The 72,089-nt window shown below is 39.4% G+C and overlaps 1 long non-coding RNA gene across 1 annotated transcript; it reads right to left on the bottom strand.

The window, feature by feature from the left end:
• Window positions 1-24,912: 24,912 nt before the first annotated feature.
• LOC118499308 lies at window positions 24,913-31,590 on the bottom strand. The gene is made up of 3 exons (XR_004901831.1): window positions 31,579-31,590; window positions 28,335-28,337; window positions 24,913-25,007 (listed from the first exon to the last, which is right to left on the bottom strand). It is a non-coding gene; the product is annotated as an uncharacterized LOC118499308 (long non-coding RNA).
• Window positions 31,591-72,089: the final 40,499 nt, after the last annotated feature.

Here is a 72,089-nt window from a genome sequence, read left to right on the forward strand (position 1 = left end):
CCGCCTTGTTCAGAAGAAAACCTAGCGAGACATGAAGAGAGCAAATGACTTGTGACAGTGGACATCTTGAGAAGGCTAGTCTCTTTATTTCTGTGTTTCATGCAGCAGCTGAAGAGGGGTGAAGCTTCAGTAAATGTGTCCATGAAAACACATCAGAAAAGGTTAAGGATGTCAATAGGGTGAGCAGACTGAATTCTATAGGTCAGTGAATATCTGACTTTGGTGACATCAGATGTATCACTAGCCCTCTTTCAATTTTTTTTATTCTTATAGCTGGGGCCCTAACACCTGAACAATCTCATTTAGTTTTGTGAGTTAGGACCAGGCCTGTGTATCTTTAAATATTATAAGTATTTCTGAGTGAGTCTTTATAGAAACTGTATTAATTTTTTACAACTGCTATCACAGAATACCACAGACTGGATGGCTTCAACAGCAGAACTTTATTTTCCCACAGTTCTGGAGGCTTGATGTCGGGAATCAAGGAGTCGGCAGGATCAGTTCCTTTGGAGGCTTCTCTCCTTGGCTTGGTGATGGCCACGTTCTCTCTGTGTCTTCACATGGTGTTCTCTCTGTACTTGTCTGTGTCCAAAATTCTTCTCTTTATAAAGGACACCAATCATACTGACTTAGGGTTCACCCTAATAGCTTCATTTTAATTTAATAACTTCTGTAAAGATTTTTCCAAACGTGGTCATGTTCTGACATACTGAGAGTTAGAACTTTAACATGACTTTTTTTCTGGCAAGGTGGTAGAGGGGATATAATTCATTCAACTCATAGTATAGACCAAATATTTTGTTCCATTGCTCTAGACTGACTTACTTGTGGATATTAAAGATAGAATACACCATAAGACTGGATGTCCTTGCCCTTTGTTTTATGGATAAAAGATAACCAATGACTTTTTGAAGCAGAGTGGTAGCACCATATTTTCTCATTACAATACAGGAGTGCAGGAACATTCCACGTCTCTTTCATTATTTATTCACAAAGCTGAAATCAGTGGCAGGTACCCAATCAAGTATAGTCAAATGAATGAATGAATGAGAGAATGTGTGAATTCAGTGTTATAGAAATACTGAGCAGACAGGGGCCCACCCACATGATGATTTGATGAACAACACAACAGTTAATACTGGAAGGAATAGGTCTTTATTTACAATATTTCAACCTTGAGGGAGCTGGAAGCATTTCAGCTCAGAGCCCTGATCTCCCATGAGACCCAGCACTTCCCTTGCTCCCCAAAAGGCTATAAGCCAAAAGTCCCAGAAGTTCCCCATCTCCTTATCTTAAGCCAGCTGTGCAAACAGTTTTACAGCAGCTCCCTCCTTCAGGATCTGGGGTATGTTGTCATCAGCCTCCATGTAATTGTTCAGGAAAGCATGTGCCGTGGTACACTAGATTATGCACCTCAAGTTCAGGAAAGACACAAATCCCGAGAGTGCAGATAGAATCTGAGTTTGCAAGGCAGCAGGTCAGTGTCTTGCAAGGCAGAGTCTTTGGAGTCCGCTAGACCAGGCACAGAGTAGCAGTGTGCCTCCTTCCTTACTACACTAGGCCGCATGGCCACATCCTGACTACAAATTACATAGTTGCTTGATTACTTCTCCCTCTCACATGGCTGCTCCATCATTCCTCCCTCATGGCTATTTTACTCCCTTCCAAGCCACACGGCTGAATCCCCTCATGGCTGCCTGCCCTTAGTTTAAATCCTGACCCGAAGCCTCCTGTGTGACTTTATCTCTAACTTCTCCCACAGTGAGCTATATTTGCCAGTTCCCCTGTATTGTTTACCTTTATTCAGCTGCCATCCCTAGTCAGGGCAAGAGTGACTCAGTGATCCAGGGGGGCCTGCTTCCCTTGCTACATCGTGTCAGGATATATCCTGAAAATCATGCTCACCTTGCCCTGAGGCAGTAGCACAGCTATTAAGCTAGCCTTTATTATGAAAAGTATCTTAAGCCCTATCAATAGCTCCTCTATCCCCCAACCAAGGGCTATGGGGGCTTTGGGGGCGCCTTAGGCTACACCACATTTCATTTCCTCTATAGCACTGGAAATATCAGAAGAGGCATTTTCAAGTTGTGTGAGAGAGAAGGCAATGGAGATTCGGGAAATATAAATGATCTTCCTGAGTGGCAATTTGGATAAGCCTGGTGGAAGGTGAGAGGCGGCTTTCCTCTGGAGCCCTATTTCATTTTTTTGGAGGTATGTTCCTCCAGAAAAGTAGACAGGAAAACTTCTAGCCAGAATCACTAGGAGAGGGGAGTTTTTGCTCTTCCCCCAACCTTGTTAATACATGTCCCCATCTTGTGCCATTGACTTGATGAGGAAAATGTAATCATATGTCTCCCTGAACAGCATGTATGGCTTACTTTGTCCAGGCCAGGGGAAGGCACCTAATCCTACTTTATATGTCACCGAGGTGGGGGAACTATTTGTAGCTGTGCTACTGAAGATGTCTAATATGGAATAAATGAGTGCCCAGTAGTCCCTGCCACCAATTATTTTGTGGCAAGGACACTGCAGATTAAGAGGACTTTGAGGCAGGGAGCTCCTTGTCACATAGCAACTTGTGTCCTTATGCTTATACCTGCAAATGGTAAACTTATTATTTTTGCCAGTTTGGTTCAGAAGCAAGGGGTCCTAGAATCTCCAGTTTATTTAACACAGCACACATCTATCCCACAGAACTTCCCTGAGGACACAGAGACTTATCATACTTGCCCATTTAGCCTGGTGTATTTGAGGTGGCCTTGGGGTTTTGAAGAGGCTGTGAGGACCCACTACGTGGCAGGGCGTGCTCTCCTCTAGGATGTTTTAACAGTCAGCATCTGTAATGATATAAGTGTCTCACAAGGCTTTTGAACCTAAGAAATAGATTAGGTAGTTTTCCAAATGCTGAGGTGTGTCAACTTTAAGCCTTAGCCACCACAATGTATATAACAGTGACAAGGATTTTGGGAGATTCATGGCTGCCTTTCCAGAAAGATAGTGAATTGTTCTAACCAGGCCATGTGACTTGATGCTTTAAGAGACCACTGAAAAAGGAGGAAGGTTTTTCTGATGGGATTTAGCCTCCTCTCCACCTTTTACAATCCCCACCTCTGTGTACAGCTGTGTCCTGCACACACACTCCCATTCTACAACATGGACTCGGTTGTTTGAGGTTTGAGGCCCTCTGCGATATAGGGACAGCTTCCTCATCTTGGTGACTCTCACCAGTCTTTCTAACCCAGTGGTTCTCATCAAGGGCAATCTTGCTCCTGTCTCCCCAGGAGGCATTGGCAATGTCTGGAGACATTTTGGAGGCTTGTGCTAGCATCCAGTGGGTAGAGGTTAGAGATGCTGCTAAATACCCTACACAGAAGAGCTGCCCCTGTCTCTCCACAGCAAAGAATGATCTAGCCAACATGTTCACAGTTCTGCGGTTGAGAAACCATGCTACAGGCAATGACTACCTTCTTATCCTGTCCAGAGTTCATGGTCTAGAATTCCCTAGGGCTGTTCTTCACTTCTGCTGTTTTAGAAGAGGAGATCCCTTCCACTCTCTACCTGTCTCTCAAGACCTTCCCTGCTCCTCCCAGGCTTCACTCTAGTACACAGAACCCCTCCTTTTCTTATACCCTTTATTGTCCCTCCTGTAATTTCTTGTTTCCTCTTTGTCTATAAATATGGATCGGGTTTTCCTAATTTAGTAGGCATCCCCAAAATAGATATTAAATGATTGATATCTCAAAAACTTCTTTAAGCCTGTTGAAATGCTCCCTCTTTTTATTTTTTTTTGTACTTCAGAATTCTTATATAAGTAGAATTATTTTCTTCCTCTGTCCTTCCCCACCCCCACTCTTTATTCTGGTTTCTTCTAACTCTCTTCCTTATAAGGCCTCAGCTTAGACTTCAGGTTTCACTGGACAGTCAGCCTTGTGGACCATGTGCTTTTTCAGAAAGGCTCTCTTCTTCCTGGTCTGCTACATATGCAGTCACCTTCCTCTGGAGCCACTCTGCTGTCTCTCTTTAATTGTTGATTGATGATACACTGATAACACTCAGAAGTTATTTTTTTTAACTGAAGTTTCTTGCCACATGGTGTCAATAACATAACTCCCAACATCTGATGTGTGAATAGTGAATTGGTCACAGGCTTTGGGCGGCATTAGAAATCTCCTTCAAAAACTTCTTTATAAATCACAAACTGCTGTCTCTGCCTTTAAAACTCACCTTCCACAGCAACAAGGAGAGGTGCAAGTTTACTATAGTCACCCGTCCATCTGACAGCCACACTCCTTCTCCCGTATGATTGGCTCATATTACACTGCCCCTCAGAGATTTCATTCACTCGCATTAGTTCAACATTTCCTCCTAGGATCATAGAGCACTTCTATACTTTTCTTTGAACTTCTGGAAATTATCTGGCCTAACTAAACATTTGGTGTGACCTTTGAATTTTTGCTGGCTTTTGTAGCAGGAGTGGCCAGACTGGTCTGCCCATTTGATTCATCCCTGCAGAGGTATGACTGGTTTTGTCTGGCTTTTTGGTGTGTTCTTCCCACATTCCAAGTCTTGTCCACTTGCCGCAACCTCGAATTTCCTGCACAAAAAGTCATCTTCCATCTTTCCTCGAGCCTTTGCCATTCTATAGGTTCTCTCAGAGTCTTTCCACTTCCTTAAGGACTACATAAAGATTTCTTGGGTTCCTTCACATCCCATGCAAAGTGTAATGGGCTGGAATGCTCATTTGTCCTCTTTCCTTCTGCTGTTTTTATCAACACTATCACTTCTAGATTACATATGTCTTGGTGCCAAACTGTAGACTGGGGTTCCTCTAAGGTGTTATAGGCTACTCTTCACTGTGACTAGGGGCAGGACAGTCCCTCTCAAGGTCACTCGTCTAGCATTTTAAAAGTTTCTTTCCTCCTACCTCCCTGGCACCTCCCATCTCCCCCATAAAATTAGGGCACAGACTGGAGATAGGGAGGATGAAATTCAGGCACAGGGTTCCATTTCTAATCTCACTCTTTCCTTTTCCCCACTATCCCTCAGATAAGAAAAACTAATGTTTAGATCTTTAGTTTTCTTTTTTTTTTCTGTCTGTTCCTAGCCTGACATGGAATAAGTACAGTAACCTTGCACTCATTTGGGAGGTTGGGTTGGTCCAGGCAATTCTAGCCCTTGGTTATTGAGTCCTCTTTTCTACATGCCTGTAACACTTCCAGTCTATAACTCAAAGATAATGTATTATTTGCTGTATTGTTAATTCTATCATTATCTTTATGTCTTACCTCTACAACTGGGTTGCAAGACTTTCAAGGGCTATAGACCCTGTACATGACAGCGTAGAAAGATATTTGGTCTTTGTCTCCAGTTCCTGGTAAAGAACTTTTCCAACCTTGGGATTGCCTTAGTGATGAGGCTAATGAGAGCATCTTTTATTCTAAGGAGGTGACTCTTGGTAGATAATTTCAGGATAGGAGCTGGTCACCAGAAAAACCAGAAGAACTCAAGCCTTGAATTTTTAATTAATGTGTGTAATTTTCATCCTTACTCCCCAACCCACAAGGAAGGAGAAAGGAGCTGGAGATCAAGTTAATCACCAATGGCCAATAATTTAATTAATTTTGCCTATGTAAGAAAACCTTCTTAAAGACACCTAAATGCTAGGATTCAGGGAACTTCTGGGTTAGTGAACACATTGATCCTGCAAATCTGTCCCATTCGGTTGTTCCTGTCGTAAACTTTCTGATAAACTGCTAAATGTAAGTGAGGTAGTTCCTGAGTTCTGTGAGCCACTTTAGCCAATGATTAAATCTGAGGTGGGGGTCGTGGGAAATCCCAATATATAGCCACTTGATTAGAAGTTGGAAGTCTGGGACTTGTAGCTAGCATCTAAAGTGGGGGCAGTCTTGTGGTCTGAGCCTTAACCTGTCTGTACAAATTCTGGATAGTTAGTGTCAGAATTAAATTAAAGTGTTGGACTTCCAGTGTGTGCCTTCAGCATCAGAGAATTGGTTGCTATGAAGAGGAAAAACTATCTTGTTTGGTGTCAGAAGTATTATGAGTAAAAACAGCTCACTGTCATATGTATCTTTGCCTTTCCAAGGCCTAGGAGTATATTATCTATTTATTTCAGTAGTTTTAATAGACTCTCAACTAGTGTCAGAGGAAATAATTTGAACCATTGGGAACTGGTTTTGGGGGGAAGATATTGTAGTCATTTTGAGTTGAAACTCAAGAGAAGAGTCAGAACCTAGTCAAACTTTCTTCTCATATGTTTTCTTTCTTCCTCTCTCTCTCTCCCTCTCTCCCTCTCTCCCTCCCTCTTTCCCTCCTTCCCTCCCTCCCTCCCTCCCTCCCTCCCTCCCTCCCTTCCTTCCTTCCTTCCCTCCTTCCTTCCTTCTTTCTTTCCTTCCTTCCTTTTCTATGAGTGGAGAGTGGAGAGTTTGCATTTTAAGTCCAGGTGCTTAGCTTTCTCAATTTCTCAATAAATGGAGGTAATGGAGCCTCAGATCATAATAGTATCCTCAGGTTCATTTGGCTCATGCAGTAACCATGAGTGAGATAGAGGTTCTCTATTTTGGGAGTCTAGTATCCCATGAATATGGAGTAGAAGTTTTAAAAATGGGGAGATAGGGGGTATTCTAATAAAGTGTAAGTAATGATCCAAAACCAAAATTTTCAGTGAAATTCTACCTGATTGGTAAACTAAAATGAAACATTGTTTGACGAATATTACTGCCTTACACCAATTTTATTTGCCTTGCTTATGATAAAAGTTTTCTTAAAAGATGTTAGCTGACGACGCATTCAGAAAATTCTACCCCCCCACAAGAGTGAATTGCAGTAAAAACAAAATATCCAAGATTGCTTAACTCTGCCATCCATCTAGCATTCAGATATTTTCCCTTAATTTTCCAAAGAGTAAAGTGTGCAGATAAAATAGTCTTGTCTATTTACTGAGATACAGAAAACTTATGTTCTACCTTTCCTTTTCCTTGCTTCTTCCATCCAGCTATATGTTCCTGTGAGGTCTCCCCAGGGAACTCACCAGTAATTCCATGCATGGAAGGAAGACAGATACAGGTAACTGGATTTGGTATAAGTAATTGCATTTCACTTTTCCCTCTGAGTCCCACTCTATCTATTGGATCCAAGTGGAATATAAACTCTTTGAATTCATTAGAAATGCCACATGGTGGCCATCTGTTGCAGATATAGCTATTGGCTCACTCGACTTCTTTCCAACACCCTTGTAGCACGCCTTGCATAACTGGTGCTATGGTCTCCAGAACAGCAGCTTCAACATCACCTAAGAACTAATTAGAAATTTAAATTATCAGGTCCCACTCCAGACCTACTTAATCAGAAGTTCCAGTGGTGGGCCTTAGCCATGTGTGTTAACAAGCCCTCCAGTGACTCTGATGCACACTACAAAGTGTCATTTGCATTATCATTAGCATTACCCAAGAGCTTGTGAGAAATGCAGAATCTTGGATTCAAACCCAAACCAACTGAATCAGAGTCTGCACTGTTACAAAATACCCAGATTTTTCATGTGTATGATAAAATTTGAGAAGCTGTACCTTGCATCTCTGATTTAACACTGGCTGCACATTGGACTCACCCATGATATTAAAAAAGAAAATGAAGCTCCAGAAATGTAGGTTGACTTGTCATGAAGTATAGCCTGGAATTCGAATTCTAAATCTTCTGAGGTGGTTCTAATATGCAGCAATGTTCGAGAACAAATGCTTTATGTTATACTATAGACTAGGAAACTAAATATTATATTTTGCTATCTTATATCTTCAAATGACCTAACATCCTCCAAGTACAGTAGACCCTTGAGCAACATGGGTTTGAAGTGTGCAGATTCACCTTTACCTGAGTTTTTTCAATTGACCAATGCAGTTCAAACTCATGCTGTTCAAGGTTTAAGGGGTAGTTGGGAGTCTGTGTACACCAAGGGCTGACTTAAATTATATGTGGACTTTTGACTTCAGGGTACTTGGCATCCCTAACCCCCATGGTGTTCAAGATTCAACTGTAAATGTATTTGAGGATGATTTGGAAGGCATACGTGAAGTAGACTCTGTGTTGGTCCTCAGCCATGGGTTTCCTGCAGCAGCAGTTCAAGGGGCCCAGTGTTTCTTTCTAGCTTCACAGGAGTCAAGAGGTGGGGCATCCATTTTACTGGGGTGGACCTCAGCAGAGGTTCAGTGGTACCAGAGCCTGCATTTGGCACAAATGCTCCCTGATTTCCTGGGTACATCTTGATGATAGAGAGCAGTATCCCGTGTGACTATGTTCTGCAGTGCTGCTCTACAAGTCACCCATGCGAGTCAGCATAGAATCCTTCCACACATCTGTAAGCAGAAAATTCCTTTTAAATCCTTTCCCACTTAAGACGGCTACAGTGGTTTCATTGTCTGCTACTGGATTCTGACTGATCCATCTAAGTCAGATATAAATTCACGTCCATGTCAACCTTTGATTGTTTATGAAGTGGCAGAATTGAGCCATGTTTTGTGTATTGAAAGCCCCTTTCTACCCATTTAAAAGTTGTATTTTTTCATTTGAAACAAAATTTAGTCATAAGAAAACTACTGCATAATCCAAACTTATGATCCTAGTTAAAAACAGCTCTTTTTCTAAATGTTATTCCCCACCCTCCCCACCAGTACTGATGCATGGGTCACCGGCCAGCAGTGATCACGGAACACTGTGGATGGCTCCACGATATGTGAGAAAAAACATGCACAGAGACAGACTAGTTTCTGTGGAGAAGTAGGGACGGAATGGCCACCCCCTCTAGTGGGGAGTGCGCTGATTTACCATCCAAACCTGCTTTTATTGGGCTCATTTTGCATAATAATTCAGGTAAAGTACAGTGCTCATTAGGGGGAAGTAAGGAACCATAGAAAACAAGGAAGTCTGAGGGTCTATTTTGAGTTGGGGTCAAAGAGCTGTAAGACTTTGAGGAACAATCTAACTTCTTCCTTGGACCCTTCTCATTCAACTGAGAGCATTCTAAACAAAGCAGGTTTCACAGTAATTTACATGTTCTTTTTTAGGCCTGATCACCCGGGGAATCCGCCCTTTTCAGCACAGAGCTGCACCACCCTGTCATTGTTTCAGGCTTAGCACAGGAACTAAGGCAACCAAAAGATAAGGAGATTTTCTCCCAGATGATGAGAACTCAGGCTATGTCAAAGCCGAGGAGCAAGGGTCCATCACCCCCTTTTGCTGCAGCCCCCAAAGTCCTTCTTTTGGGGGCCCTCCCAAGTGATCATGCCTGTCTTAGGTTGTTCCCCCTTGGGGAATCTTACCCATCTTTGGCTAACTGACCAAACTTTGGGGTTCAGTTATGAATGAAGCAGTGCTCCTGCCAGGGAGATAAGCTTTTGTCTCCTTGCTGGCTTACCGTTCTAAGGGCGTTCCCTTATCCTTAGCCTTGGCGGGGGTTTCAGCTTCTGATACCAGTCAGGGCGGTTCCCAACATAGTACACATCCATCCCAGGCTGCAGGCCCCAGTCATATTTTTGATGATAATAAAATCTTGTGTCCTGACACTTGCCACATCCAAGTTTTAAACTCCTTTCCCATTTGGAAAGGCAAGACAGATATTTTTCGCTGCCTGGCTAAGAACTATAACATGATTTTTTTTCCCACTTATTTCAGGAATCAAAACCAAGCATGAATTTTTACCTTATAAATTCATATATCTGCTTATACCTATCTATCAAAGAAATGGAACAAAATTTAGTAAGAAACATGATATTATCTTCAAATGATGTTTGTGATGACTGCAGTTTTTTACATTAGGCATTTCTCATGTTTTCAAAAATGTTTTTCTGCATAAAAAGGGGAACAATGGCTGTTGGTGTCTCAGAAATTGATGGTCAAGCAGGGGAGGGATAGGAAGAGAAAAAGTGGGAAAGAGGAAGGTGACAGGGAGACCGAGGAAGAGGAAATGCCTAGCATGACCAGGGTAACCACAGATTCCCACTACGTGTGAGATAGAGTTACCCGTAGGCCCCACTCTGTATTCTAAATACAATTTTTAGTTTTCCATGTGTTTTTGGATGCCAACTTCCATGTTGTGGTTGGAAGTTATTAAAGCATTCCCTGGAAGCTGTTTAGATGGAATCTCCTGCATAAGGATGAGCGACAATTCCATATAGAATTTTCCCACAGTGATCATTATTCTAAAGAAACAGTAGCTAGAGTCAGTGGGTCATCCCTAAGAAGACTATCCCAAGAGCTTTTTGTAGATTCTCTCATTGCCTTCTTCACACTGAGCTTTTTTTACCAGCAAAGGAGGCAGGGCAGGTGGTTGAAGCCTAATTTCTTATTTGGGCTCTCTAAAGTAAGATGTGCCCTTCCCCATTACCCTTGATCTTTCTTTGAAATCATATCAAAGAGTAGCCCCCCTTGTACAACAGCTTTATTCCCAGATGGTGCTGGGGTATGTGTAGTTAGACTTGAACTTACATGGGAGGTAGAAGGAGAGACCTGGCAGCTTACACTGAACTGAGACAAATGTGGTCTTCTGAAGTCAGGTTCTCCAGGTATATAAGCATTAAATTGTCTTTACCCACAGTGAGTTGGAGGCTCATTCCACATGCAGATTGACATAGACTTGGAGACACAAGCTTTACTTACACCCTTCTACTGCATGTGTGTTTATAATATTAAATTTGTCATTGGTTTTATGCATTTTTATTTCACTAGTTATAGAGGTTTGTGGCTTGTTTTTAAATTGTGCTGCAACGGAAATTTTAGAACACCGAAACATTTTCCAGATAATTTCAAAATGAACTGTGTCCCCAACTAATTTCATTTGTGGGAAATAAAGAACAAAGGCCTGTTACCAGAGGGCTTTAAAATATAATTACTCACATGTGCAAACATGTTTAAGCATGGGCTCTCAACAAAGGCATATCATGCAATACTTTCATGCTCTCACTGTTGCCCATTTAAAAAAAAAAACCTGTGCCATATGCAGGTGTGATTATACAGTCAACTGCCAATTCTGACTGGCTCAAGGATCCTTTTAAAAATGTCCAGATGGATATGAATGTCAAATTTGGCAGCTAAATTATAGAGCCCAATATATCCCTTTTAAGTATTAAGGCACGGAAGCAGAATATTGATGCTTTTCCCCACTCCTAAATAGATTTCAAAAGGACAATTTGGTTTTTAAGCTGGGAATTATATTTCTTTATTTTATTTGAATCTCAGGATGAACTTTGTTCTGACTTTTATCTCTTATCTTCTTCAGTCCAAATGTCTTATGAACCACAACAATTTTTTTTTGGTAGATAAGCAAAAATAAGTCAAAAATTGACTTTTGAGGTGACCTGATCTCTTGAAACAAGTGTTCAGTGTAGGGGAAAGCAATGATATCTTAGCTTGCCTGGGTAGCCACCTGCCCTCCAGAGACATGGTTTACAGGAGAAAGACATTAAAACAGAACAGAGGGGCAAGAAGGTGTCTCCTTGATCTTTGATGTTACAATCACCACGCACACACAAACATACACATCTGTCGTTCCCAAGAGAACAAGGCTCAGGCTCAGAGGCAACTTGCTTTCAGCACTGCTATGGGAAAATGCCATAAATATCATGGTTGCTACTTCTTGTTGTCTAGATTTGAAGTCTTTCATGGTAATCAGGAAAACTTCAGATGGTTGGTCAACTTTTCCAACAACTTGCTTGGCTGATAAATGTGGTTTTGCCTCCTCTGATGTATGATGCAGGGCTTCCTTCTGGAAGACAGAAGCACCTGTGACACATTCCTAGAGCAATGCCCAGGGTGAGCCTCTCGATGAGATTCCTGAAGTGGGACCCTATCCCTTGATAGAGCCAACATAGCCTGTATAGGTCATTCAGGCATTGGAAGGGGTAGAAGAAAAAAAGTGGTGTTTTTATACAGTGCCTGGTGCAGTCCAGGGGTAAGGCAACCACATGATGGTATTTGTAGTGATGACGTGGGGGTGAGTGCCCAAGTGGTCCAAGATTCCCATCGTCCCCCAGTCAGATGATTGCCAAATCTCACTTGGGCACCTTTCATATTAGGAAATAAGGTTGGAATGAACATTGTGATGAAATGTAACAGGCAAAGTAGAAAGAAAATCTGGGAATCATATGACTTCATGTAATTTTTAAAATACTTTTAAGTATTCTACAGTGACAGTGGAGAGAGGAAGCAGGTAATAGGCAACCAGATTAAAGCAGTGGCCTCACATCTTCTGGCTTGAGGGTGAATCCTCTGCAGGCAGATTCTCTCTGAACCTTACCATATCTGCTTCTTCTTTACATAGGTACAGCTCAAGGAGTTGTCCAGATACCATAATTTATTTTGTAAGAACATCACTAAAGTAAATAGACACAATTAATAGACACCTCAAATGTAACATGCCTCAAACTGAATTCCTGATCAGGCCCTAAATCCTGTGTCCTGTCTCATCCATAGCAAGTCCAGCTTTCTCATTACCCAAGCCAAAACCTCAATGTCATCCTGATTCTTTACTTTCTATGCCAATCTCCCCCAAATCCCCAGGCTTCTATCTACAGAATATTTTTCATCACTTCCACAGCTACTACCCTGGATCTGAGCTAATATCATTCACCCTGTATTACTATAATAACCTTATTACTGACAACTATGTGGCTCTAGGGTTTGTTCTCAGCCAGAGGAGCCTTTCAAACATGAATTGGATCAAGTTACTCCTCTATGCCAAATCCTCCAAAGGCTCTTCATTTCCTTCAGAATAAAAGCGCAAGTCTTCATCAAGGCCCACAAGCTCTGATGATCTGGCCCATAACCTTACCCCTCACAAGTCTTCCACTTTACTGAACTCTTTGTTGTTCTGTAAGCACTCTAGGCATGATGCTGCCTTACTACCTGGCACTGCTATTCCCTCTGCCTAGAATGCTCTTCCCACTGTCTGGTGACTGCCTTGTTCTCTCAGTCCGTCTTTTTTTAAATGTTACCTTCTCCATGAGGCCTGCCCTAACCACCCCATTCTTTATGATAACTGACCTCTTCAGCACTTAACATCTTATCTGCTCTATTTATTTTCTCCTTAATACTTATTACTTTTAATTGTATCGTACCATTTACTCATTTATTATGTCCACTGTCCATCACCCCCAATAGACTAGAGACACCATGAAGGCAGCGATTTTTCTAGTTGGTTCACTAATGTAACTAAGTGCTGGGGCTGGTGCTGGCACACAGGAAGTGCTCGATATAGCAGTGTATTGAATGAATGAAGTCACCTCAGTCGAAATGTTATCAGTTTGGATTTTCATATATCAAGCATATTTATAAGGGGTTTGCACATTTGTGTGGCATAATTTAAGTCACACAACACCCTGTGCATCAGGCAGTATTATCATCTAAATTAAAAGAATGAGAAAGGAAGATAAGAGAAGTAAAGAGCCTAATCTGACACAACCAGGAGGTGGTGGGGCCAGAACTGAAACCCACGTCTCTCCTGCTGCACAGCTCAGGTCTCTCACGCCTTCTCTGTTTTCAGAGCTCATGAACATGAACCTTTCAAATATAACCCCTTCTGGCTGCCATTTTCTCTCTTCTTTCCTTCCCCTCTAACTCCTGAAGTTCTAGTGTTTTTTTCCACCACTCAGGTCAGGCTCTTTACTTGATCTGTGGTTTTAAAAAGGTTTTATATGAACCTGGAATCCAAATCTTCTGACTTCTGATTGAGTGGTCATCTGTGGCATCAGGCTTATTTGCCTCCATGAATACAGACTGATGATGTTTGAGCTTGCATACAAAGAGATGCCTATGAAGGGTGGGGACGGAGGACCAAAAATAAACCTGGAATTTATTTATAAAAATGTGTATTTTTCTTACATGTTTAAACTTCAGTCACCGTCAAAGTACTCTCCATTTGATGTAATACACCTATCGAGAGGTTTTTTCCACTGCTCAAAATAGTTTTTGAATGAATGGATTTTGATGCCTTCTAGTGTTTCTGCTGTTTTTTGTTAATAAACTAGATGAAAACTATATGTTCCATTTCTAGGAAATTCTATAAAATGCAAATTAATCCATGTGACAGATCAGTGTTTGCATGGGGTAGGAGTGGAGAGTATTGGGAGGGAGGGATTACAGAGAGGCATGGACAGACTTTTGGTGGTGAGCGGTATGTTTATTATCTTGATTGTGGTGATGGCTTCATGCACATATACATCTGTCAGAACTTATACCTTGAATATGTAAATCATATTGTATTTCAATTGTACTTTAGTAAAGCTGTTTAAAAGAAAAAGACACTGAAGGAAAGCTTCTTCCCACTTTCAGTCTCTTGCTAACTCTTCATAATGTGTGTTTAGAATGGCAACTGAGGCTGTCACTCTCCTTGTATGACAGTAGCTTCCTGTGTGAAATCTCATTCAAGATTTTACAGTCTTCCAATTAATGCACCATTCTTACTTCTACTGCACTGTTTTAATCTCCCTCCTTTCTGTTTGCCTGCTAAGGATATCACTTTATGCTTTCTATATTCATTCTTCCCCTTCTGGCTCCTTCTAGAAGACAGTTGAATTTCCATATCTTTTTATAAACATTAGAGGAATTTCCTTTTCACAAAATCATGACATTTTCCTTAGGAAAGCACCAGAAGAAACAAATAAGCCAGCTTCTTCTTGGTACTTTGCTGCCAAAGACAAATCCTTTAGGTTTTCTGTTAGTTTTTCTCCACAAAACTGCTGGATTCAAAGCGCTTCGGTGTCTCTCTCTCCCTCTCTCTCACTTTCTCTCTGAACAAAGCAAACAGTCTTTATTTTCATTGAGGTTAAATTCTACTGGGGGTAAGGAAGGAGACCACCCACAAACAAGTAAACACATATAATGTAATGTCAGTTAATTATATATGCTATGAGGTGAAAAAGCAGGTCCTGAGACAGGAAGGAGTGGTGGTATATTCCAAAAACAGTCAGAAAGCCAGAGTGAGTGAACTGAGTAAGAAGAGAGAAGATCAGAGAGATGGTGGTCAAGAACAGATCATAAAGGACCTTATAGGCTATGGTAAGGACATAGGCTTTTAAAAAAAAATTTTAGATCATTTTTTATTTTTAAATTACAGTTTATATACAATATTATATTAGTTTCAGGTATACACCCTAGTGATTAGATATTATATATCTTATTAAGTGATCATGCCAATAAGTCTCGGACCCATCTGACACCCTACATAGATATTCGAATATTATTGACTATGTTCCCTATGCTGTACTTGACATCCCCATGACTATTGTGTAACAACCAATTTGTACTTCTCTTTTTTAACTTTATTTTTATTGTTGACACTATTACAGATATCCCCATTTTTCTGCCCTTTTTCCACTTCTACCCAGTTCCCCCTTCCCTCCGGCCATGTGAATCAAATGATCACACACAGACACTGATTTGGCTGAGGACCCTCATTCCAAGTGAGAATTTTTCCACTTATGACACATCTATTCTTGTTCTGGCTGAAAAGAAAAACCCACTTACATTTCTCTGTAGCAACATTTCATTGTTTACCTTTGTGTTACAGTATGATTAACCCAGAAAGGGAGTTCAGTGAAATTACCTGAAAGGAAATTTCAGTTGACTGGATCTTTTCTCTCATTTATTAAAATATGAAGCATGTTGAAACTTGAAACTTTCCTTTGACATTTTTATCCTGAAAGGTTTCATCAGTATTAGTTTATTAGAAGCTTGATTTCTCGTGGAAAGAGTGAAAGAGGTTTTGGTAGGAACTCGTTTCTAAATATTTTCAGAGCTTAGGAGGCTACAGTTTTAAGTTCTTCTCAATTTCTTGTGGAAATGACCAAACAGAGTCTGTAGGAAAAAAAAAATCACTTACTGTAAAAATTTAATTTTGAGTCCCCTTGAAATGTTATTTCTGTTAGTGCAAAGTTTACTGTAGCTTTCTTTTTTCCATCTCAAATTAAAACAGCTTAAATATTCCTATTGCTTGGACAAATGAGAGAAATAAAAAGTGGCATTTGCCTTTTGGGTAACTTTAGCAAATTAATTGGTTTCTCTGTATCTTGCTATTTATTTATTTATTTATTTATTTTTAATTTTTGTGTGTGGGGGTTTTTTTTTTGTTTTGTTTTGTTTTTTTTTGCTTTTCTCATCTCTAAATCAGGGATAAAATGTTTCTTGAAAAATCATTTCATGTTGAAGACATTTATATTCCACACCTAAGTCTGTATTTCTTCCTCATTTTCCTACAGTGGAACAATGGGTAACAAAGCTTCTAAATATAAAGGACCCATGGACGAGGATGATGGGGGTGGAGGACTGAATGTGGGAGGGAGGCAGGGCGAAGAGGGCAATGGGGGAAAAATGGGAGACACCTGCAATTGACCAATAAAAAATAATTTTAAAAAAGAACAAAAAATTTATTCAAAACAAAGTAGCTTTTAGTAATAACATGTTAGTTGATATTACACAATATTTGATTCATACAGAAAAAGTACACACCATGTGTACATGAGAAGCATAACGAAAGACGAACATCTGGGAACCCACCACTGTCCGTCAAAGTTACATATGTGCTCCCTGATCCCATCCTCCTGCATGTCCCACTGCCAAAATGTAACCACTCTCCTGAATTTCATGCTTTCATTCAACTACCCTTTTCCCCAATAATTTTACTACATATGTGTGTTGAATAACATCTCATTTACCTTTCCTTATTTGGAGGCTTATGAAAAATTTAATAATTCTATATATTTTCTTCCATGAATTGTTCATTTCATTTTTATTATGTTTCTAAGGTTCTTCCATAATATTGTCTCTAGGTGTAATTGACTCATGTTCACCACTGTATAAGATGTTACTGTATAAATAGTCCATAGTTAGGCTATCTACTTTCTAGCTGATAGAGATCTATTTTTTCTACCATGAACAGTGCAGCTGTGGACTTTCTTGGGCATGACTTGTGTTACATCTGTCCAAGAATTTCTTTCTTAGCCGTCAAATTTTTAGGTCTTGGAATTTTTAGGTCTTATAGTATATGTAGGCATAACTTTAGAAGATGACGCCAAATTAGTTTCTCGAGACTGTACAAGAGGCTCTTCATAAAGCATGTATTGTACGGTGCTACAATATCAGTGCAATATGTGTACTTGTTTGAAATTGCACGTGAGAATCCACTTATGCAGAGGGCTGACTTAAGTTATATATGGATTTTTGACTATGTGGGGTCAGCACCCTTCACACCACATTGTTCTAGGGCCACCTGTATATTCTATAGGGAGGACATGTGGGCAACAGTGCTTGTTTGATACCAACGTCTCCTCACCTAGCTTCTGTTTGTCCACCTGCAGTAGAATTCAGACAGCCCGATTCTGAACTTGGAGATAACGCTGACAAGGCAACTGTCCATTTCCTTGGCCTCAGTCTCCATGAACTGCCCTTCAGCTCTGGCCTTGTGCTCCTGGTGCCTTCCTGCTCTTAGCACCTTTGAACATGAAATTGGTTATTTACCCTGTTGGTGATGGCTCCCTGTCAACATTTTACCTGGCAGCTGAGGGCAGTGAGGATCCTGTGTCTCACCTAACTGGCTCTTTCTAGGATGAGATGCTACCTGCATATATGACTGCCCTTTGCCCCTTTCCTTTTTGCTTAAACTTTTCATTTCTTCTAATAATGTAGATACATACTAGGTTTTGTGATTCTTTGAGCAATATTTTAACTCAGTTAATTAATATTTTTACTCAGTCAAATTTTAATTCAGTTAATTTGAATTGATTTTAATAATTTTAATGTATATTTAATTTAATATTTATTTTTATAAAGTGACCTATAAACACATTTTCTTATCAGTAATAAACAAAGACTTTCTGAATGTTTAGATTGTGCTGGGTACTGATTAGTGGACAGATAATAACCAGGTGACCTCAATATGGTGTGATGAGTTCTACACGGAGATATGAGGAAACATAGGCAAGAAAGGAACAATCTCTGGTGGGAGAATCAGGAAAGGGGCCACAGAGGCATGGTTATGACTCCACTGCAACTCAACAGATGAGTGTGCCATCTGGAGAAATGGAGAAAAGACACATAGGGAGAGACAACTGGTGGTCCCAAATGTGACTCAGTGCAAACGTACTGGGCTGCAGCAACATTCCACTCTGAAACCACATGTCACCTGGTAGGCTACATGGAGGTAAAATGGAATTGAGAACAATCTGATTTAACAGTCTATACTCTTCTACCAGTGTTGAGACAAGGAAGAATGTTCTACTCAGAAGGTGCAAAAGGTGACTTGGCAGAAGTTGTCTGGTGCTGTGGGTCATCCTGACCCCATGACTATGCAGCGTGACCCAAGTGACTCAGAGTGTGTCCTGCTGGATAGAACCCTTACACTTGGCTTTTGCATTATCAGTGAGGAATGAGCTGAGGTCAGAGGCTGTTCGCTTAGGGGCCTTCGGAGTATATAATTGCCAACCTAATTCTTCGTGCTAACAGACTGTTGGAATGTGTAGGAAATGGAAATCCCCAACCTGGACTCTAGCCAGTTCTTTCACTGCCACCCCCAAGAAACAGTTAATGAATATTTTCACCAAGTTGAGCTGATTGGTTGGAATTTTCCCCCTTCCCTCTCCTGGAGGGAAAAGGGTGGGTGAAATTAGCCAGTCAATTAACAAGTTCATTGCCTGACTGCCAGAAAGGGGTGTATGCTCCCAGATTAGATTTGTGGAATGAAGGCTTTTATTCTGGCTTCTTACAGTTGCCTGGGATAATTACCACTTTGTTACTGATTTAATAACTTCCGTTTTAGTCCTGAGTCAGATAAGTGGACTGAAATACAAGGAAGCCTTTACTTTCAAAAACCTGAATTCTAACATCTCAAGAGCAAAAGTAAGTTGGTGGCCTTTCCTTTTATTCTCCCTTCACCTAGCCTTGCTCAGATGAACAGAATGGCTAGACTCTGTCTCGGAGAGTGGGATCCTGAGAGATGCTGCCTTTTCCGCATTTGCTGCCCCTCCCATGAACTGAACCAGCCTATCACCCTTCTCCGGTCTCTGTGTTTAATGCCATGTATGTTTGTCACCAATGGGTGAGGTCATCTGACCAGGTAAGTGTTAGCAATTCCTTCCACTGCAGTTTCTGCCTCAGGTACCTACAAAAAGTCTCTGCAAAGTGCCTTGCCTCAGTTATTGAGTGGTTAAAGAGTTAAGTAAAAGAGGTTTTGAAAGAGAAACTGACATTTAAAACAAAAGCCATGCAAAAATGAAGAATAGGTTACACTTTTATTTTAAGCACACTTTTTCCAACCCCTCCATATCTAGACTGGAAGGAAGCTAACAAGTTCACACAGGTGATAAAGAAACACATCAAATATTTTAGGGTCTGTTTTCATGTGAAAGCTATACAGTAAAACCTAATGCCAAATTTGCATATAAAATTGTGCTAGTTTTTTTCAAATGTTTTGTTTTATTTATTTCTTTTTGCTATAAAGTTAAATTAGAAAGTTGGGTGGGGGGTTGGGAATGGCCATACTCCTATCTTGGTTAGTAGCTGAGTGACACTGAGATATTATTGAACGTCCTTGACCCTCATTTTCCTCATTGGTATCATGTAAGTCAGGGATTGGCAAACGTTTTCTGCATAGGTCCAAATAACAAATATTCGGCTTTGCAGGAAAAATGGTCTCTGCTGTAATGACTCACTTTTGCGATTGTAGGAAGAAAGCAGCCATAGACAATAAGCAGATGGGTGTGGCTGTGCTCCAATACAATTTTATTTACAAAAACAAGCTATAGGTTGGACTTGGTCCATGGACTATAGTTTGCTGACCCCTGGTATAGATAATGATGCCTTCCTCCCAGTGGGGTTATAAGGACCACATGCTCTATGTCCGTTGATTGGAGCAATGCCTGGCATAACACCAGCCCCCTTATCCTGTGCCTCTGTGGTCTCCTTTGCTGCCACTCATGACCCCAGTTAGAATGTGCTTGGGTAACAGGATGTGTTTGTCAGCAGGGCATCAGATTGTTCTGGAGAGAGTTTTTCTTTGCATTCTTCTTATTAAGTGTGAACGTACTTTGAAAGCTCTAAGCACAGTATGGATGCCAATTGTCATTTTTTTCCTTCCTGGTGTCAGGATAAGGAGAGGGAAAAGCATTCCCGAAGGAAGTGACCCTTTGGCCCAAGGCAGCTTCTTTATTAAATCTTGCTGTAGAGCTTGGAGAAAAAGCAGAGCTAATTGGACGGTGTCCTTTTCCCCTTCTGGATAAGTTTTCTGATTTTGTGATAAAGAAAGTCAGGGTACATGTAGGATTTCAGCTTGAGAAAAATGTGACATAGCTGAACAATTTCTCTTCAAGCCTCATCCCAATATGACAAGATGAAGGAGATTTATAAGAAAGTATATGTTGCTGTTGAATTTATATAAAAAATAGAAGCTACTCTATCATTGGTTTAGGGAATAACTCTAAAATAACATTTGCCAGGGATCTTTTATTTTTAGAAAGTAATAAATTCCTACCCTGGAAAGTTTGGAAGATGCAGGAGAGTATATAGTCCCCCTCCAAGAAAACAAAAACCCATAAATCTCTGCCCTCCCCACCTAGTGTTGATGTTAGGTCTTTTACTCCTTCTTGTCTTTTGTAATAGATGGAGACTCTCACCATCCTTTTGTTTACAAAATTGGGATCATACCCTACATTTGTAAGGTTGCATTTGTAAGCTGCACTTTTAACAATAATAGAATAAAATGAACACATCTCCCTGTCTTCACAGAAAGGCAAGTAGCATATGATCTCATGTATATGTGGACTCTAACGAACAAAATAAACTGAGGAACAAAATATAGATAGAGGCCTGGATACATGGAACAGAATGACAACTGTCAGAGGGGAGGGAGAGACGGGAGGAAAGAAGGTGTAGGCAGTAGCCAAAAAGCACACATGCATAACACAGACCCAGCCAACAGTGTGGTGATGGCCAGTGAGAAGGTGAGGGGCGGGGACTGGATGGAGGTGTGCAAAGATGGGGGAAATGGGGTCACCTGTAACAGTGTCAGCAATAAAAATAAAGTCAAAAACTAAAATTAAAAGCCTTTTACAGCAACATTGTTAATGGCTGCATAGGATTCTAAAGGCTGAGATGGCACAGTCGGAGGCTGATCTTTCAGGACTGCCTTTAAGAACTTGCAATCCTCTGTAGCACCTTTGCCTTAACTGGAAAGAACAAGAGAGAGAGATTAAGACTCAAATCTGTTTGTCTCCTCTTTAAAGTGGTGAAAAGTTTGGTGCTGGAGAATCACGAGACAACAGGACTGTCCTTTCCAGCTGGGTCAAGCTGAGGTTGAGAACTGAGCACGAGTCTGATGTGGCAATAGGCGAGCAGGATTCCCACACCGGCAGCCAGCCTGTCTGTTCTGGCTGGGCCACAGCCTTAGCCACAAAGCTGCATGGTGACAATTCAGGAGCTGACAGCATCTGCTCGTATTGCATAGTCACCACATGCATGCCCCATCTTGATTAACTGGGTTGTTTCGTCTTAGACATTCTCCTGTCACAGAACATTCCGTGCTTGTTACCCCACAGATAACCCCTTCGGAACTAATAAATATGTAACTCTTAGAGTGCTGAAGACGTCAGTCCCTCTCTAAAGACAGAAAGCAATGCATTAACAACATTTAATATTATAACATATGTGTTTGTATAGTCATGACACATTATAGATTAGCAATGAACTCTTTTGTGGTTGCAGCATTAATGAATGAGATTAGAGTTGGATTTAAGGATTTGTTCAATGACAAAACCCAGTGACCTTAATTACTCTAATCTTATCTGACCTAGATGAATAAAATGTATTTCCAGCTTATAAAATGATAAGCATTGTTACTTTATAAGGTAAGGTGTAAACTGCTAGTCAGCTCTTTAATGTTGAAAGGCTATGAAATAATAAAATAGACTGATTTATGCATAAATCTCCAAAAGCAAAATTAAAGGTACCGCAAGCCTGGCCATATAATATCTTCCTTCAATCCTTTTCTAATTTTGAAACAAAAATCACTTCCTTGCCCCTAAGTATAAAAGTTTTCCCTACCCATTGTGAAAACACCAGGTAATAAAAATAAAACCTATAAAGGGAAAGTATAACCAATATTCACATGTTGAGTTATATCCTTCCAGGGTATTTTCTTCTGTGCATAGATACAAATAAATAAGCAAATAAATATTTTTTTCTTAACATATAGGAATGGGATCATGTAATGCATACTATTTAATAGCATTCTTTTTTAATGATAAACAGTGTGTCCTGAACTGATATTGTCCTTCCTCCCTTCAGACCATAGATGCTTAATTGCTCTTGACCCTCTTCAGAGTGGCCATTACTTCCCTAACTTCTTGAGGTCTCTCCCAAGACACCGCAGAATACAATACAGCCTCTCCAGAGTCTGCTTTCCTCACTGTCCATGAAACCCACCGCACAGACCATTGTTAAGGATTTCACTGCTAATTAAGTGGGGAAACAGATGATACAAAAACAACCACCATGGCAGCAGCTTCTATATATAGACCTGACATACTTAGACCTTCCTGGTTGCCTGGCTGGGTGGTCCCTGCCTTGTCTGTCATCTTTAATCATGAGCAGAAAGCTCCTCAAACTCTCCCTCCCTCACTTAGGCCCTTTCCTACCTTTAGCCTCTGAAGGTCAGCGATTCCCAAGCTGTCTGGGAGGGGTGATCCAGTTGCTGTTTTATTTGCTTTGTTTTTAAGTATTCTTTTTGTGGTAAAATACACATAATGTAAAATTTACCACTCTGACATTTGTAAGTGCACAGTTCAGAGGCATTGAGGACAATCATATTGTGGTGCAGCCCCCACCACTGTCCGTCTACACAACTTTGTTCATTCTTTCCAACTGAAACTCTGTACACTCTCCATCCAGCCCCTGGCCACCACCATCATGCTTTTTAACTCTGTCATTTAACTATTCTAGGCACCACATGTAAGTGAAATCATACAATATTCTTTTTGTGACTACTGGCTTATTTCAGTTAACACGATCTCTTCAAGGTTCACTCATGTTGTAGCACATGTAAGGATTTCCTTTCTTTTTAAGGCTGAATAATATCCCATTGTATGAAATATAATTTTTTTAATCCATTCATCTGTTCATAAGCAATTGAGTTGCTTCCACCTTTTGGCTATTGTCAATAATACTGCTCTGAATATGGGTATACAAATATCTGAGTCCCTGCTTTCAATTCTTTGGAGTATACATCCAGAAGGGAAATTGCTAGAACATAAGATAATTCTCTTGTTCATTTTTTTTTTGAGGAGCCACCACTGTTTTCTATAGAGGCTGTAGCATTTTACATTCCCCTTAGTGATGGACAAGGGCTTCATTTTCTCCCTTGCCAGAACTTTTTTTCTGGGGCTTGTTGTGTTTAACAGCCATCCTAATGAGTACGAAGTGGTATCTTATTGTGTATCCTTTTATAAAATTTCAACAGCTTTATCAGAATATAATTCACATACCATACAACTCACCCATTTGAAGTGGGTACAGATTAGTGGCTTTTACTGTATTTACAGAGTTGTGTATCTATCACCACAATCAATTTTAGGACATTCTCATTACCCCCAAAATACACCCCCAAACTCCTTAGCCATCATTCCCTGACCCTCCCTTTCCACCCAGGCCTAGGCAGCCACTGATCTAATTTCTGTCTGTATACTATCTATTCTGGACAATGTACTATGTGGTTCTTTTATTTTTCTTATTACTGTTGTTCAAATACAGTTGTCTCCATTTCCTCCCACCACTCCCACCTGCCCCTCCCATCCCCACCTCCCACCCTCCATCCAACCCCCCTCTGGCTTTCTCCATGGGTCCTTTATACATGTTCCTTGATGACCCTTCTCCTTTTTTCCTTCATTAGCCCCTCTTCCCTCCCCTCTGTTTACTGTCAGTTTGTCCATTTCAGTGTCTCTCATTATATTTTGCTCACTTGTTTGTTTTGTTGATTAGGTTCCACTTATAGGCGAGATCATATGGTATTTGTCTTTTACCACCTGGCTTACTTCTCTTAGCATAATGCTCTCCAGTTCCATCCATGCTGCTGTAAAAGGCAGGGTCTGCTTTCTTTCTGCTGTGTAGTATTCCCATGTGTAAATGTACCACAGTTTTTTTTGATCCACTCATTTACTGATGGACACTTAGGTTGCTTCCAGCTTTTGGCTATTATAAATTATGCTGCTATGAGCATTGGGGTGCATAGGTTCTTTTGAATTGGTTTTTCAGGATTCTTAGGGTATAGTCCCAGCAATGAAATTGCTGGGTCAAAAGGCATATCCATTTTTAGTTTTCTGAGGAAATTCTATACTATTTTCCACAGGGGCTGCACCAGTTTGCATTCCCAGTAACAGTGCACTAGGGTTCCCTTTTCTCCACAACCTCATTAGCACTTGTTGTTTGTTGGTTTTTGTTATGATTGCCATTCTGACTGGTGTGAAGTGGTATCTCACTGTGGTTTTAATCTGCATCTCTCTAATGGCTAGTGATGCTGAGCATCCTTTCATGTGTCTCTGGGCCCTCTGTTTGTCCTCCTTGGAGAAGTGTCTGTTCAGGTTCTTTGCCCATTTTTTAATTGGGTTGTGTCTCTTCCTGGTGTGGAGTCATGTGAGTTCTTCACACATTTTGGAGATCAAACCCTTGTCCAAGGTATCATTTGCAAATATATTTTCCCATATGGCTGGTTTCCCTTTTCATTTTGCTGATGTTTTCTTTAGCCTTTGCAGAAGCTTTTTATTTTAATGTAGTCCCATTTGTTTATTCTTTCCTTTATGTCCCTTGCTCTGGGGGACATATTGGTGAAAATATTGCTGCAATATTTTTACCAGTATGTCCCCCAGATTTTCCTACCTACATTCTCCTCTAGGACTTTCATTGTGTTGCAACTTATATTTAAGTCTTTTATAAATCTTGAGTTTATATTTGTGTATGGCGTAAGTCTTCTTGTGGTTTTGATTTGCATTTCCCAGATGATTAATTATTTTGAGCATCTTTTCATTTGCTTATTGGCCATTTGTATATTCTCTTCACTGAAATTTCTATCTAAGTCCTTTGCTTATTTTTTAATGGAATTGTTTGGGGTTTTTTTTATTGTTGTTTAGCTTTTTAAAAAACTTTCCTTCTATTGTAGATTGATCATTTTATAAAATAGATTAAAATTACTAACAGTGAATTAGATGCTAAGATCTAGCTTAGAAAAAAACCTAGGAAATCTGTTCCTAGCCAAAATGAAATAAAAAGGATTGATTCACTCTTCTATATTAAGCAATTACAAAACCAGAAAAATATGTGAAATGATGGTTTTCAGATATCGGACAAAAGTCATTTTAGGAGTATGATCCCTTTAGAGAAGGGAAACAAACAAGGTAAGTCCTCCTATTGCCTCAGTTTACTGCTTGGAGGCAGCCTAAATGCACGCACACCTTGAGAGGATCCAACTGATCCCTGGAATCATAACTGTATGTCAGGACACAGCAACTACCATGAAAAGAAACGCAGTGAGACCCAGCACCCAAAGGGAAAATTTACACTATACGTAATCCAATAAAAAAAAAAATTACCAAGTATAAAAACAAGCAGAAAAAAATTTAGGAAAAAAACCCAAACTGTTAAAAGATAAATTGTAATGAAAATAAAATGAAAGGTCAAAATATAAGACTTTTGAAAGTTATCATATTTAATGGACATATAAATATTACTCTGTCAAATTGCTATGGGTCTAAAAGCTCATTTCCAAGTTCTGCATTCATTGCCACATGGACTGGTAGCAGTCCCCAGGCCATCGCCTGGTCTGTGGCCCACAGGGGCGTAGCCCTGTTTAGACCTTTTTTAATTAAGCCCCAGCAGATCTACTTGAATATGTTGTTAGGGCAAAAAAAAAAGTGACATTTGAATGTATGGCCATACAAAAGCCCTATGTCCCTAAGTGAATAACATATTTCCAGGAATTTCAGACCACATGACTCCCACCTCAGTGGGACTTCGGCACCATCACAGAACCCAAGGGAACGCCTGGGATGAAGACTGCAGCCCTCGGAGAGAAGCGTGGCAGGGAATTTTATGAGAAGCCTAATTGGCACAGTCATTTTCAGCAAGTAGAGACAAGGTTTTAAGTAAAACCCTTCTGAGCCTGATCATTTCTTCTTTTAGCATGGACTTCAGAAGAAACTGCTCTAAATCATTATGGAAATAGGTCCTCCAGCTGAGAACTGACTATTTAATGCACTGAATCATGAGGACATGATTGGAAGGGCCACCACAGAGCTCTCTACCAGCTACTCTCTGAGGGGAAGGGCACGGATACACAGCTCCAGAAGAGGATGGGGTGTTTCATGTCCTGTTCATGAGCAGTGGCTTTCATTTGCTGTCCTGAAAACTGCTGCTCGGCCCAGCCAGGTTCCAAAATGTTTTATGTGATGAAACTGAGAAGAGAAAGGAAAAGTAAGACAAAGTACATATATACAATTAGAAATGTGCAAATATCATTGAATACATTCTGTTTGTTTTCATTTTGGAACTCATTGTAATGTATGTATCAATGTCTATTTCCATTCCCTTTGTTTATTATCTATAAAAGAATATAATAACAGTAATAGTAACTACCTGATAAGCAGTTAATATATGTAAATATGTTGGCACATGCTAAGTGCTTAATAAATGTTCACTATTTCTATGTCTATATGTCTATAGATGTTTACTTAACCTTTCATTCATTCAGATCTGCTCAAAAGTATTTAATGTCTGAGTGATCACTTAAAAAATTATACAATTCAGCTTTTTAAATTAAAAGCTCTGATATAATTTTACAGAATGTAGCAGTGTTGAACTCATGTTAGACAGGTTTCATTATTTTCTGTGGCAAAAGCCTATCTCCCGAAGGGCAAGGAGTTGAGTTTTTAGGTGTGGGCGGTAGAATCAAACTGCAAGGTCAGGTTGCCTGACATCTACTTCATCATCTACAAAGGCTCATCCTCTGCTTTGGTCTCCCCACAGACTCATTAGTGCCCAGTTCCTGTGACTGGGTGATTTTGGTCTATTGGTGAAAAGATGATTATGTGGCAGCACACTGAGCAATGCCTGCCTGGGCTGGGTGTTGCCACAGGTGCCCAGAGGGCTCAGGAGAATGACAGGGGTGATGCATTAACTAGGCTGGGTCAACAGTGAAATATGGCAGATAGTCTTTTCATGTTTTAATTTCCAGTCCACATCCCTTCATCCTGCCATGAAAAATAGAGTCTTGTGGTTATTACAATAAAGTCTTGGAGGTTACTCTGCCAAGACATGTGTGGGGGTGTCCCTGACTTGGGTGTTCATATCTGAAACTCTTGGTGAGCACCTGGCCTAGTTAGAGACAACTGGAGAGAGTCCGCAAAACAGTATCTTTCCTGTTTTCAGTTGGGAAACTGGCCTGTGGGTTGCTGAGTTACTTTCTGCATTTCAGTGGGTAGTCCCTGTATAAACGTGAAAACCTCTCCTGAGGTGACAAGTGGCCACTAGGGATGAATGCTGTAATTACTTTTGGTGACAGTAAATAAAAGTATTTTGAAATGGATCAGAGGTCTTGCCCATAGAGAAAGAATTCTTTTAGTTATTCTTATACTTGGCTAAATTGGTTTTCTGAAATGAGAACATAATATTCCTGAGAGACTGAGTATTCATATTGAATTATTTTCATGTAAAAATAATCATTTAGGGGTTAGGGGTGAGCTCTTGTGCTAAACCAGAAGTGATAAAAAATAGATAATAAAGACTTTACTTTTTGTTTTTCTGCTTCCTAACTTTCTTCCTTGACACTCCTTATTGGTCACTTTTTTGTAGTCCCCATGTCCCCTTTTGCACCCTCAGCCAGTATCTTGGTTTCAGATAATCACCACTGCTTTGTGAAAAATAATAGAATCTCTCTCTATAGCCATGGGATTTCTTGGTATGAGAGATAATCTCTATCATCTAAGCCATCTTGGTGTGATTCTCTTTCTTGCTTCTTGACTCTTTTCTCTCTAAACCATAATGGGAAAATGAGTCATTCTAAAGCCAAGTCACAATCCTGTTACTCCTATGTTCATAAATCTTCAGTAGTTTCCCACTGCCTACTAAAAACTCTGTATTTGTGGTATTACTGTTAAGACTTTCCTAAATGTTGTCCAAACTTACCTTTCTAAGCTTATTTTTCATGAGCTTCCTTTACATGGTCCCTTTGGGTAGTTAAAACACTTAAAGAGGTGAAGCAAGGAAAGGGAAGGTGAGAGGGTACCACTGAGCTCAGCAACTGGCTGGCCCTGGACCAAACCCTGCCCTGCCTTCCCTGCCCCCACCCTGCCTCCTAGGACCCAGATGTAAAACTCTCTGGTGTGAACCTATGTTGACCTAGAAATTCTCTTCTGCTGGGGAGGCAGAGATCATCTTTGGAAAGTTCTTCTGTGTTCTGATGTAGAAAAGAGCAAACTCAAGGTCCTAAAAGGTGAGAGTTTCCATTGAGAGTGCTGTTCCTGGGTCCCTAAGCCCCAGAATCAGCACTGCAGTGTGCTAACCCTTGCACACTGTGTTCCCTCAAGATGGGAGGTTCTCCTCTGGCAGCAGGAGGCACACCCAGAGAATGCTGACACTGCAAGACCAACTTTCAGTGCACAGAAAAACACAAAAGAACAAGGCATACAGGTAGCCAGCATGAAGGGACGACCCAGCAAGCAGTTGGTCACTGTCACTGCCCCAGCAGCTGTTCCTGGTGTAGTCCGAGAACTCTATGAGCCTGTCCTTATTTGTGACTGCAAGCTGCGCACTCCTGCGCAGCAGTTCAGTTAATGCATTTCAGTAACCCTAAAGGGAAGAATTCTCTATCACGAAAGAGTCAAAGTCCAAGTTACTGCAGAAGGTGATAGGCCATCCCCTTTTAGTGATGTCCCTATTTGGGAATCCCTGCCTGATTTCAGAATTCTCCAGGCAGAGTGAACACAGAAGCTGTTCGGTCAATCCCAGTCCCCTACCTCCCACTTGTGACTCCAACAGTGGGGGCCATTCCCCTCAAGAGTTCCTTGGGCCAGGTGGAAACATGGGCCTGAAGAAGGGGACTAGAAATGGTGCCAGGGCAGCAAGGTGTTTCTACCACTCTGTTGGTCAGAGAACTCCTGGGACTAATGAATGTGATTCTGCTGACCACATAAAGTCCCAGGATTCCCTGCACACAACATACATATGACCTCATCAAATTTCGTGACCCACAGATCTTTGAGACCTTCCCATATCCACACTACTGTGCAAACCCCACACCACTTGAAGACATTATTAGCCCAATTGGTGCATGTGTTTTCAAGCTATAGAAGCTTCATTGAGGATCAAGTTGAAACTAGCCCCCCTTTTTACACCTAGAACATTCCTGGCAGCAAGACAGAGAGAAGCCAAGCCCCTCTGGAAGCACAGACATTTGCCTTTAGAATGATCTAAAACCTTTCCTATAACCACCCCCACTTTCAGCCAGCTAGGATCAGGATCTTTCTCTGAATACTAAATGTCAGCCAACTCTGTGCATTCTGGTACTGACACCCAAACCTGTTTTCATATGTCCTCAGGCCTGGGATAGGCCTAGATAGAAAACAAACTAATTCCTTCTACAGACAGCCCTGGCAGCTCTGCTCCACTGCTCCTATGTAACTAAGCCAGATTTCATGCCCCCAAACCAAGCAGTTACCTCCACTTCCCACAGGGGACTAGCTCTTTGGCAGATCTGAATGTTCTTCTTCCTCCACCCCCTTCACTAGTGTCCAGTGGAGATCTCCCTGCTCTGGGAGAGAACCCAGGCAGACTCTTTCATGATCAGCAGATGAAGCATTAGGTGTACTCCTTACAAAATCTCAGCAATATCCAGTGTTTGCTTTTTCCTGATGAGAAAATATTCATAGCAGCACAAAGAATGCAGAATGCTGGGTTATTAAATGAGCCTCTGAAGAAGGAAGAAGAGTGGATACAGGCCATGATGGCTCAAAACAAAAGCCTAGTTTAGGGACTTGGGCCCCAGACAGATGTTGGGGCTCTACTTGTCCTTCTAGGATGTAGAAATGTGGCCTTTTCTCCATGTGAAGTGCTTCTACCTTCCATGAACTCCAAGTGTGGGCCTATATGGCCCAGCCACCCAGATCATATGACTGCTGGGCAGGTGGTTTGAGTGAAATTATAGCAGAAGTTTTTATGAAGAAAAGGAGTCAGGGACAAGTGGCTGTACCACAGTGCTCCCTTCAGCATATGGGGGTTTACCATCATGGACCTTGGGAATTGGTCCAAGGGCCTCTCCCTTGATATCAGTTGACCCCCTAGTGAATGCTGGGCAGAGCACCTGGGCAAGTAGATCCATCTTCTGATAGTATGAGTGCCAGGTTCTCTGCTTCTAGGGATATGGCACTCAACCCCAATATGCCAGGGGTCAGATATGCCTCCCTGGATTTGCAGCAATGATAAACTCTGAAATGGAAGGGACAAGTGCCTCCAACCCTACATCCAGACCTAGTCTTTCTAGTCAGTTGACTAAACAGTGTCAAAAATTCCAGATGATTGAGGCTTCTCTCCTGGGCAAGGGATCTTCAGTGGTCTTGACTAAGGAGAACACATCCAATCTCCCAAAGATTGTTTGCAGAGATGTTTCAAAAGCAGCTGTCAGAAAAATGTCAAGGCCTCCTGGCTGGGACAAGCATGGCATACCTCAGGCCCAGCATGGAGGTGACTAGGATGATCCCAGGCTCTCAGTGAATACTCCCATTTTCCCTCTGAGTCCTACCAGAGATGGCTTTCCAAAAGCAATGCCCCACAGATGGGCCCTGATTAGGAATTGAGTTTGGGCTGGTTCTTAATGTCATAAAGGGAGATATGAATTTAAATGTCAACATGGGATCTGACTCTCAGATGATACCTCAAGAAATGAGAAATTTGATGTGCCCTGGGGAGATAATGAATTACACTCAGGTGACTCTGAGATGCTGCCTGCTCAGCAAAAGACAATGCCCTTGTCATCTGGTGAACACTCTCAGCAGGACTATGGCATAGACTTCCTATATCTCAAGGTCCAGGAAGCAACAGTGGTTTGCAGAAGCCCAGAAGCCAATCAGACCCACCAGAAGCACTAATAGCCAGCTCTGTTATAGTCACTGCTACCTCTCTACCCTTCTAGAAGAATCATTAGCCTTAACACAGTTCATCTACTTTGTCATAGCCTAGAACAGAAGCCCTTGAATGAATCTATGGAAACAGCCATGGGTATTCTCTTGGTGTGAAACTTTTGAAACCTCCCACCATGTACAGTCCAGCCATCAATGGTGGGCTCATCCTCAAAAATCCTCAATGCTCCTCCAGATTCCATTGTGCATAATGGACCTGAATGCAGGTCCACATGCTGCTGTTTTCTTTAAATAGCCCCACCTTAGGGTTGGCTGCTGCTCAGCTGTAAATGTCTGAATGTCTTCTTTCTAGTACAGCAGGCCTCCAGAGCCTGTCCTACCCCAGATCTGTTCTCCATGAAGATATCTTGACTGTTCAAGTTTGCAATGTCCAGTCCTACCTGATTGTACCATCATGTCATCAAGACGGCAATCAAATCAGATGGCAATTCCCCCTTGGCTCCTTCATCCAACTTGTCATCAATGAATGACATGCCAGGAATGGACATTAGTACACAAAATTCTCAAATTGTAGGTTGCGATGCCAACCCTCAACTCAACAGGAATGATTGTTGCTCCAGCTAGATGTCTGTCCTGCATGCCGTGGGACTCAACATACTTCCTCATGGTGTTCCCATGGGACTTGACTTGATGTCACACAGTCATATGATGGGTCATGTGTTCCTCAGGCCTCGGGTGGTATCTCAAGGACAGATGCATTTTCCCAAGGTTTCCATCCAGTATGGATGGGCCTCCTCTACAGCAGGTACCATTCTTTACCATGGCCTCAGTGGAGGCAGAACAACATCCCAGGAGACATGAATGTCCCAGGAGAAGACATGCTTGGCCATCCAACACCTACCTCAAAATTCAGCAGAGGTAGAATGTTGTAAACCTGGAGAATTGAGGGGTCCTGACTCCTTCACTGTGCTGGGAAATGGCATGTCTTTTGTGTATACGGACCCAGATGTGCAGGAGGTCATACCTGAGTTGGATCTGTCCTTTCTTATTCCATATGAAAAGCCCAACCAGATACTGAAATGGTTCCCATAAGGGGAAGTCACGGGCCATATGAGCCTTGGGATCCTAGACAAACCAGCTCCCAAAAGGGCATTAGCATTGCCTGGCATTGGGGATCTGGGGTCAGTGGAAACTTTGGGCTTTCTTCCAGGTACATGTTCTTCCATGCCAGGCATCAACCCAGTGAGATCACTGGCTTCTCCCAAGCAACAGCAAAGTATTAATGATACACAACAAAGCGGCAAAAAAAGACCCAAGAGATTATAGAAACTACGTGCAGCATAGGGTAGGGATAGCAAGGACATATTTAAAAAAAATGAATTTTAGGACATTTGCTTTTTCAGTCTAAGTGTTCCTCAGCACTGACTGTCTATCTATACATATGAATTCATCTCCCTCACTTTTTGCTTTCTGCTTTGTTTACTATTACCTTCCACAATGCCTCCCACCCCCAGCCACCTGCCACCTGCCCCGCCGCTGGCTCGAGCTCTGTTTTCCTGCCCTCATTTTCCCCTCAGCTTTATTTTGGTAAGATAATTCTAGGGGACCCTCAGCTTCCCTGCTGAGTGTCCTGGTTTGGGAAGGGAGAACAAGGTCTGTCCTTGGGATGCTCTGTGTCTGTTTCTTTTTTCTCTCCCCTATGACTTTTTCTTCACCAATATGCCCTTCCTTCCCTCCTCCCCATTTTTGTTTTCTGTTCTCCTTTCATTCAGAATTCCCAGGTGAATTTTATTAATTTGGGAGTGGAACAGATGCTACAAATTATCCAGGATTTTGTTTGTTTGATTTTGTGGTTACTTCCCTTTCTTCCTCCTCCTACACACTTGGGGTTCTGTGTAGCTTCCATTAAATTTGGTACAAAACCACTCGCTGGGTCTGTAACATCAAAAAAATGAAATAGATTTTCTTAAAATTTTTTTTTAAAGAAACTGACAGCTGCTGGAGAGGAGGGTCAGGGGCGGGATGAAAGATAGCGCAGGGATTAACCAAAAACTATTTACACACAACCTATGGACACAGACAGTATGGGGATGGGCTTGGAGTGGGGAGAGGGTGGGGTAGAGTAGAGGTGGGGACAGGGAGAAAAAGCAGGAACAACGGAAACAGCATAAACAATAAAAATTAAAAAACTAAAAAACTATCTATTGACATGGAAATATCTAAGCTAAATTGTTGAAAATAGGAAGATATCTATGCTTTTAAATGCATATGCATCTTATGCAATACTATATATACACATATATGTAATATATAAATACATAGAAAAAGGCAAAGAATGGTACATACTAAGCTGTTAATCATGTTGCCTGTAGGGATGAAAGTTGATTGTCAGGGTTAAAGAAGGGATGAAAAGGGGGTTATTGCCATACTGTTTATTATTTTAGACACATTCATACAATCATTATTATTTATGCTTTTTAAAAATTTCAAGATGCAATAAAGTGTGGTGACTGACTAGAGTTAAATGAAAAAAAAAATCTTAAAGGATACTTTAACACTCAACCCAAAAATGACTTTCCTTGTGATTCTTCCTGATCTCCCAGGAAGACCAAAAGTCATTTTCCTTAGAACTTGCTACTGACTGCTAATACTTCTTTCTTACAAGACTTTTTAAAAAATGTTTTATGTTCCCTATACACTGAAACTACATGAGAGTTGGGTCCCAGTGTAATTCAACTTTGGATGCTCCACGTGGTTTGGAAATAGATGCTCACCGAATGTCAGACAGACGCATAAGTGTTTTTCTTCAGCCACTTTAAATGATCCCTAATGTGGGAAATGGTGACAGAGCAAGGAAAACAAGTTGGGACATGACACTCAATTTATGAAGTTAGGAAAAAAAGTAGACTCAGACAGGACATTACTTAAGCTATAAATAGATTCAGGGAACTCGGCAACAGATGACAGAAGGGTTTGTATGAGCTCACAAGGTGCTAAGGGTAAAAAGTTATGGTTCCTAAAAGGAAAGGGAAGTTTATAAAGTTCGCTTCTTAGCAACAGTCAAGCACTGTCAGGGCTTACTCTGTGCCTTATTAGTTCAGGCTGCTATAAACAAAAGCCATCATAGAGTGGGTGGCTTCACTAAACAAACATTTATTTCTCGCAGTTCTGGAGTCTGAGACTTCAAAAATCAAGGTTCCAGAAGATTTGGTGTCTGGTGGCAGCCCTCGTCCTGCTCCATAAATGGTGTCTCCTCACTGTCCTCACATGGAGGACCCCCAGCAGGAATCTCTGGGGTCTCTTTTATGACAGCATATAGAGGCACTAATGTCATTCATGAGGGCTGCACCTTCATCACCTAGTCACCCCTCAAAACGCCACCTCCCTAGATACCATTACACTGGAGAAAAGATTTCATCACGTGAGAGTTTTGGAGGGACACAAACATTCAGTCCAAAACAGTGCTGCTCTGCACTGGCTCTGAAAGCACCCCCCACATTAGACAAATGAAAAGTCACGCTGACAACAGCCCTCCTCAGCCAATGGGGCCTCGTGAAGCTGCAGACACTGGGGATTTTAATAAAAATCTTCCTCACAGTGTCTCTCATGAAAAGCTGGAGTTTAAAATTATTAGATTAATGCTGTTGTAACATAACTTTTATGTACCTCCCCCAAATTAGTTTCTTACTCAATGCAGTGTTTCATTCAGTCCTTGTTTAATTAAATGAGGACTTAGAAGTACAGAGTGAGCACGAAGAAGAGAAAAATGGCCTCCATGTCTCTCCATTTCAGAAAATATTCTCAATATGTGCCAACATCTTAATTTTTGCAGCCATCCTTTTTTTAGTAACTATTTTCTGCACTTTATTTAGATTCAAGAATGAATCTTCTGGGGACCCTTCTTTTTAAAATTGTTTTCTATTAAGCCTGTTTAGGTATCATGATGCCAATACTCTGGAAGTAGTCAGACAATAAACAAGTACAATAAATATGTGCTTTCAAGAAATGTTATTTCTGAGACTTTTAGCTTCTAAATGCAATGACAAGGAGGAACCCCCATGGAATTTTATCACTTTCCTGAGTAGAAAGTGTTCTATTTACACACAGGTGTACTCACTTTAAAAGAAAGCAACTTATGAAAATTTACACTGGCCAGATAGAAACGCAAGCAGAGTGATTATCTGCCAAAGTAGAGGATCCTTTGCCATGTAAATATTTAAAATAACGAGCTGCTTTAAAACACCATAAAGTTTGAAAACATTTATTTCCCAGAACTCTGGGTTTGCTGAAAATGTGATAATTCTAGTACAACCCTCAATAGCTTCTGAAGCCTGGGAGACACAGGGCAAAGAGCTGCCGGCCGGGGCGATGCGCTGAGTGGCTCAGGCATCCAGAATGAGAGGCCAAAGGAGAAAAAACCATCTGGCACTGATTTGCTGTGAACCTCAACAAAGTCATTTTATTTTGCTCACAGGCAATTGCATTAAACAGCCAACTCCATGTAAAGTCATTAGGGTTTCTGAGAAGAAAAAAATTACAATTAGGTTTGACAGATAGCATAGTACATATTGGGGAAATCAGATCATGAGAGAATATTGAAGCTTAAGTGGTCCTTAGCCTTCTCTTAATCAGTTCAAATCCTTCATACTACAGACGCAAAAAGCCATGCAGGGTGCCTTAGTTTTGTCTTTCCAGCATTTTTCCTGTCTTCCCAAGTGAGCCTTAAAGATGGGTCCACTTCCCAGGAAGAGTTGCAAAGGAGGATGGCTTCATCAGCTCAGGCCTTCCCAGGCAGCCCCTCTGAAGGCTCTCAACTTGGAGCACATTAGCTACATGCAATTTTTCCATGTATGGTGGGTACTAGGAAAAAGGGAGTCTCCAGGTTTATTATTGTCATCAAATAAAGCAGGTTTGGGTTTTTTGTTCTTTTTATTTGTTTGTTTGTTCATTTCATTTGTTTTACTTTGGCTCACAGTGAAGTAGAACAGAGAATGGAATTAGAAATTACGTAGCAAAATTATGCATTGACAGGTATACAAGTTTAAATGCAGCTTTGAGTTATAATTTGTCTGCGTAATGTCTAAACCACACAGTTCTTCCTTCTGTCTGTAGTGCAACCTAAAAAATAAAAGATAAAACTGTCTCTGGGTTGAGCTCTGGCTCTCTACCGTGTCTTATACTCTGATCTACGAGGATGCAGAATTTGCTGCAGTGGCATGTTACAGAGACATGTTCTGTCTTGGAAGTAAATAAAATAGTTTTGTTAAAAATAGATACAAAGATTAGTGGTGGATGAATCTCATTAAGTTTGGAATCTGGGTTGCTTTTATGTGAGTATTTCAGGAGTTCCAAGGATAATCACAGATTATAGAAATTATTTAATTGAAAATTAAAGAACTCATCAAATCCAGAAAGAAAAAAAAAAACACCATGGCCTTTAAGGACTTTCTCTCCACCCCACCCCAGATAGATAGATAGATAGATAGATAGACAGATAGATAGATAGATAGATACCATATGCATATGTATATATAAACTTGGTGGAGAAGAATGAATGACCATGGCTTTAAATTTTCAATGACTTCTATCTTTTTCACTTCTTTAGGAGGAAAGAAATCTTCTGGCTTTTCACTTATCTTTTGCTTAGATAATACCTCATAAATTCTTATCCATAGGTACATATTTATAATTATACAACTTTAAAAGAAAGTTATAAACTATCACATTTCAGTTGCTATAAACATAACAAATGGACATCTTCGTGACTCATTCCTTGCCCACTGTAGGTTATTATTATTATCCTCTTCAGACACAGAATAGATTGTAGTTAAGAACCTGTCATTGGATTCAAGCAGACAGAAGTTCACATCCATCCTAGTTCAACTGCTTACTAGATTTCTGACTTTGAGAATATTGCTTAAGCTTTCAAAATCATTGTTTTACTTTTAAAATCAAGTATTATGTATTGTACATAATTGTATATGCTATCCTTTTTATTATTTTTTTACTTTTATTTTTTTTTAAGAGAGAGAGACACACACATCAATGTGCGGTTGCTGGGGACCATGGCCTGCAACCCAGGCACGTGCCCTGACCGGGAATTGAACCTGTAATACTTTGGTTCACAGCCTGCGCCCAGTCCACTGAGCTATGCCAGCCAGGGCTTTGTGCTATCCTTTTCAAAAAAATTTTACCCACCCCCTCCCCACTTTGGCAACCATCAGTTGTTTTATATATATAAAACATTGTGTATATAATATATACATATATAAGGTTTCTGTTTTGTTTTATTTATTAATTTTTTTGTTTTTTTTAGATTCCACACATCAGTGAAATTATATGGTACTTGTCTTTCTCTGTCTGACTTATTCTACTTGGCATAATGACCCCTAGGTTCATCCATATTGCAAATGGATGATTTAATTATTTTTTATTGATGGGTAATATTCCATTGTATGAATGTACCTCATCTTATTTGAACCATAGGTTTATTTGTAGAATGGAAATAATAATATCCAATAAGTTTGTTGTGAGAATGTCAAACACACAGATTTGCAATAACACATGACATAAAGTAAATAATTCACAAATGACCATTTTAAAAATTGAACAGTGGGAGGTACCCTTTTTTACCTGTTGCCCTTATGGATGTGGTATTGAGGGATTGCTCACTGATGCTGTTTTTTTCCACCCTTCTTATTGAAATATTCACAAACATTAAACTATAAAGCAGACAACTTACAATGTAAAAGCCACACTATGCAAAACTTATCCAAAATGAATGGAAGTGAAAGTATGAATAGAAGTAACAAGAATAAATATTTACAAGTCTTTACTGCATAAAAAAGCTTCCAATCTATTCACTCTTTGATAGCAATTCTGCAGCCTGAATATTTTTCATCTTCCCCTATTTTATAAATTAAAAAATATGACTGATATAGGTTGAGTGATTTTTGGCTAAAACCATACAGCTTATACATGGCAAAGCCAGAATTCATGTTCAGATCTCTAATTCCAAGTCCCTGGGGGTAGTTACTGGTACAACTGAGGCCCAAGAAATCCATGCAAGACTGGAAAAACTTGCAAGTGATTAACCATGTTGATTGCATTTTGGGCCTCTCTCCTACTTGGGGATTTTGCTTTCTTACCGAGAATTATTAAAGAAAGCCTCTTCACAAAGCTTAAAAATTTCTGGTTATGTGACAGCTGATAAAATATATAAAGCTTTGTTTTGAATGGATTCCGAAACAGCAGTGATGGAAGGACAAGGTCTCTGTATTTTGAAGTCTTATTTGAACACGTGTGTGGAGCCCTGCAGGGACAGGGCCCCTGTCTTACTGATCTTTGCACGGCACACAGGAAGTATCCAGTTGGGTTGAGCATGGTTAGCATCACAACTTCAGGTCCACTTTCGCTGCTATGAGTAGGCCAGATATCAGCTCTCATGAGAAAACATATCACATGCCAATTTTTCATTTTTTAATTCTGAATTCAAGCCACTGACCTGGACAATTAGACGACAGAGCCCTCCAGCCTCTGTATCTCCCACCAATTCTTTCTTTTTGGTTCCTTTGCAGGAAGAGCTGCTTTTATAGATGCCCAAGCCAGAGCCAGAGCTCCAGGCCTTATTTGCCTCAATAGGGAACATAATTTTAAAATTAGGATGTGAAATCACCTTATCCTTTGAGTCATTTGAATAACAGTGTTGACTTAACCCCTTGCCATTTAGAGGTCTCATGCTGACTGGCAGAGTGGCAAGGGTCATCAGCACCAGCTTGGAGAGGAGCTGCACCAGGTTGAAATCTCTACACTGTCACATAACAGTGCCTGTATTTATTGACTAATTCCTGTGTTGATCCCTTTCCGCCCATTTCATTTTCAATGGAGGGTTCCCACTGTTATTCTCATATTCCAGTTGAGGAACTTGGGCAAGAGGTAGAGTGATATGCCCAAGGTCACAGAGAGCAAGGAGCAGATCTGGGGTGAAACAAAGCAGTTGGACTCCACAGCTTGTATTTTAACTAAACTACTGATACATAACCTTGGGCAAATGAGAGGCCCTCTCACCACCTCTGTTTCTTCATCAGGAAAATGAATGGAGGAACAAATAGTTTCTTAGATTTCTAAGAATAGACATCGTGAAAATACAGGAAAAACACCTGACACTTAGTAGGTGTTTAGGACATATCAGTTCTCTCCTTCTGCTTACACAACCTGAGATTGAAAAGCATCACCTCTTGAGCAACCCTAGAGAAATACAAAGCTAAAATTATTTCAAATCACACCAGGGCCAATGACAATAAGGCTGATTTGTTCAAACATATTATTTTGTTTCAGTAAAAGACGTCTCTGGTTTCCTCAGCAGACCCACAGAGCCAACCCAAACTGAAAGCACACGCAGTGATTGCAAACTAATTGTTGAAACACAACAGAGAACCAGGAAATACCTTCTCAAAATGACTTGCTTCTTAGCCAAAGCAGACATGGTTAAACAATACAGCAGAGCACCTGTGGCCTTCGGGGCACACAGTGGGGCTACATGCTTCTGGAGCGAATGGAAACACTGGGCCTCACTTGCCAGCTGGCGCCAGCGCTCCAGGGACAAGATATGCGTGGCCTTGCCTTCCAAGTTGAGAGCAATTGCTGGCAGTACACTGTGAGCATGTCAAGTTAAGGGAATATTTTTTTAAAGGCCCATCACTGTTTTTCTTTTTTTAAATGGTAGCCACTGAAAAGTTATGCAAACACTTCAGCTGTGGAATATTTAATCTGATATTTGGCATGGCTCCTTTGTTGATTCAAGACATGAAATATGCAGTATATGTCTCACAGTTGTTTCATTGCTTACTCTAAAAAGATAAACCAGATACAACAATTTAACTTTCCTTCTTAATTTTAACTGGGTCCCTACCTGGATCCACTCTTGATTCCCAAGTAATGGCATGACAACTATGAGTCACAGAGCCATAAGTTGAATAGCTCAGTTAATCAGGGGAGTAGATTTAATCCTTTTGGGGGTGGGGGGCTGATGAAAGTTTTAGGAGTCCCTGTGGTTGTGGTTTTCTCAAGCATTTGGCAGTTCTTCTCTTTGGGTCTGGGTTTCATGTGCTCTCATGGAAACATTGCCAGAACTGTCCTCTCATCTTCTTTGCCACTGGGATTTTAGCAAGAGGAGAGCAAACATCTTGCTGGAATCTTCCATGCATTCACATTGGACATGCAACCTGGCTGCATGTGCTCTTCCACTCCATCAAGGGAACTTTGCTTACCCGGTTCCTCCACCTTTAATTATCTCACTGACAGATGTGTTTTCTTAAGAGGGGAATCCCTTGTGGGTTCTCTTTGAATATCAACCACGTGATTTCTCATCCTTGAGGGGCAGAGTACATTGCTCCTCCTCAGAAAACAAACCAATACTAAAAAAAGCTGCGTTAGTGGGCAATTCTCATTTCTTACTGTGTGGAGGAAAGGATGTAGTACCGGCCAACATTCCAAAGAGAAGCAGAACCTTTCCAAATGTTTCTTCACTGAAGAGTTTGACCAGTTGCTTAATGCAAACAAACTTAATTCTGAAAGTCCCATCCTTTCTGCAGGTGGGCCGGCAAGGCTAAACAGCACTAGAAATTATGGTAAAATGCAGATTATTCATCCTCCTCCTTCAGTGCTCCTTGTTATAACAACACTGACTTGCATGTCAGGTCTCTTGGCTCCAGGCAATGGCATAATTCTGCTTCATAGAAATACTGAACAGGTGTTCATCCCTTAAAAAGCGGTGGATGGTGGAGAGAAGAGAATCAAATGGGCATGGTAAGACAGAACAAAACAAAAACCAAAAACTAACCATGAAACGGCTCAAGTAAACTCAAGACCGACATATCTGAACATTTCCCTAGCTCTGATTTCTGGGTTTTTATTCCAAATAAAAACATTTTTTTTCTAACAGAAAAAAAAATTTTTTTTCTGGGTCTTATTCCAAATAAAAACATTTTTTTTTTCTAACAGAAAGTGTAAAGGACACAAACCTGAGCATTAAAAGCCATGTCCCAGCTTGTTCTTTTATGTTTTTTTTTTAGAGCTTGAGGGATTCAGTTAGGTAGAAATAAGCTTCTCAAACTCATAAAACTGTATCTGATAGATGAAAATGTGCTTGAGGTCAGGGGAATGCTGTAAGAATGGGCCTTTCAAACAGGTATAAAACAGTTATATGTTCCTATTATCAATTTGTATTGAAAAATGCCTACATATAAATACTACTGATGGCAGTTTTTCAAAGACAGTGGGATAACAGGTAGTTTTTACTTTCTCTTTATAGTTCTACACCTCTCTATCTCTCTTTTATAGTTTTTGACATTGAACATTTGTTTCTTATATAAATGAGAAATGGAAGCTAAAGATGAATTCTTTTTCCAAGGATCTAGTAGTGCATCTTTGTGGCCCTAAAAGGAGGTCATGCTGAGTGCCCTCACGGGAATGAGGTGCCTAGTTCAGGGAGCTTCTGTGACAAATTTCCCACAGCCCTTTTGCCACTGGGCAAAATTCTCAAACTTTTTATCCACTTTTTCCAAGCCTTATCTGCGTAAGAAGGAATTACTATCATGTCCTCATAATGAATCCTTTACAACTAAAATTAAAGATATACTAAATTTCATAGGCCAAGACTATTTACTAGAAATTGCTTCCCAAAGTTTTCTGGCAGTGTGCTCAGTTGTGAAGGTCTTCAAGGAAGATGGCAGGACATTCCTCAGTAACTAACTGTCAAGTAGTGTAGGGTATTGCAAGTGCCCTTAAGTTTTTTAAACTGTGACCTGCTGTGGGTGTTGAGTAACTCGTTAGGATTTAGGGTGGCAGAGTAGTAACATCTTACATGCTGACCCTAATGGACTGGGGGCAGTTTCTGGAATGCTCTGTTGAGAGGGAGTGGGGGGAGCGGGCTCAGTGGCAATGCTCAGGCATGATGAGTAATACCTGCCATGTGTCTAAGGCACCGATACTGGTGGCATAATTGGTTTTACATTGTCAAGCTTGTTCTAGTATTTGACTAAATGAGTTTCCAGTGATCTGTATGGTGATCAATGTATTTTTCCCACCATATTTAGTTGGACAATACCTACTAAGCATAGCTAAGCATATCCTAGGGGAAATTAAACTATTTCTACCTCCCTGCCACTTGACTGCCTTTGTTCATGTCTAGGAGCCTCAGGGTCTCTGTGTGAGGATTTCATGATCTGTGCAGTGACAATATTCCATCATATTTTTCTGGCACATTTTGTTTACCCCTTCATCAGCTGATACATATTCAGGCTGTTTCTACTTGGGCAGGGCGGCGGGGGGGGGGTATAAATAATGTTACTATGAAATTTCACGTGCAAGTTTTTGTGTGAACTCGTATGTTCATTTTCTTGGGTAGGTACCTACAAGTGGGATTGTTAGGTCGTATGGTACATCTGAGTAAGTCTGTGTTTAATCTTTGAGGAGCTGTCACATAGTTTTACAAGTGATTACATCATTTTAAAACCTCACTGGTAGTGTATAAGAGAACCAGTTTTTCTATATCCTCACCAACACTTCTTATTATAGTCATCCTAGTGGCTGTAAAGTGGTATTTCATTGTCATCTTGATTTTTCTTTTCTGTTACTTTTTAATTTTGCTAGAGTATATCCCAAAGTAGTTTATTTTTCAGAAAAATATTTGATGTGTGCCAAAATACCACTTGGGGGAGTATTCTATTTTATGTTTTATTGTCATCTAAGTCACATATTTAAGCCACTTTAGACATCTCAATTATTTAACATATCCCCTGTGGAATATTTACTTATTTATTTGTTTTTTTGCTTTTTTGTTTCTCTATATAGTTGTAGTCACAAAGAAAATATTTGATGGGTTTAAAGGGAAACCATGATTGCATAAAACTGGCAATATATTGAAAACTTCTTTTTAATATAATTTTTATTGTAATATTTTGGCCAAATGAAGATATGCTCACCAAAAAGTGACTGGTATTGAAAAAATGAGTGTTGATCCTGGTGTATTCTACAAGCACAGGAGCAGAGACTGAAGACAACAACCAAAAAGGCCTAATGGTTACTTCTTAAACAATGATATGTATTAGATTTATCAAAAAAGAATGAATTTATAATTGAACAGGAACTTAAATACATTGACCAAGGCTTTTCCTATGTCTAGTGATTAAGGAGTGGGTATTTCTACAACACTCAGTTTATCAGAGCTGCTGCATATGTGTATCAAAGTCTGGGTACATATGGAGGTATCATTTATGTTTCTGAGCTACACACAGGTGTGTGCATATTAGAGAATGAAAAATAAAGAGTCTCTGATCTAGTCTGAACCTCTGTTTTATAGATGAGGAAATTAAGGTCTAAAAAGGCTCAAGTATGAAAGCTTGTTAGTTAGCTAGAGGAGGCTGGGTACAGGTCTCACACTTCTTCATCTTTTGAACTCTTTGGACTATATAATATTAGATCACATATGTCTTAAGCTAGTGAAACACTTGCCATTTAATACACCCACACACAAACATCCACTCAGCTTCACAAAATCTCCCTTGAAATGCTGAGGTCCATTCATTGACCCCAAGTTAAAATATCCTCATCATCTCCTCATCACTCTCTACTGATAATTCTGTGGTACAGAATAATATAAGATTTCAATGTCACTTGGTGTTGCTTTATTATCTCATTTTTGCTTCTAGTTGTGTTATTTTTAAAATTACCCCAACTGAGGAAATTTTGGAGGGTGGCCCCTCTACACGTATCAAACAGCTCTGCATCTGACTGGGGACAACTACCATTACTTGTTATTTTTCAAATGATACATCTCTGTAGGGCCTTTATTCTCGGGCAGCACTCTTCTGGCGGACCCTCTCTGGGAAGTGCTAATGGGCAAAATAATGACCTTCACTTTTTGTGCCTGCTCTTGAGTCCATTCTCATGCTGTTAACCCATACCTCCTTTTCCTTTATCTTTCAATAGTATTCCTTCCAGACAGCTGAACAACCAGTGAAACCATTCACTGTTGCCCAAGAATCCACACCTATTTCTCCCTCAACTCTTTCTCTCTCTAAGCAAAGTGGATGTGCAGATTCATTCCCTCCAGCTCTGCCCATTAGCAGGATTTCTTCTCAGTGCCGTTTTCCTGAATCTTCCCTGAGTAAGACTGTAATACAGTAGCAATCCATTTTCAGCTTGTACCCACATTTGAACTGACTCGTCTATGAATAACTTCAGTCTCTTAATTCCCCCTTCAGCTGGTCTGAAGGACTCCTCCTGTGCACTCACAGGTGCTATCTGAGGGAAAGAAGCCAGTGAAAAGGTGGTTGACGAGGACGTGGTAGTCTGGGTCTCTTGACTGTGCAGTTTATTTGTGTCTGTGACCTTGATCATTTTTGATCCTGCACCATTTCCATCTTACGATGGGTTGCTATTGAGACTGTGTGACCTTTGGCCTGGTAGACAGAACTCAGCTATAATGGACAGCTGTGACTTCATATCACTTTATGGCCCAGGCCAGAAGCTCAATCTCTACCAGGGCTTAGTAGCATAGCAAGAATTATATTTTAAATGGTGCATCTGATCCTAGAGTTCAGATGGCCTGGCTTCTTCAGAACTGTAGCAGTCTACATTGTGATTTTTCTGTATGGGCTGGTTATAACCTCCACAGACAGTCTCTTTTTGCCACAGGTACTGCTAGTACCCTAGTATCAGTCAGATTTATGGTCCAAGGTACAGCGCTGACTATATTGTACCATGGCCTGCATTTGCTACATGGAGTTACACTCAAAGTTCTCAGCCTTCATGTTCCCTAGCAAATGGAACAGAGCAATATTCCCCAGTGTGAAATATCCTGCCTCTAGAATCTGTGTTTCCTTCCTAGTGGCAGGAGGCACAAGGTGCAATCATCAGTCCTTTACTTTAGAAGAATGCCTAAGCATGCCCTAGGCCTCTGGACTCTTAAACGCTTTACCAATGTGAAGGAAACTCAAATCTTCACAGATTTTCCCTCCCACCCTCAGGAGCAAAAGTGTTTTACAATGGCCTTCCAATACATTTAAGATGCCATCAATACAGCGGCCCAATATGACATTCCATGGAATGTCCAGATGGTCCTGGTCCCTTCAAAATTTAAGACCCTGAAGCAAGGTCTTAAATATTATCTTTACTGCATGAATGGGAATTGCTGGTGATCCTCCTTCTTGATAGGGATGGAAAAGAAGGCATTTGCTAGATTATGTTCCTGAGGCCATGTCCATCTGCCTGAGCAGAAATACCACATTTGTTATAGCAATTAAGCTAGTGCCTGGGTTAGTTAGTGTTAGTCCACTCTCTTCTTTCAGAATCCATGTATTTTTTGTAGGGGCTAGAATGGTGAATTATATGGAGATTAAAAGGTGACCACCACCCTAGGTCTTCAAAGTAACACCAACCCCTGACATTCCACTCAGGATGTAAAAGTCTTTTTGAATCACTCTCTTGGAAAGAGAAAGGGGAAGTTTCATAAATTTCTGCTTTGCTTTACCCACTATAACATTGTAGCTATTTTACTACAGGCCAAGGAACCAATGTGTGGTTTCTGCCAACTCCTAAGCATGATCTTTCAAAATGTACATGTGCTGAATGGGCAAATGACCACCAAATGGGCCTTCTGTGAGCTAGACATGGTATATTACTCCATTTATTAAGTGACATTAAGATATCACAATTCTCACAAGGGCAGTAGTGATGCTGTAAGTCCCTGGCCATTGAAGTTAACATAGAAATTTTGCCAAAGAGTCCTCAAAATGTTTGGTTGTTGTCCTCTGTTTAGCATATGGTTATCCAAGGAAGTGGATGTTGTTTTGCTGATAGGAAACTCATTCCTGTACACTTGCTATGGTGCTGCAGAGTTCTTTCCGATAGGAACACGGATTCTCTTTGTCAATGAGTTTGGATGTGAGATATTGGATCTGAGGCTCAAGTTTAGAAATTGGTCTTTGTGAAGCAGACTAGTTGGGGTTGAGAATTCAACCTTCTCTTCAGCTCTGCTCCCCTTTATAGTTAAGTACTGAACCTGATTCTCAGATTTTTTTGCCCTTCAGTTGCTAGAGATGAGTCTCTCTATGCTGCCAATAAAACCCTCTAACTTTCACAATTTGTTGCATGTTGGGAATTAATCTTCCCCAGCATTTTGCTGTCTCTATCCACTACATCAATAGCACCAGAGTAGCCATCCAATTTCATAATCCTAACTTTCCCATACTCTTCAAACTCTCCTCAGATATTGCATCAATCAGTTCACCACAGGTAACTGCATTAGCAATTGCACCAATGCAGCTCACCAGGGGCTATTCATTCTCTTCCTACCACTAGTGATGGGGTTTTCATTGACACCTGATGGCAGATAATCGGGTTCAAAAATTTCATTTTAGAGTCTGCTTCTTAGGACCACTCTTGGTATTAACCATCTTTTGTTAATTTCCCAGAAAATAAATTCTGGGTTAGAGGTTTGTGTGTAGAAAGTTTGTACCCAAAACAAGAGAAACAGGACTGTGAGATGGAGAAATTGAATTGCAATGGGGTAGCAACAGAGATCTTAGGTGATCTCACTTGGATCCATGGTCTGTGATAATACTTCAAGATCTCCTGGATCAAGGCAAGGAGACCCTGGAATGAGTCATTGGATGTCAGCTGACTCCAGGGAGGTTGTGCTAACTTGGGTGAGGCTGTGCCCTTTGTCCATGACCTGAGACTCAGCTGTGAGCCATCAGCAGCCAACAACCCTAGCAGCTGAGGAAATGAGTACCTTGGTCTAGAAGGGGGCTTCTGAGTGGTACACGACCATATCTACCATGTCATGATCCAAATATAAAGATGTCAATGAATGCTACAGCAATTTGGGTCTTCTTTTGAATTTTAAGACCAGCAAGTTTATTGAAAAAGAAATCAGTCAAAGACAGGGAACTTAAGATTTAATGGAGCAAGAAAATATCCTGTTTTGTTCAAAGATAGATCATATTTCTTCTGGTTTACCTAAGAATTAGCCCAGACTTTTGAAGAGGGCAATCTGTTTTTGAAGTATTAACTGTCTTCAGGCTGTGAGAATAAAGGCTACTGGAGAAGGCTAGAGCTGTGTTTGGGTAAATGTGTACTCATTGTTCTGTAGCAGAAGTTCCAAATATATTTGTCAAAGGCAGAATGAAGTTTTGCACTGACCAGGTGGCTCAGGAACATCATCCTGTTCCAGGTGGTTGGAGCATTGCCCTGTATACCAAAAGGTTCCAAGTTTGATACCCTGGTCAGGGCACATACCTAGGTTGTGGGTTCCATCCAACCAATGTTTCTTTCTCACATCATTGTTTCTTCCTCTCTCTCTAAAATTGATAAAAACGTGTCCTCGAGTGAGGATTAAAAAAAAGATATCATAAAGTTTCTATAAAGGGTGAAATCTTTTCCCTTCACCTCTGTTTTCACTATAATTCTCCTTGCTCCATAAGCATTTATCTCAGTGTTAGTTTATTGAACTGTTTTCAGGTTCCTTAACATATTATAATCCAGTAGAGTTTGGGACTAGTCCATAGTGGCTATAACTTCTTTTTTTCTAGGGTGGCCACAGAAAAATTAAGAGCATATCAGGAAACTATAAGGAAATAGATAAGTGATAAAATGGAGAATTTAGATCCTAGTAACATTTTAACACTGTGAAAATCAGGGGAATGTGATATGCCAGCACAGGGTGAGAGCTCTATGGGCCTCAGCAATGGGCCTGTGGCTCTGTCAACCATAATGTTAGTGAGATGCTCCTTTTGCCAAGAACTTGAAGAGTTGAGGGAAAAATCCAAACTACATAATCTCCCTCACTTTAATAACTACAATAGAAAAGACTGTGAGCCATTATATGAGTGAAGAAATGAAGTCCTACAGATACATACACATTATGCTGGTAAGAAAATGCCTAGATATAGAACTGAGGAGGGTTGTTTATTTTACACACACACACACACACACACACACTCTCTCTCTCTCTCTCTCTCCAGAAGCAATTGAAAGGTTGACAGATCAACCAAGAACTCTCTAATAACTTTAAAATACATTTGAAATTATAAAATAAAAATAATTACTATTCTTAGCATAATGAAATATACTTAGCCTCTGATAGCATAGATCTCAATGTGAAAAACCTGGCCCTTTGTTATAAAGAGAATATGCACAGAGACAAAAACCCTAAAATAGAAATAGAGGTTATAAACTGCTATTTCTTAAATTAAGTCCAGTCCATTGATATTTTTGGAGGACATTTAATACCTATTTTATTAATATTCCAAAAAATCAGAAACACTAGCACCATTGGGCTCACCATTCTTTTCAGTCCTTTCTCACAAGTCATTCCATTCCATTTAGGAATTTGAATTTGTAACCCTAGGAAAAAACATTGAAATGGCTAACAAAGCAATTAGAAAATGAAGGCTACAAGAGATTAAGGATAAATTATGTTGTAGCTTACCTAAACCAAAGGATGTGACCAAGAAAAAGAAATAACAACCTTATTGTACAAGGCCTCTTATGTAAAGCAATTAATTTGACCAATCACCCATACATGTGGTTAATACAATGAATTAGACAATATATCAGCCAAAGAAAGACAATACCTTCTGGATACCCATGTTGTAGAAACTGCCACTTAATGAAAAATAAGCTGTAATGCTAGCAAAAAATTAGAATTTTGTTCTAAGTAAAGAAAATAAGAAAGACAAACCACTCACTAACAATTATAAATAGGTTTCTTTAAGTTCTGAGATTATTAGCAATTACTAGTACTAGGAAAACTTTTATTAATTTAGAACAGATTCCTAGAATTAGTCATAAGAACAAGCACAGTTAACATAAAGCTACTGAGCAATGTATAGAAGGATGAACTCGGGGCACCTAAGTTCTGTTGGATTGTGGAGACTTCAGAGAATTCATGGTTGCTTTTGAAGGCCTGGGTGCAGTTAAGCCATTGGTCTTGTGTATTGCAGACATAGCACCAGGTTCCTGGCAAGCTGGACTGGAATGAAGGAAACAATTACCTTATGACATTTGTCACACCATATGGCAAGTGGAGACTCCTCAGGATGCCATCCAACTTCTCCTGGGCACGGGAACTCTTCTAGTGAGAGTTACCTGATACATGAAGCTTGTGAAGGCGTTCATATTCTCGTAATGATTATATTATCCAGAGGAAAACACTACAATCTCAGCATTTTGCAAGAGCCAAGCCAAGAAAAAAAGTGGTAGCTACAGTGAGAATAAACTAGAAATTTGAGGCCCAACAAAAGTCATAGAAACAATAACCAATGAATTGATATTTACTGACTCAGAAGGAAGTGGCTATGAATGTAGGACCAGTTTAGATTGGCATTTAATATTACTTCTGTCTTTATTGTTATTTTCATCTTAATAAGAACAATTAACATTTACCACGTGCTTATATGTCAGGCATTGTGCCTTCTGCTTTTTTTGCTTTAAATGTTTAATGAATGTTTGCTGAATGAAGAGATGAGTTTATTTTTCCAGCCACCCTTAAGGAATATGGATGAGAGGTTAAGCATCTTGTTCAAGTTGCCACTACAAATAGGCAAAAGAACTAAAAAATAAAACCCAGATCCACCTCATTCAAATCCCATAAATTTTATACTCTGATGAGTTTTTCTGTGAAGATGAAGAAAGAGTGGGTGGTCACAGGTCACCAGTACCCACTCGAAGAATAATACTGAAATGGAACAGGAGAGAGTAGCTGAGAGGAATTCACCAAGGAGAGTCTCAATAGTGGCTAGAGATGTGGAAATGACAGAAGGTACATGCAGACAGTTGGAAGCTCGGTAAGGTAGACATGCTGAACTTGACTTAGGTTCTCACTCTCTGACCTCAGACATTTTGAATCTGCCTGTCAAGGCATGTATGGTCTCCGCTAGGATGCTGGCTTGATATCTCTTGCTGCTGCTCTCCATAGGATATTCTATTTCTAGGGCTGAGAAGGTCAGGGAATGGATGAGAAGTTTGTGCAGTATGGCTGTGGTTCTGGGTGCAGGTCTTCCTTGACTGTGAATGCTTGTGCGGTTGTGGTTCCCAAAGTCTGGGGTTTGTGTAAGTTTTTTTCTAACGTTATGCACAGGAAGGAGTGGTCTCAATAGCCAGCACTTTTTATCTCCATGGACTTTCAGCTGTGGGCATTATAAACCTGGGAAGTGAGGACCCCTTTGGCATTATGCCAGCAATAGACCACTCCCTACCTCTTGCTTGAAGAACAATAATTCAGCAAACATGTTTATTCTCAAGGAGTGGGAACTCTCTTTGTCCCAACCAGACAGTATCTTCCCTCATCCATGCCAGTAGACATTATTGCAGAGTATATAAGTTATTATACCATGCAGCTATGCCATTATGGTATTAGGGTACAAGAATTGTTCTGCTACCAGTGTGATCTTTCTAAGGTCATCCAGTGTAGCACATATGCAAGAAGATTTTGAAGTTAAGCCAATGGACTTTGTTTTACAGATTCAGCTGGTTCTCTATTATCCTGACAAATGAAGCACAGAAACTGCTAGAGAAATATGACAGATAAGTCTCAAACTGTATTCAGCAAAACATATCACCTATAGTAGGGTTATAACAAGGGTATATGTTTCCAGATATAAGTGGACACTTAGACTAGATTTTGAACTTACATTTCCAAATCATATTAATGTTAAGCATATTGCAGCAAAAGCGGATGGACTTAACTCCAGAAAATCAAGGAAAGCTGCCAGAGAGCCCAACCTAACAGATTGCTATAGCCATACAAATAGGTCAAGTAGGACCTCATGCATGCTTCAGGGAAAGCTCAGAGATTTTATTATACAGACTCAAAAATCCCAAATTACATACAAATGTTGTAGAGAAATGTACAGTTGTAGAGAAACACTATGTTTTGATTTTAGAATACCAGCAAAGGAAAAGGCAACATGTTAAAAACAAGTCTGGGTAAAATTCCAAGCATGGGAGCATTTCACCTACTTCATCATGGAAACCTATTGCAATTATCACCAACAAAATCAAGTGTCTTCTATTAATTAAGCCTGCTTCAGAGAAACATGCATTGTTTCCAAATTACCATGGCTTCCTCCACTCTTGTAACCTACTATAATTTTTTCCACACGGGTTATTAAGTAATATTGTTTCTCTGTAGCTGCCCAGGAAGTGTTCCTTCCAAATATTATTTATTCCTTTAAATTTGTCTTCAGAGTAGAGTGTGTTGAATGATGCCTCATTGTTAGGCCAGCTTTCTTAATCTCATTAAATAATGCAATAATAGTGGGTGGTTTGGCCAGGGATGAGGAGGGGTCGCCAGACCTATGCAAAAGATTTCCAGACATTCACAATGGAAGTGAACTGTTATGGCCTCTCCAAGACATAGGGTCAATGCTGATTTTTTTTTAAGATTCTATTTATTTATTTTTAGAGGGGCAGGGAAGGAGAAAGAGAGAGAGAGAAACATCAATATGTGGTTGCCTCTCTCACCCCTCTACTGGGAACCTGGCCTGCAACCCAGGCATGTGTCCTAGAGTGGGAATCAAACCATGACCCTCTGGTTCACAGGCCCATGCTCAACCCACTGAGCCACACCAGCCAGGGCCAATGCTGATTTTTTACCTTGGCATTGCCCAAAGTCACCCTTTATAAGGATCTGGGGTATGTCACAAATTCTGTATCTCTAGACTTTAGACTCACCTCACTCATGTCACTATTCATGCCTTTACCTCTATTCCAGCCCCTAGGGAAGCTCAGGATGGTCCAAGTCCCATTTTAGATCCTTAATGCTTAACCCCTGAGATGCCATAGAACAAACTTCTTTATTGAAGAGTACCTGCTGTCCCAAAGCCTCAACCAAGTCTCTCATTCTGTGATTCTTCCTCTCTTCCTAGGCCTTTCATTTTTCTCATTTTATTCTTTTAAACTTGGACTTGCAACATAAAGGTTAAGAGTGCTGGAAATCTAACCAGAAGAGCATTCTGAAAGGTTATGTGCTGTTGAGTAGGGTAATTTGTCTAGTTGTTCATTTATCATTTCCTATGCTGTGGCTTTCTATATGTAAAAGTAGACAAGCACATTGGGAGTTAGCTATGAGGATAAGAATTATAGTAGGTCTGATTCAGTGTTTGGAAGGTGGAGTGGAAGAAAGGTGGCTCTTTGTTCTTTATAGTGAGTGATTATTATTTAGTGCACAGTGAAAAACTGCCATAGTTTAGCCTTCATTCTGCATTATCAAACTATCTTTTTTTGCTTAAACTATAGTTTATAGACCATTATTGTCTCATGAAATAAAGTTAACTCATTGGACCATGACCATAGTTTTTTAAATAATGAAGTAGAATAGATCAGTAGTGAGGGTAGATTCTTTCATATACATATACAGGAAATATTATATTTCCCTACATACACATGTAGGAAAAGTTTGTATTGAGTCAAGATTTAGAATGCATTTCTTTTCTCCACCCCACCCCCACCCCTGTTTTTATTTTTGCTGCCACTCAGTGTCCTTCCTGACATCATCTAGCTTGGGTTTTTTTTAAATATATTTTACCGATTATGCTGTCACAGTTGTCCCAATTTTCCCCCCTTTGCCTCCCTTCCCCCTGGTACTCCTCTTCCCTCCAGCAATCCCCTCCTTAGTTTATGTCCATGAGTTGTGCCTGTAAGTTCTTTGGCTACTCCATTTCCTATGCTATTTTTAACACCCCCTTGCCTATTTTGTACCTACCAATTATGCTTCTTAATCCCTGCACCATTTTTCTCTTTTCTCTCCCTTTCCCCTCCCAGCTGGTAACCCTTCAAATGATCTCCATACCTATGATTCTGTTCCTGTTCTAGTTGTTTGCTTATTTTTTTGTTTGTTTATTTTTTTAGATTTAGTTGTTGATAGTTGTGAATGTACTGCCTTTTTAATGTTCATGGTTTTGATCTTTTTCTTTTTCTTAAAAAAGTCCCTTTAATATTTCCTGTACTAATGGTTTAGTAATGATGAATTCCTTTAGCTTTACCTTGTCTAGGAAACACTTTATCTGCCCTTCCATTCTAAATGATAGCTTTGCTGGGTAGAGTAATCTTGTTTGTAGGTCCTTGGTTTTCATCACTTCTTGCCAGTCCCTTCTTGCCTACAAAGTTTCTTTGAGAAATCAGCTGATAATCTTATGGAAACTCCTTTGTAGGTTACTCTCTGCTTTTCTCTAGCTGCCTTTAAGATTCTCTCTTTATCTTTAACCTTTAGTATTTTAATTATGATGTGTCTTGGTGTGTTCCTCCTTGGGTCCGATTTATTTGGGATTTTCTGTGCTTCCTGGACTTGTATGTCTATTTACTTTGCCAAATTAGGGAAGTTTTCTTCCATTATTTTTTTCGAACAAGTTTTCATTTTATTACTCTTTCTCTTCTCCTTCTGGTATCCCTATGATTTGGATGTTGGCATGTTTGGGCATGTCCCAGAGGTTCCTCAGCCTATCCTTGTTATTTTTTGAATTCTTGTTTCTTCTTTCTGTTCTGTTTGAATGTTTTTCTTTCTTATGTTCCAAATCATTGGTTTGAATTCCAGCTTCCTTCCCTTTTCTGCTGGTTCCCTGTGGATTTTTCTTTATTTTACTTAGTGTAATCCCTTTCTTTCTTTCTTTCTTTCTTTCTTTCTTTCTTTCTTTCTTTCTTTCTTTCTTTCTTTCTTTCTTTCTTTCTTTCTTTTCTCTCCACACTCAAGGAGTTCTCTGAGCATCTTGATCACCAGGGTTTCAAACTCTGCATCTGATATGTTGACTATCTCTCTTTCACTTAGTTCTTATTCTGTGGTTTCGTTCTGTTCTTTCATTTGGGTCACATTTCTTTGTTCCTCAATTTGGCAGCCTCCCTGTGTTTGTTTCTATGTATCAGGTAGAGCTTCTTTTACTCCCTGTCTTAGTAGGGTAACCTATGTAGAAAAGGCACCTGTAAATTATGTGGGGTGGAGCCTTAGGTAGTTGTCAGGGCAGGGCAACCCACTTCACTGCTTTGTGGCTGTGTGGGGAGGGCTTGGGTAGAGAACCGTACTGCCACCTGGCTTCTGGAGACTCACCCAGAACTCACCCTGTTTTAGGTCACTTCATCCCCTTCCCATGTGCAACTGGTGCCCTTCCAGTTATTGCCCAAGTGGTGAATTCAAGAGTGGGTGCATTTGTGTACCCAAAATTTAAGTAGCAAAAATCTGGCAGTTTTTTCCACTGTCCCAAACCCCACTGGTTTATACAGCCATAGGTAACAGGGAACTATCTTCTGGCTGCTAAAACCCTGGGCTGTGAGACCTGGCCTGGGGCTGGGATCACACCCTCCCAAGGTATTCTTCCCAATTATCATCTACCATGTGAATGTGGGGCCATCCATTCTGTAGCCACTTCTCCACTGTCCTGTGACTTCACCCCTCCTACCTGTATGTGGCTGTACGTGGCTTCTTTAAATCCTTGGTTGTGGGACTGCCATACAGTTCAATTTTCTGATGGTTCTGAATGTTATTAGTTTTAAGATCTGGTTGTAATTCTTTCTATGGTTGTATGAGGAGGCAAAGCATGTCTACCTATGCCTCCATCTTGACCAGAAGTCTAGAATGCATTTCTTACCATAGATTGAGTTAAAAACAGAACAGAAAACAAGAGCCAAGGTTCTACATCAATATTCACATAATCAAAGACCTACAAGGAACAGGCAAGTAACATAAATTTTTATTCAGTTCAAGGACCAATCAGAACTAGGCTGTGAGCATTGTAGATTACAGGTAAGTATGTGCCTCATTTAAAGGCAAGGTCCACTAAATATTTTAAAACACAAAGTCTACTCTGCAGTTCTAAAAAACCACAACAATATTGCAGACCCTTAACTTCCTTCAGAGGTCTGCTTAGATGACATTTTCTAAGGGAAACCTTCTATAAATTAGAGGGGAACCTTTTATTATTTGATATTCTAGCACCACATCTTTTCATTGAATCAATCATCACAATTTTATTTAATGATCCTTGAGACTCTGTGTTTAATAATTGATGATATAGAAAATTAGAGCCTGTGTCTACCCAGGTCACTCCTGTGGCCCCAGTACCTTATGCACAGCCTGGCACATAATACATACATAGTGAATATGTGTGGGATATACGAATAAACTCTTTATAAGGCATATTAAGAAGTAAATGTGTAGTACTGCAGAGTAAAAATGTTATTTTTAGAAAATTTTTTATTAATTTACCCGGCAAACACACATTGAACCCTACCTGCACTATACACTGAGTCCTGCATTATAAGTCCTGCACTATACACTGAGTCCTGCACCATACACTAAGTCCTGCACTATACACTGATTCCTGCACTATACACTGAGACAAAAAACAAATGGTGTGGCAGCCACTGGCCTCATGGAGATTCACAATCTAATTTGTCAATGCAATTTTTTTTACCATTAAATATTACTGAATATTTAAATGAATATAATATTTTATTTTAACACAAATTTTATAGAACATATAAAAATAATCAGAGTGCCTTTTTAAAATAAAAAATATTTTCTAATAGTTTGTAAAATATGGCATCTACTTTGTTCTGATTCTGCTTATCATATTTATACACAGTGCTATCATTATTATTTTATTTTCCATTGGCATAATCTCTTCTTCCCTCTGATGGATTCATGGAGAATATAAAAACATGATCCAACCCATGCTTGTGAAGTACCTGCCAAATCCAAAGAAAAGAAGGGGCTAATTTGAAAGTATGAAAATAGCAATGTATTTGCATTAAATGCAACAGTATCTGAATCCTGTTTACCTATTAGTAAGCCCACTTGGGAAGGAGCCAATAAGCATGTTGTCCAATTATAAAATGCAGTTGGCCTCTGGAATAGGAAAAAAGGTAAAAGTGGAAATGGAAAATGAAAGTTTATGGCTGCCAAGAATAGTCTCAACACAACCCTTGAAGGGTCAGATGGTATTATAGAGGCAAGATGAGGTCTCTGAGTGACCACTTCTCCTTGGCCTTAAGGGAAGAATATAATGGTAGAAATAAGTTTTGGTCTTAATCTCAATAATTCCTTCTTTTCTATGTGATTTTTAAAAAAGATTTTATGTATCTGTTTATTTTTAGAGACAGGGAAGGGAGGAAGAGGAACACCTATCAGTTGCCTCTTGCATACCTCCCACTGGGAACCTAGCCTGCAGCCCAGGCATATGCCCTGATCCAGAACCTAAACGAAGACCTTGTGGTTTGCAACATGCAGCCCACTGAGCCATGCCAGTCAGGGCTCTATGTGATTTTAGACAATTACATAAGTAATCCAAGACCCAGTTTATTCCTTTGCAATATGGGAACATTAATGCCTATTTTATGGTGAGGATTGCAGATTATGTATTTTAAATGTACAACATAGACCATGATATTAAATGAGAAAGCAATCATTCTATGATCTCCACAAGAGTACCATAGTTTCAGCTAATTTTTTGCACTTTAAAAAATTTTAATTACATTTGCCATACAATTATATTAGTTTCAGGTTTACATAATTTATATATAACTTATGAAATGATCAAACTGATAAATCGAGTGCACATCTGACACCTTACACAGTTGTTACAATATCATTGACTATATTTCTTATGCTGTGCTTTACATCCCCATAACTAATTTTTATAATCTCAGCTAATTTTAATGATTAATTAAATAAATTCAGAAAGTGAATCATAAAGGATATTTTATCATTAGTTTGGTTTTCTGCAAATCCTTTACAAATTTTAAATAATCACATCACGGGAAGATATGTATAACACTAGTTTGGGAGAGCTATTTGACGATATCTCTCCTGTTGTTGGAGAGGGCCTGCTCCCAGATGTAAATAAAGCAGTGTTCACAAACCTGCATTGTGTGTGTGTATGTGTGTGACCCTGATCCACTCATTATAGTCCTTTTTTTCCTGTAAAATATGTGAATGATAATAAAAGTTGTTGGCTTAGAAAATATTTCTAAAAACCATGTGTAAAGCCTGAACAAATTTAAAGGAATTGAAATCACACCCTCTACCACAATAGAATAAAAAGAAATCAAAACACAGAAAAAGGAGAACTTCATAAAGATGCAGAAATAAAACAACATACTCTTAAATAATCAATGAATCAATGAAGAGCCACAAAGATTAATAAAAAAACATACTGAGATAAATGAACATGGAGACATAAAACACAAAAACTTGTAAGATGCAATTAAAGAAGAATTAGAAGGAAATTTATAGCTGTAAATATCTATATTAAAAAAGAAGAAACAAATCAATAACCTTAAGATACCTTAAGACACCAGAAAATGAAGGCCAAACTAAACATAAGATAAGTGAAAGGAAGGAAATTCTAAGGATTAGGGTAGAAATTAATGAAATAAAGACTATATGAAAAATGGAGTAAATCAACATTCTAAAATTTGTCTTGGTGATAAGTACATAAATGCAAATACATGAAAACTATTTAATTATATATTTTCAATGGGTAAATGAAACCTCAAAGAAGCTGCTACCCCTGTCACAGTACTGATTTTAGAGGGTAGCCCAGGTAATAATGACTGAGAGGATGCAGGGACAAACAATGCAGCAGTGCCAGGGGCCATGCCTCCTGGTGGTCTGGTGATGGATGATGGTATATAATCGATACTGTTACCAGCTTGATATTCATCTCTGGTGTCATGCCATTTAGGCTGTTACTAAGAGCAATATTTATGGCCATATTTTAAGGAACACAGATAATCATCAACTAGAGGGTTTTGATATGCTTGCTAAGGACAGTGAGGTTGGTTAAAGATCACAGCATGCAACAAAAATGAAATGAAATCCAGCACTCAGAGATGGAGTTGGCTATGTTCACATGTATATCTGTACAGAGAACCTTCACATTTCCTTATATAAACTTCTGTATTGTTTGCATCTTTTCAACAACGAAACATTTATATGTAACCAGTATAAAATAAAAAACAAATAGAAAGCTACATAAGACGGAAGGAACACACAGACCAAGTTCCAAGGCACTTCATGCTGTCAAACTGTTGTGATCTCGCTAAGCAGAATTAACTGAGGTTCTCAGTGCAGGATTCATGCGTAACTGGCTCCCTGTTAGAGAAGATTGATATCTATGTGGCATTTATTTTGGTAGGAGAAGGGAGAGAGGATGCTTTGACCAAATTCTGTCTGGCACACATTGAGGTTTTTGTATTTGCTACTCTTCTCTGCCTGGAATCCTTTGATTCATTTGATTCAAAGGAATCTAAAATCAAAATCCTTTGATTTTGAGGAAAATCAAAATTCCTTTGATTTTAAGGAATTCCTTAAAATACCCACATCCAGTCTTCCACTTCTTTAAATCTTTGCTTAGGCATTTTCTTCTCAGTCAAGTCTTGCCTGCCTACTCCACTTTGAACTTCCATCCTCAGCTCATCCCCCATTGTCCCCATCACTCCTCCCTTTCTCCATGGCCCTTTCAGCCATCTGACATCCTGCAGTTTCACTCACTCATCTAGTGTCCACCCCCTCTCATTACAAGTTGGGTCTATGAAGGTAGGAACATTTGTCAAATGTTTTGTGGCTGTAACCTGGATCTAGAATGATTTCTAGCACATAGTATGTCCTTGATAAATTTTTGTAGAACTAAAGAAAGCATGATTTAATTAGGGATTTGAATCAAGGTACTGATATAGCTGGGACTGAAAAGGGTTGTCTCTCTGAACTCTCATCATCAAATCTTATTTATTGAGTGAAAGAATGTAAAATCTCGACATAGGTGGCAGCAAGAAGGCTTCCAAGTTTTCTTCAATTGACCCAAACCATTTGCCCTCATTTACCCACTGTTCACCACTGAGACTTGAGAAGAGGAGAAACATGAGAGCAGAAACACCATTCCCTTTTCTCCCTACTTCTAGTCAAGCTGCACTAGTAACAGGGTGGATTATACATAATTAGACAAGTAAATCTGGAATTTAATTAGGAACATGAGAGTTTGGGGATTCAAAAGCTTAAGTTCCAGCTCATTAGAGTACTGTATTGCCATTTCTGACTTTGGACTTGAGATTAACATGGCTTTCTCGCTACACTGTAGTAAGCTGATTTTTTCTATCCATCCATTACTGTTCCTTGTTAGTGAGCACTTATTTGAATTTACATGTCTTTTTCTTTCACCATTCCTGGATTTGTTTGAACTTGAAAGTTGTTCCTTTAATTTACAAGTCCAACAAACCAAGATAAAGTATAGCAATAATTCTAGGCATAAATTCTAGGGCCTTTCTTTATATGTGAACATACAAAGCTTGAAGGCAAGAAGTGTTTTAGCTATTTTTAGAAGCACACTGTTTTATTTTAGTTCTTTGTCCACAAGAGGACTAACCAAATGTATAGTGCAGAGCCAGTTTTAGAACCAAACAGAGAAGAAAGAGTAGTTTAAAGAGGATTAGTAGCAAAAATACCTGAAGGAAGAGCCCTGTAGGTAGGATGTAAGGTGTTCATTGATTAAGAGTTGGGAAAACTAATTTCCTCTTCATAAATCCATAGGGATTTCATAACAACAGAAGACAGCCTAGAGTCCTAGTCCTGAAACCATGAGGCACCATTTAGCCTAATGTACTTCAATAGCTTCCAAGGTGCACTGAACTTACATATTACAAAACAGAGGAGAGATAAATCTGTCTTGGCATTGTTTAAACACCACCCCCACCCCCAGGAGACTCTGCATTTTGGTAGGGGAAGCATTCTTATCATTTCAGAGCCCTACAGTCTTCTGATCTCATCCACATCTTTCTTGTTTCCATTTAAATTTAATGCCTCTTCTATAATGCTTGGAGTAGAAAGAGAGGCTGCTCCTGCTTGGGAAAACTGAAGTCTCTCATTGTCCATCAGCTCTACACTGGGTTGCTGCATGACCTCACACAGTGTGCTTTACAATGAAGTACAAAACACAGTGTTCTGTAAACATTTCTAAGAACTATTACAAAGAACTAAGGCTGCCCCACCAATCAGATCCTAGGCCAGCTGAACACTCCTCACCTTATCATAACAGAGTACACGTTGCCTGAAGGTCTAGCTATTAAAACGACAAAGCAATGCTCCTAAACAGGTTGGGTGGTGTGCGGAGGCCCTGTGGCTCATGCTTAGGTTAGTTCCAACAGACAGGTTTGGGAAATGAGGCTGGTTAGGCTCTAGCTAGGTAGATATCATGTACTGCTCTGCCCTGTCAATTGCTCAGAAGCAGCCTTGAGCCCTGTGTGTCTGGTTGGCATGGAGGCAGGGCAGATGAAGAATGTGGGGTCAGAATAGAGGCAGTGATTTCTAAAGTCCTTGGTCAGCTGTGTGGAAATGAATGTCTCATCTGTATTATGAAGTCAAACTATCAGATCAAATTTGGGGAGGTTACCTGTTGTTTGGGCTGGTTTTTACTCTTTGGGTTTTGTACAAATTTGAAAGTAATGAACAAGAAATCAGTATTTTTCTTTCATAGCCTATCTCATGTGATTTCTGTAGATTCCACTGCGGCAGTTGAGTGGAATAAATATACAGTCCATCTGCCCATGTCCCATATTTCCATAAACATGTATTTTTACTTATACTGCAAGATATTAATTACTCTAATAAATCAATGATGAGATATTAATAAAAATGAAGCTATGAAATTGATACTACCAATGGCAATGTACAGATTATTTTTTCTATTACTGAGGTAGTTTGTATTGTGCTCCCTGTCCAAGGCCTCAGGGATAATTAAAATTCTTTAGCTATACAAGTGTCTCATGAAATGTGTTAATGAGATTGTTTTCTGATATACAAAAGTATGCTGGCATGGTGTTTAAATTCGTGCCGCACACCCCACACCAATTACTCAACATGCAGCTATTCTTTGTCTGCCACTAGCACCCAAATAGACAGCATTAGACTCAACCACATAATTCTGGTTTAATTTTCATGTCTGATACTATAGTAATGTTGTGAGGCATTTACTTAGCAACAAGGATAAATGTTTGTTTTAAATGTGCTTTTCTTTGTTTAGCCTCTTTGGAAATATGCCTACATTAAGAAGTGCTCCATCAGTTTCTTCGGTAGGGCAAGCATGTGTTTGCACATACACCCTTACACCTTAGCTTGTTCTCTTTCCCTCCCTATGGTGATTTTGATGAGGTGAGGGTTTGTGCTGGCAGGATGCTGAAGTGTGGACAAATTGCGCTGCACTTTTATTAATGCAACATGGAAAACATTGCTGGAATATTGTAGAGAATATAATCTATGTCTGCTCAAGCTTTGTGTTAGTTTGCTATAGGGCTGCCATAACAAAGGCCGACAAGTTGGGTGGCTTAAACAACAGAAGCTTACTGTCTTGCAGTTTTGGAGGCTGGAAGTCTGAGATCGCAGTGTTGCCAGGGCTGGTTCCTTCTGAGGACTGTGAAGAACAACCTGTTCCGTGCCTCTCTCCTCGTTTTGGGTAGTTTGCTGGCAGTCTTGAGTGTACCTTGGCTTGTAGATCTCTGACTTTATCTTTACATGGCATTCTGCTTGTGTGTCTGTGTCCAAACTCCCCCTGTAAGACACCAGTCAGATTGGATTAGAAGCCCACTCTACTCCATCTTAACTAATTTTATCTGCAACAATCACATTTCCAGATAAGGTCCCATTCTGAGATACTAGGGATTAGGATTTCAACATACAAATTTTGGACGAGCACAATTCAACCCATATAAGCTTTAAATAGATAATAAATTATATAATTCAAGGAATATTAATTGAATTGTAACCTCAAAATAATAGGAGAGGAGTTTAATAAGGGGAGTTGATTTTTAAGATTAGCGCAATATGTTTTTTTAATTCCTAGTAACTCCTCCAAGACTCTTGTGTCTTCCTTTACCAAGAACTAGGAAGAAGAGTTATAACCAGTGCAAAGGCTTTACTACCCAGCAAACTTTGGCCCAATATTTCTCAGTACAAAAAACCTATGATTACCAAGTTGCCTTCGTTCCAGTCACTGCATCCTTCACTGCTTCTGTTAATATTGATAAACATATGAGAGTATGTGCTTAATAGAGAAGCACAGCCTTCACTGGCTATCTGGCCTTAGCTCAGTCACAAGGTATATATTAAAATGAACTCAGGGGCCTTTCAAGGTTTGCAAATACTTACAATGCATCAAGTCAGAGATAGAAAGCTCAGAGCATATAAGCTGCCTTCTAGACCCTATAGAATGCATTAAGGAATAAAGGATTAGTTGGAATCATTATAGTAAATGTCATGTTGAAAGACATGGCTGACCAGGACTTCATTACTTATGCAAGATACACAGATTAGAGGAGTCAGGAATCAGGACTAGAAATGCATAAGCGATGATGAAGGGGAACATATCTATTTGCAGGTGTAAGAGAGAGAGGTTCAGTCTAGCAGGCAGAATATAGGTACTGTGTTGGCCAAAAAGTTCATTAGTTTTTTTTCCCAGAAGATAGCTCTAGTAGTGCTTAGTTGTCTTTAACTTCATTTGAAAATTTTTTGTTAGTTTGTATTGTGACAGCTGACATATCAGCGTGCATTTTTAAAAAAACTTATTAAAATTGGTGATATTTTGTGCAGCCATTTTAATATTGAAGATGGAAGAAAATAGGCAGCATTTTTGACATATTATGCTTTATTATTTCAAGAAAATTAAAAATGCAACCAAAACACAGAAAACAATTTGTGCAGCCTATGGAGAAGGTGCTGTAACTGATCAAATGTGTCAAAAGTGGTTGCAAAGTTTCTTGGTACTATTGACATTCTGGCCAAATAATTCTTTGCTGTGGGGCTGTCTTATGCATTGGAAGATGATTAGCAGCACCCCTGTCCCCTACCCACTAGAAGCTGATAGCAGGAGATAGCCAACATACTTAAAATATTCAAGTCAATAATGTTATTGGTGAAAATGGAAAATGTGTCATTTATTTTATGGAAAGCACTAAATGGACTTTTTGAACAACCCAATATCTGAAAAACCAGACCATAGAGAGCAGGTGGCATGCCTTGCTGGCACAAGCACTGAGAAGGCCATACTTGAAGTCACAGGGGTTGGTAGTGGAACTTGGCCTTAGAGAATCCAGGAGCAGATGGTGAGCAGAAACACAGGCAAGCAGTTGACATTTGAGGGGTCAGACCCAAGCCACGATGTTTATGATAAGATTTTGTTCTCAAATATGGTGGAAACCCTCCTCAGCTTTTCACTCCTAATCTTTCTTTGTTGAAGTACTGTCACTGCAGTATTGCTCTAAATCTCCCCAGTTCTCAGGCTTGCTGCTCCCTCTGTTAAAACCCACTCACTTTGTGATTCAAGGAAGGAATGGTGGTCATAACCGAGGTAGATTCAGTGGAGCAGTGGGGATACATGTCTGATTGGAGTGGGCTGAGGAGAGGATGGGAATAAGAGCTGTCTTGCCTTTGTAGCTGTCAGATAAATTAGAGTCTTGCCTTCGTAGCTGTCAGATAAATTAGTGGTCTCTGGAAGGGCACCGGGCAGTCCTCTGTGTCCTGACTCTTTGCCACCTACAGCCATGCTGGAAATCATCACACCTAACGCCTCTTCTTTCAGTACCCTTCCTACACTGATGGCTCCTCAACTGGTATCTTCAAGGCTGACTGGCCCTTGAGCCTCTGGCTCATATTTGCAATGGCTTAATGAGCTTTCTACTTGTCTGTCTCCAACTGAATCAATCCTGTACAAATTCTCCAGTGGGATTTTCTAAAAATGTAAAGTAGACCACACTATTTCCTTATTTGAAGGCTTTCAATGGCATTGTGAAATACTTGGAATGCAACCCAAGTTCCTTACTATGAACTTCAAGGTCCTACATTATCTTCCACTGTAATCTCACTGTCTACCCTCTCCTCCTTTATGTCCATTTGTTGAGCAAGCTCTCTGATTATGGACTTGCCATTCATTCTACCTGGAATAATTATCCACCAGATCTTCATTTGGTTGCTTCCTTCTCATCTTCCATGTCCAAGCAGATTCACAGGTGGACTTTACTCACTTTACTCACCTTAATCAGTGTAGACTTTCCTGGACACACACTCTAAAATAGCAAAACCCGCCCATCCACCCAGATAATCTCACATTACACCAGCTGACTTGTTTCATAGTATGAATGCCTTGCAAAAATTAATTTTGTTTACTTGTTTACAACTATGCTGTCTGTTTCTACTCCTACTTTCCCATTTCCAAATAGACTATAACTCAAGGAGAATAGAGATCAGGGTGGTTTGTTGTTGTTTTTGTAAGGGTTGTTTGATTTTGGTTCTTTGGGGGGACTCAGCATGGCATTTCTAGTACTTAAGATAGTACCAGGTATATTAGTGTTCAATAAACATTTACTAACTAAGTGACTGAAAGTATGTCCAGCATTCAACCATTTCTTACCACCTCCCCTGTGTCTGCTCTGGTATAAGCCACTATCTTCTTGTCCTTCAGTTACTGAAATAGCCTTCTACTTGATTTCCCTTCTTCTGTTTTTTGCCTTCCTCAGTCTGATCTCAACACAGAAGTCAGAGATAACTCATTAAAAAGGAAATACACACTTCTCTGTTTAAACTACTCTAATTACTTCTTATCTTGGAGTAAAACATAATGTCCTTACTATAACTTGGCCCTTTGCTACCTCTGATTTTATTACCTACTACTCTCTCCCTTCCTCAGTATGCTCCATGTATAGTTACCTTCTCAATCTTCCCTGAGAACACCCAGCATTTTTCTGCTTCAAATTTTGCACTTGCTTTTCCCCCTGAATAGAAAGTTCTTCCCCCAGATATCCACATGGCTTGCTCTTCCACTTCCTTCAAGCCTTAGCTAAAATGTCACTTTACCATCAAGATATTTATGAACTGGCATAATATAAATATTCAATACCAACCCGATTTTAGAAAAAGTATGGTATCAGTAGAGATTCAAACATTTGGCTCAATTTCATCACCATCAGAAATTCTGATATTACTTATTTTGCATTAAAAATTATGCCATTTTAACCCACAAGTAATGAGTCCAGTCTATTCAAGATATTGACTATATTCTGAGATATTCCTCTTGAGCATAAATCCTTGAAACTATGATACTGATGTTTATTGTCCTCTTCAGTGTTACAGAGAAATGATTGTTTTTGCTTTCCTCATTTAAAAAACTCTTTTATAAAAATTATATTTTATTGATTATGCTATTGCAATTGTCCCAATTTTTCCCCCTTTGCCCCACTCCACCCAACATCCCTCACTCCCTCAGGCAATGCCCCAACCATTGTTCATGTCCATGGGTCATACATAGGTTCATTGACTACTCCATTTCTTGTGCTGTACTTTACATCTCCATGGCTATTCTGTAACTACCTATTTGTACTTCTTAATCCCCTCACCTCTTATGACAACTTTCCCCTTGGCAACCTCATACTTTAATGGAAAAAAGCAAGGTTGTATTACAAGATGCCTATTTTTTGCTCATTGGACCAAAAAGATTGGTTCATTGGCTAGAATACAATAATATTCAGTTTTCCTACTTCCTTTAATACTAAATCAAGATCAGGAAATGTTCTGCCAACTCTTCTCTTTGCAAACAGCAGGGTTTTAGTAGTCAAGTACTTCAATCTCCTTTAATTTCCATAGCAGCGTTTATATATATAAATGGTGTCCTTTCAGTCTTGATCTCAACACACCTATCTCATGAATCATATTTAAATATTTGTTAACTATTATAAAATGTTCTCTTCCTATACCATGGCTTTTCAATATTAGCAAAATTAAAATAAGCCAAAAATTTATTCTTTATATATGTTCCACATATGCTGAGAAATGATTCAAATTCTATATATCAGTGGTTTTAGAAAAAATATAAAGCACAATATATGCTAACAACTATGTATGTTTTTTCACATTCTATATTGTGATTTTATTGGTGTCTTATTATCAGTGCTTTGGCTTCTGAAATTGTGGAGCTGACTATATAGTCCTTGGAATCACCAGAAGTTTATAGAACATACTTGAGGAAACTCTGTTACTGTGACTGGGAGAAGAGCAATAAAGCTATTTTTTAAATTATTTTAAAGATACATTTAAAGGAAAGGTGAGTAGGGCAGATGAAGAAACAGAAAGTAATAATGGGACAACGGAAACAGAGAGGTTGTTCAAAATCATTGTTCCAGTCAAAGTTGCCAAAGCAGGAGGTGACATTAAGGGCAACTGGAATCTTATGATCAGGTGACTCTTCTCCTCTCACCCCATCCCCCAAAAGGAATATAAGAAATTGAGAACCAATTACCTTTTTAGGATCAACAGCCCTAAAAATTCTTGTTGAGTTTCCTCTCATAATGCAGCTTCTGGCTATGCTGTGCTTCTATGTGTGGCTCATAATCATCATCCCATGTTCTAGTGCAGAGTGCAATTAATGCAGCAAAGACTTGACAAGCTACTTGACTCTTGAATGCTTTCACATTCATAATTTCATTTGGGTGTGGCTAAACTACCCTTCCAAATCCAAGGAAAATCCACCCTTATCCCTGAGCCAAACAGGATTATTGGAGATACAGTTCAGTTAAAATACTTCTTTCCCTTGAAGAGAAACATTTATACAATTGATGGTCTCTGTAACATCAAGAAGAAAACAAGATCTTCCTACCATTCTACCCTGTTTCCAATACTTAGTGTTTGCCAAAAGAAAACACATGGGGATTTATAAGAAATGGGTCAGGATAAAAATGAGGATTATGTCATCAAGAGAAGAAGAAACAAATCCCTTAAAACATGGGTGCAGCTCAGAAATATTTGACTCATTCAAGTAGTGAGATTTGCTGACATGGATGGCATGCTCCTCCATTATACGGAGACTTCCAAGTATCATATTCTATCAGGAACACAAATTCCTCCACTTCAGATATATAGCTTAAGAGATTCTTCTGTAATTTATGCTGCAAGCAGCTAACATCTTCAATCACAGTAAAATCTGCAAATTTCACTGAACTTAAGAATTTGAAGTAATTTTTAAGGATACCTACATTTATGCCCTAGACAGATTCCTTAAGTAGTTTAGGTTTCTATTTCTCCATACGTATCATAGTGACTAGCAGAAGCTCCTTCCTTCCTTCCTTCCTTCTTCCCTTCCTTCCTGCCTTCCTCCTTTCCTTCCTTCCTTCCTTCCTCCCTCCCTCCCTCCCTCCCTCCCTTTCTTCTTTTCCTTTATTTTCCCCTCTCTCTCATTCTCACGCTCCCTGTTCTCTCTTCTCTCCACAGTTATTTAGCACCTACCATGTGTCAAGCTTGATGCTCTGTTTTGGAAACTGAGATAGATAGAGCACTTTGCCTGCCTAATCAAAAGACAGACGTTTATCCCTGACTGGCATAGCTCAGTGGATTGAGCGCTGGCTGGGAACCAAAGTGTCCCAGGTTCGATTCCCAGCCAGGGTACATTTCTGGGTTGCAGGCCATAACCCCCAGCAACCGCACATTGATGTCTCTCTCTCTCTCTCTCTCTCCCTTCCGTCTCTAAAAATAAATAAATAAAATCTTTAGAAAAAAGATAAAAGATAAAAAAAAAAGACAGACATTTGATCCATGCATTATCAACTGAGGTGAGTCTTGTCTTACCAATAGCTTCCTGTATGTCTCATTACTACAGATCTGCTTCTTTAAAGGAGATTTAAACAGCGTCATGTCAGCTCATATTTTCATGGCAAGAAAACAATGAATTTAAATTAGCGTATGGTACCATCAGTGAACATAAAATATACCTAATCAATGTATCTCACATCTTAATTTGAGCCTCAAATTGGGGTGTAGTTTATATATTTTCATGAAAACCTGAGTTTTCAATGAAATGCAAGTGCTTGTGCAGTGATTCAAGCTACTAATGGAGTTGCCAAATATCAGAAAACACTTCTTGGCAGGCATACACTAGGGAAACATCAAGCACTGCTCTATAATCATTACAACCGAGCTAATGTCACTTTTCCTTGTGTGTCATTTAGGTGAACTAAATAATAAAGTAACTTCAGATCTGGCATACAATTTTTATCAAACTCTTCAAAATTTGAGTCCTTTGAAGAAATAGACTTCCTGTTCTTTAAATAATGTTAATTCATTTACCTGCACTCCTTTCCCCAGGAATATAAAATAAAACATTGTTCAAAATGCATAGCTCACACACTGAACATAAAAAAATGAAAGAAAAATTCCCATATGGCAGATAATCTGAAAATCAGGGCATAATCCCATGAGGACCAGCTGATGCGGAGAAGAGGAATGCTTAAAACTTTGAAGGGCTGTACCTCAGTAAACTGCAGAACTAAAAAGCTGTGCCCAAGGACACGGGAAAGTTTATTTCTGCCTAGGTTTCTAAGCAAAACTCTATACTTTTGTTCTGGTCTATGTAGAAATATAAAGTTCAAATTTATACTGCTCTCAAAGTTTTCAAGGTTTAGGGATCCCCACACTGAGAAATTAACGCCAATGCACTCCTGTATCAATGATAATCCTGGGGCATTTGTTAGACACAAAGGTAACGTCACTCCACCGCATATGTGCTTTATGACTCCCACAGATAAAGTACCTCCCAAGTTGAGCTTTCACAAGTACGTGATCCAACATGGGTGAGAAACTAATAACACACTAGTAGCAACATTAGAAAATCAATATCTTCACATTATAGCATTCCTATTCTAATAGAGTATATAAAACTGTGTTCAATTAGGATAATAAAAAGTCAAACCTATGAGAAATATGTAGAAAACAAATGAAAACCAAGCAGATTCAAAGAAATCAAATAGAACTTCTAAAATTAAGCAATAAATAAATAGATTTTGGAGCATATCAGAAACAGTTAAAGTAAAGATATTAAACTAGAAAATAAATTTGAGGAAATTAAAATGCAATTGAGGAAGATAAAAAAAGTAAATAACATGAGAGTCAGTGACATGAGGGAGAGAATGAAGTTTAATATATGTCTACTAAAAGTTCAAGAGTAAAAAGAGAAAGAATGATGTGGAGTTAAGTATTAACAAGATGATGGCTGAGAGTTTTATAAAACTGATGAAAAACATAAATACTTAGATCCAAGACTAAAAAGTTTTAAGTAAGATAAATAAAGGAAAAATTATTGACAATAGACTTCTAATGGTAACAATAGAGATGAGAGTAAATCAAATTATATCTTCAAATTGCTGAGAGAATATAACTGTCAACTTAGAATTATAAATATAGACAAATTACCAATCAAGAGTGAGAGCAAAATAAGAATAACTTTAGACAAAAGCAACATAGAGATTTTACCACCCATGTATCCTTGCTAAAGTAATTATTAAAAGACTTACCCCAGAAAGAATAAAATTGAATCCAGAAGGAAGAAGAGGGTTTTCAAAATCAATAGTGAGCAAAACAATTGTCAAACATAATGTAAACTAAACACATGTTAACAATATACAAAGTGAAAATAATTATGAAAAATGTGAGATACATAAAAAGAAAGTTGAAATAAATATCTGAAAAAATGACAGTAAAGAAGGGTAATCAGTCCCTGAAATATATGGAAATGTGGCAACATTACGGGTTCACTTTTGACTTTGTTCAGACAGGCATGCATATTCAAAATCAAAGGGAAAACCATAAAGATTAAATGTATAATTCCTTAACTAATGAAAGAAAGAATTAAGGAAAATAAATCAATCTAATACTTATTGTAACAGAAAGAAAAAATATGTAATATAGGAGGCATAAAATAAGGTGTTAGAAATGAAAACTATCAGGAGTAAAATAACTTTAAATGAACTAACCTCATCAGTTAAAAGACAAGGATTATCAAATTGGATTAAGAAAATAGAATTTAGCTATTTGATAATTACAAAAGTTACACTTAGTCTTATTCTAATTGCATTAATCTGCTCTGGCTACCATAATAAAATACCAGACTTGGTGGCTTAACCCACAGAAATGCATTTTCTCACAGTCTGGAGGCTAGACATCCAAGATTAAGATGCTGTCAGGGTCAGTTTCTGGTGAGACATCTCTTCTTGGCTTGTAGATGGTCACCTTCCTACTATATGCTCATGTGGGCTTTCATCAGTGAATACACAGAGAAAGAAATGGGAGGGGAGAAAGAGCCCAGGGTGGGGGCGGGGCGGGGGGGGGAACAGAGAGGGAAAGTTTCTGGTGTCTCTTCTTACAACGACACTAATTCTATCAGATCAAGGCCTCACCTTTATGACCTCATTTAAACTTAATTATTTCCTTCGAGGCCTCATGTCCAGTATAGGCACACTGGAGATTAGGACTTCACCATATGAATTTGGGGCTAGGGAGACACAAACATTCAGTTAACAACACTAGTCTTCTATAAAAGAAAACACAAGGCAAAGATTTCAATGCTAACACTTTATTTGCTCAGTGCAAGCAGGAGAGTGAGAGGTAAAAAAGGACATAAAGCACTGAAGACAAACAACACAGTTAGAAGATTCACAATACTTGATTTCTAGACTTACTAAAAGCTGCAGTATTCAAGGCGATGTGCTATTGTTAAAACAACAGACAGATTAAGAAAACAAAATAGGAAGCCCCAAAAGAGACCCACACAAGTAAAACCAATTGATATTTAACAAAGGAGAAACGGCAATTCAATGGAGAAAGGCCAGGCTTCTCAGAAACTGGCACTGGACATTAATAACTGGTCATCCATATGCACAAAACGAACCTGGATGCAGACCTTATTTCTGCCACACAAATTAGTTCACAATGGTCCATAAGGCCAAATATAAAGTGAAAACTATAAAGCTTCTAGAAGAAAATGTGGGAGAAAAACTTGTGAACCTGGGTTTGGAGATAAGCCTTTAACTACAACACTAAAAACATGACCCATGAAACTAAGAAAAATCAATAAGTAGAACTTTATTAAAATTTAAAACCTACTTCTCTGCAAGTAAAACAAAATGTTGTTAAGAGATGAAATGATAAACCACAGACTGAAAGGAAATATTTGCAAAACACATACCTGATAAAGAATTTTTATTAGTTTGGATTCTCCAGAAAAATAGAAGCAATAGGGTACACAAGGGTTGTCCAGAAAAAGTCCAAAAACACCCTCACAGACACACCCAAATATGTATTTGACCAAATATCTGGGCACTCATGGCTCAATAAAATTGACATATAAGATTAACTATTACAGATTTGTATTCAAAATATCCAAAGAACTCTTAAAGCTCAACAATAAGAAAATAAACAGTCCAATTTAAAAATGAGCAAAGATCCAAACAAATGCCTAACTAAAGAAGATGCACAGATATGCATATGTTAAGATTCTTAATTGTTTGTAGGGAATTGACACATTAAAACAACACTAAATACAATACACAATTATCACAGTAGCTACAATAATATATATATATATATGTATATATATTGGCAATACTAATTGCTGTAGAAGGTGAAGAACAACAGAAGCTCTCATTCATTGGTGGTGGAAATAAAAAATGGATAGGTACTTGTTTTTATTCTCAACTGAGGACATTTTTCCATTGTTTTTAGAGAGAAAGGAAGGGAGAGAGGAAAGGAAAGAGAGAAACATCTATATGAGAGAGAATCATCAATTGATTGCAATCCACACTGCAGGTATGTGTTCTGACTAAGAATCAAACTCACAACCTTTTGGTTATGGGACAACACTCCAACCAACTGCCAGGGCTGGAGTGTTACTTTTTAAGACATTATGGAAGATTCTTATAAAGAATCTTACAATTCAGTTTTATCACACAATCCAGCTATTGTGCTACTAGGTATTTATCCAACTGATTTTAAACTTATGTTCACATACATCTACACACAAATGTTTTTAATGGCTTTATTCATAATCCCCCAAAACTAGAAATGACAAA

Source organism: Phyllostomus discolor, chromosome 3, assembly GCF_004126475.2.
Source record: "Phyllostomus discolor isolate MPI-MPIP mPhyDis1 chromosome 3, mPhyDis1.pri.v3, whole genome shotgun sequence".
NCBI lineage: Eukaryota > Metazoa > Chordata > Mammalia > Chiroptera > Phyllostomidae > Phyllostomus > Phyllostomus discolor.